This window comes from Papaver somniferum, chromosome 8 (assembly GCF_003573695.1).
Source record: "Papaver somniferum cultivar HN1 chromosome 8, ASM357369v1, whole genome shotgun sequence".
Taxonomy (NCBI): Eukaryota; Viridiplantae; Streptophyta; class Magnoliopsida; order Ranunculales; family Papaveraceae; genus Papaver; species Papaver somniferum.
Window position 1 is genome coordinate 15,580,576 of NC_039365.1, and position 72,089 is coordinate 15,652,664.

Here is a 72,089-nt window from a genome sequence, read left to right on the forward strand (position 1 = left end):
GCGTAGAGGTGGACGAGCACGAAGAGTGGATGGACGCAACCTATCATCTTTGACTGAAGATATCGAAGAAGATATGGAAGACCATAACGATCCCTTGGTCCTCACACTACCAGTGGCCGGATGTAACCTCAAAAAGATCCTCATCGACGGGGGAAGCTCAGTGAACGTTCTATTCTACGACGCCTTCAAACGGATGAAGCTCCATGATGAACACTAATGACCTCTTATTACACCATCTACGGGTTCAATGGAGCGCCCACAAAGCCATTGGGAGACATCGTGTTGCAGGTGAACGCCGGACCCATGAAAGTAGAAACACGATTCAGCGTGGTTGACGCCCCATCCCCCTATAACGCCATTATTGGACGAAAGTGGGTACATAAACTCAAGGGAGTGGCAGCAACTTACTACCAATATCTCAGGTTCCCTACACCCGAGGGAGTGATGGAAATCAAGGGAGATCGGGTCTCTGCAAAAGAGTGCCAGACCACTCAGGATCGTATCAACAACGAACAGAAGAGCAGCGAAAAACCCGAAGGATAAAAATAAAGAAGCTGCGAAAGAAAAGGCCATAGACCTGTTCCTCAAGGAAACCACAGGGAAGGGCTTGACAAAAGATGATAATGTCCTTAACAACAGAGCAAGTACTTCAGCAGCCAACGAAGGACAAAACATACCAAATAGCAATTAAAGAACGTCCCAGTCCTCGGGGACCCGAAGCCGGTGTTCACACCAGTGGAGCCCGTAAAAGAAATCAACATAGGAACGGAAGAAAACCCGAAGATGATCAAAGTAGGGACCATAATGGACGAAAGAAGAGAAGATTCCTTAACCAAATTACTTAAAGAATACGCGGATGTATTCGCCTGGAAGTTAGGAGACATGCCGGGGATTGATCCGAAAATAATCCAACACGAGCTGCGCATCAAACCAGGCACGCCACCTTTCAGGCAGAAAATAAGAAAAGTTGCACCAGAGTATCATAAGGCAGTAGAAAAAGAACTTCGGAAACTACTAGAAGCAGGCTTCATCAAGGAAGTCAAATACCCTACATGGATCTCCAACATGGTCGTCGTTCCTAAGAAAAATGGAGGGGTTAGGATATGCATCGACTTTACTAACCTCAACAAGGCATGTCCAAAGGACAGCTATCCCCTGCCAAGCATAGATCAACTGGTTGAAGCAGTGGAAGGATACGAAGAGCTGTCATTCATGGACGGATATTCTGGTTACAACCAAGTAGCCCTGGCAGAAGAAGATCAACTACACACACATTCTACACCCCGCATGGCCTTTATTGCTACACTAGAATGCCCTTTGGACTTCGAAACGCAGGGGAAACGTACCAAAGAATGGTCGATGCTATCTTCAGGCCATGGATTGGTAGTACCCTAGAAGTCTACGTTGATGACATGCTCGTCAAAAGTAGGCTGCGCAAAGATCACCACCAGGACCTGAGAGATATTTTCGAAGCAATGAGGAAACATCACATGAAAGTAAATCCAGAAAAATGCACTTTCGGTGTCACCTCAGGGAAATTCCTCGGATATCTGGTAACAAAAAGGGGCATTGAGGTAGACCCCGCGAAGATTCAGGCCATAGTGGAAATGCCATCTCCGAAGAATTTAAAAGAAGTGCAAGCTCAATGGGTCCTTAGCAGCCTTGGGCAGATTTATTGCCCGATCCTCGGACAAATGCAAACATTTTTTCAATATTCTCAAAAAAGGGAGTAAGTTTGAATGGACCGCAGAATGCGAAGAAGCCTTCCAAAGAATCAAGGAACACCTGGCTTCAATTCCAATCCTGCAGAAGCCTGATCCTGATGAGGTTTTGGCATTGTACATAGCAGCGACAGAAGACGCAGTTAGCGCAGTGTTGGTCAAAACCAATACGAAGATAGAACAACCTATCTATTATGTCAGTAAGACCCTCAATTCTGCGGAAAGGAATTACACGAAGATCGAACAACTCATCCTGGCATTGGTATGGGCTACTCAAAAGCTGAGAACCTATTTCCTAACTCACTTCATCCGCGTCCCATGCAAAGCACCACTGGAAGCAGTCCTCAAAAGCGGGGAAAAGTAGGTAGAATAGCCAAGTGGAACACCCACCTGGACCAATTCAACATCATTCATGAAATTCAACATTCCCAAAAATCCCAAGTTTTGGCGGATTTCTTAGCAGACCTCCCCCTGGACAACGATGAAGATATTAGGGGAATACCAGAAGCCGACGAAGAAAGCAAGGATCCAGTTGATGTCCTCGAACCCGCGAGTCAAAGACAATGGGAAGTCTTCGTTGATGGTTCCAAAAATAAGGAAGGGGCAGGAATAGGCATTGTCATCACCACCCCAACTGGAGAAAGGATCGTACAGGCACTCAGGTTAGAATTCAAAGAGCATACTAATAACATCGTCGAATACGAGGCAGTCGTACATGCCCTCCGCTTAATAATAGAGATGGGGGTAACTGATGTAAGACTGACAAGTGATTCGCAGCTTGTCATACGGCAAATAGGGCTCGAATACAATGTGTACGACGACACCCTCTCAGCTTACATGGCCTTGGTCCAAACATTGACATCACAAATTCCGAACATCAAGTTACGGCACTTATGCAGAAGGGATCTCAGGCACGCGGATGTCCTAGAATATATATCATCCATGCTGAAGGAAAAGAGTATCTGATTATTTATTTTTGATGGGGTTGTAGTAATGAGGTTCAAACTCTCGGATTTGTGAAGGATAATTTTTTTTAGACTTAATAAAAATAAATAAATAAATTTATATGCACAATATTAACAAAATATGGGAGAGAATTTTTACCGGGATCAGGATTCCACCATTCACCAAAATTTATGTGATTCAATAACAATTCTTATCATGCAATTCTAGACAATATAACTCCAATCAAAGGAAACTGTGATTCTAATCATTGCCTAAATTAGATTTTGAAAACATCCACTGTTAATCGCGAGCATGAAGTATCAAAAGCAATTTACTAAGCATACTCCATCAAGAGAAAACACAATTGATTAATAAAAATTATTTACTCCATTTTTATTCGGTGCAATTAATCATAAAAGAGTTGCATAAATAAATTTAAATAAATTTTACCACATAACTTTTGGAAGAATGGCTTCCTCCGTCACCCCTGGGATTGGGTTTAGCTACTCATGATGAAAAACCTCTCAAATTTATTCATTGATACTCAAAAGTTGTTTACAATCAAGAGAAAATGGAGAAAAACGGTTTACAATAGTGTTTGCGGCACATATAGAGCGTTCAAAAAGAACGATACAACAGAGGTGATGTTGTTCCGAAGTCGGGGAAAGGAATTGAGTATTGTCGCAATTAAACGACACTAATCAACGACTGTCCCTGAGGGTATTATGTTCTTCGTGTTCTTCCTTGCACCAGCAGCAAGCTTTTCTCCTGCGTGACTTTCTTTCGATTCTTCTCGTCTCCTAAACTCTCCCAAAGACTCTCCTCAGCCTCTACTTTGATACTCAAGCACCTTATGTACACAACAGGACACGTAAATCCCGAGAATATCTTTGTAATAACTCCCTTTTCTTCTTTGAAAGTCACCGGAGATTTTATTCTCCATGTTTCCTTTTGCACGCCTCTGTTTCCTTTCAAACTCTGATTATGCGTTAATAGAAGATATTTGGTATTTATATCTTCTAGGATTCGATATATATCCTTCTAGGTACAATATCTTCCCTCTTTACTCGAGTATCTTCCACATATATTCTTTCCAGGATGCTTCGGTCCCTGTTTAGCTTTGATCTTCTCTAACGGATTGTTCAGCCCAAGTTTTTCGATCCAATTCATCGTACCAAGCCTGTTAGGATATATTAGGTCCATCCCAATCATTTCCAGCGATTGAATCTCGCTCAAAGCCCACACAAGATCGAACCCTAAACTGCGAGTGAAGTGTGCATGACATAAGATTTTCCCGCCATTTTTTGAATCGTGAAGAAAGGGTGTCCCCCTAACCACTGTTGGGTGTCCCTTTAGAAACTAGGGTGGAAACATCCTTTTTTGGGGGGGAAATAGTAATTTTTCTGGGTTCCTCCGGGACGTTTCCGGTGCATTTCTGGGGCGCTTCCGGCATACTTTCGGGGTACTTCCGGTTCACTGTTTACAGAGGTCCAAATGCAACATATTCAGTCACTTTGGCCGCAAAACCTTATTTTTCCAAAAACACCTACAAATAAATAAAATACCATCATAAGTACAAAAATGGGTACTAACAATATATACAATTGGGCTATATTAGACACATAAATGTGTCTATCAAATACCCCCAAACTTATTATTTGCTAGTCCCGAGCAAATCAAATAGAAAATAAAATCCTAATTCACTGTCGCAGGCATCGTCGATTGCATTTAGCGTATGCAACAAGCATTTAAACCCCTAGGTGGCCCTAGTGGCCGAGTTATAGTCTCGGGAGGGCTTACAAGAGATATACCCACAAAACCTTAATACTCCAGACCCTAGCTATCTACAACGAACCTTGGAAGGCACTAAAGAATCTCCTTGGTTGGCATACTTATTGACTACAAGAGGAAGTACCCTGATGCGAAATTCCAATTGATGTACACGAGTTTGCACTCAAGCATACTAAAATTCATATATAAGTGACAGAGCTCTACTCAGATAGTTGCACTATGGACATCATACTCGGAGTCAAACTAATCACATGGAAAGATTAAGAGATGGGTATAGAAAAACATAGATGGTGTTGATGTTGACCAAATGATCAATGTTTCACATATCTGTCTAAAGTCCACTGCCAGAATGAACCTATCCTAATGGACTGAGATACCGGTCTGACTAATATCAACACAACTGGCATATACAAGGGAACCAGTGGTCAATAACTTAAATCTAAATCAACAAACTGGCAAATACAAGGGAACTAGCAGTTGACTACAGAGAACAATATTTGACCAAAATGAGAGTAGTGGTCATTCTTAAGCAAATGTGTCGATTCTAATTTCCTAAAGCATTTAGGTTTAGTCTCACAACTTAATATTCGAGACATTTGGAATATAAACGTTCCCACAGTTGGAAGAAAACTATTTAGTGGGAAAACAAAGTCAATTTGGGGATCATATCCTGGGAAAACCACATCAACCAGAGGATGGGTTTCTAACAACTGAGCTTCTTTCTGGACATCATTAGGTTCGGGAAAACATGTATGAAGATAATCTTGTAAGATGTTTGAGGCACAAATGTCAAGTCCTACAGGAGGGTACTTTCTAAGAGTTAAAGCACACGGAGAATGATAATCACCCCCAAACTTAGAGTTTTCTGTGTCTCTAGAAAGACTAGTCACAACTTCCCTAATTTCTAGGTCATCAGATTCCTGGAAATGGTCAATAGATTCTTCTAAGTTGGGTTCATCCTCACTCATTTCTACGAGTTTATCATCTTCTAAGACTAGTGTTTCTAAATCGCTAGATTCTAAAACAGTATTCTCAGGGTAAACTCTTTCCTCTAAACCATCATCACAATCATATAAAGGATTATCAGAGAAAGGATCATAAACTAAGGTTTTAATCATAGTTACCTCCTCCGATTCACTGATAGGCACATCAAATAATGGATTATCCAACATACTGCAGGCTAAAGGATCATGAACTACATCGTCTAAAACGGTGGTATCTCTAGTCAAATCCACATCCTTTTGAATAGGTGAATAATTATTAAAATTATTTGGATTTGTATTAGAAACAACACTATCATTATAAAGCTCAATCGGAGTAACAAATTCCTGATCACTATGCCTATATATTTCATGTTCTTCATCAATACTATCCACATCATAATCATCACTATAATAACATGAAAATGATCGAACCTTATCAAAAAAAGTAGTGTTACCAATTCTAACCTCGTCCTCTAAATTAGGCAAATATTCGCTATTGATATCAAGGGTAGAATTAGAAACCCTATTTTGGAAATTTAGATTATTTCGAGCAGCATTAGCCAAATGTTCATTTTCTGCCTCTAGACGTTCCTGAATTTCACTGAGCATAACACTTATACGTTCACCACTCTCGTTTATCATCTCAGAATATCGTGTACACTCTTCTTTTGAACTATTCATTGCAACTAAACATTTATACGTCCTTTCAATCCGTTGTTGGGTCTCTTCTAGAGATGGAACAAGTTCAGAAATATCATAATCAAGACTAGTTTCCAAAAACGAGTAACCAGTACTACAGTGTTCCTGATTTTCTTGCTCGTAAGACCAATTCGCGTGTGGATAGTAATTGGGCTCACCATGGTATGAACCATAACCTTGAAAAGGTTGGCGTTCCCAACTACTATTCCCACCATGGTCATAAAACTGATGATGTCCATATTCAAATTCAGGTCGATACTCATTGTATTGGCTTCTATCATACCAATTCGACATTCTTAATTGCAAGGGAATTCTACACAACCACAAACAAGGCCGAATCGACTCTACTAAAACAAAACTAAAGATTCTAGCAAACAAAAATCATGATGGCTTCACTTAGATTGTTTTCTAGACCAGCTTCTATTCCTTCGAAAAGGAATTCGTTACAATTTTAGCACACCCCTGTGGAATCAATCTGAGCTAATGTAAGTTGAATTGAGGCGAGGGAAGCTTAGTGGAGCTTTGATACCCAAGGCCTCACCGCAGTACAAGGCGGCGCAGTCACGCATTCAACTTACAGAAACCGTCATGAACTTTGAGGTGTGATTAAGAAAGTAACCAATATCCTTCGAAATTTTTTCCTAATAAGCGCGTCACCCTATCGGTCTCGTTCTAATCAAATTTTAAGATTGGGTTCGCGTTAGGTTTCGTTTTCCTAAGGCGGGCAAGAAGGGAGCGGTGATGAAATCCGAACCCTTATCTTGTATTGGCCTGGCCTTTCCCTTTACTAGGAATTTAAAAACAGTCCAAATTCGTCCTCAATCAATGAATCACCTTAAGGAATACAGTAACTCGCTTACAGGAGATTCGCGAGTGTTTCGATGGACTTACCTCCCGTACCAGACGGGGGATGAACCGTTGAAGTCGACTCGGGCCACGACTCCTATGTCATGTACGAACCCGAGGGGCCAAGACGATATTGTAATCGTCGTCCTTCCCCGCACACAGTTTATATAAATTTTTTTTTTTAATAATACCCTTCCGTAGGGTTAAAAAAAAGAATAAAGTCCAATTGTCCAGAATAAAGTCCAAATAAAGAGTCCAAAAATTATGAAAAATAAATCCTATTTACAAATTCTAAAAAAAATAAATAAAATCTATATACAAAAAAAAAAAATAATAATAAAAATTAAATCCTAAAAAAAAAAATTATGTCTTTTTTTTTTCTTTTCCTTTAGCTTTTAGCTTTTAGCTTTAAGCTTTAAGCTTTTTGTTCCCAAGTCCTTAGTATTCCACTTCGAACCTGTAAATCAAAGACACAAAAAGAAACGTAAAAAGGAACAAATAATAGTAAAAAAAATAATAAAAACCTAAAAATTCTACCTAAGCACAAATCCGCGTCGGCGGCGCCAAAATGATTAAAGATTTTTAGTGGGTTGTAGTAATGAGGTTCAAACTCTCGGATTTGTGAAGGATAAATTTTTTTTAGACTTAATAAAAATAAATAAATAATTTTATATGCACAATATTAACAAAATATGGGAGAGAATTTTTACCGGGGATCAGGATTCCACCATTCACCAAAATTTATGTGATTCAATAACAATTCCTATCATGCAATTCTAGACAATATAACTCCAATCAAAAGAAATTGTGATTCTAATCATTGCCTAAAATAGATTTTGAAAACATCCACTGTTAATCGCGAGCATGAAGTATCAAAAGCAATTTACTAAGCATACTCCATCAAGAGAAAACACAATTGATTAATAAATTTAAATAAATTTTACCACATAACTTTTGGAAGAATGGCTTCCTCCGTCACCCCTGGGATTGGGTTTAGCTACTCATGATGAAAAACCTCTCAAATTGATTCATTGATACTCAAAAAAGTTGTTTACAATCAAGAGAAAATGAAGAAAAACGGTTTACAACAGTGTTCGCAACACATATAGAGCGTTCAAAAAGAACGATACAACAGAGGTGCTGTTGTTCCGAAATCGAGGAAAGGAATTGAGTATTGTCCAATTAAGCGACACTAATCAACGACTGTCCTTGAGGGTATTATGTTCTTCATGTTCTTCCTTGCACCAGCAGCAAGCTTTTCTCCTGCGTGACTTTCTTTCGATTCTTCTCGGCTCCTAAACTCTCCCAAAGACTCTCCTCAGCCTCTACTGTGATACTCAAGCACCTTATATACACAACAGGACACGTAAATCCCGAGAATACCTTTGTAATAACTCCTTTTTCTTCTCTGGAAGTCACCAGAGATTTTATTCTCCATGTTTCCTTTTGCACGCCTCTGTTTCCTTTCAAACTCTGATTATGCGTTAATAGAAGATATTTGGTATTTCTATCTTCTAGGATTCAATATATATCCTTCTAGGTACAATATCTTCCCTCTTTACTCGAGTATCTTCCACATATATTCTTTCCAGGATGCTTCGGTCCCTGTTTAGCTTTGATCTTCTCTAACGGATTGTTCATCCCAAGTTTTTCGATCCAATTCATTGTACCAAGCCTGTTAGGCTATATTAGGTCCATCCCAATCATTTCCAACGATTGAATCTCGCTCAAAGCCCACACAAGATCGAACCCTAAACTGCGAGTGAAGTGTGCATGGCATAAGATTTTCCCGCCATTTTTTGAATCGTGAAGAAAGGGTGTCTCCCTAACCACTGTTGGGTGTCCCTTTAACAACTGGGGTGGAAACATCCTTTTTTTTGGGGGAAATAGTAATTTTTCTGGGTTCCTCCGGGACATTTCTGGGACATTTCCGGTGCATTTCTGGGGTGCTTCCGGCATACTTTCGGGGTACTTCCGGTTCACTGTTTACAGAGGTCCAAATGCCACATATTCAGTCACTTTCGCCGCAAAACCTTATTTTTCCAAAAACACCTACAAATAAATAAAATACCATCATAAGTACAAAAATGGGTACTAACAATATATACAATTGGGCTATATTAGACACATAAATGCGTCTATCAGTATCGAAGCTATCAAAATAACAAGGGTATACGAGCCTTCGATTGCGACACAATTTTCCTTTGCTACAAATCAAGATACAGTGGAAGAAAATATCGAAGATCAGGTGGGAGAAGACATCCGTGACGATTTTGACGAAGAAGATATCCTGTCAAGAGAAAATCAAGACGAAGATTTCAACAACGAAGATGATTGGATAATGATGATCCATACGTTTCTCAAGGATGGAACCTTACCCGCGGATCACATACAAACCAGGAAAATACTCTCAAAAGTAGGAAGATATGATCTTCGGGATGGGATCTTGTACAAGAAATCTTTCCTCGGACCGTTACTACGTTGCTTATCCAGGAAAGAGGGGCATCGAATTCTAAACAACATCCATTATGGTGACGCAGGAAATCATAGCGGCATGAGATCACTAGCCGACAAAGAAAAAATGCAAGGATATTACTGGCCCACAATGATACAAGATGCTGCAAGAATGTCCCGACGATGTGAAGAATGTCAGCGTTTCGCCAAAAAGATACACGCACCAGCAACAACGTTGAATTCTGTGGATAGTCCGTGGCCATTCGCAAAATGGGGCATAGATATCGTTGGGCCTTTCATCGAAGGATCAGGGAAAAGACGATTTTTGATAGTAGCCACGAACTACTTCAGTAAATGGGTGGAAGCCAAAGCCTTAGCCAGGATCAGAGACGTGGACGTGTTTACTTTCATATTCCAAATCATTATTTGCAGGTTCGGCATACCAGCGGAAATCGTGTCCGATAATGGTAAACAATTACAGGGGAAAAACATAGACATGCTCTTCGACACTTTCAAAATAAGGAAAAACAAGTCCACCCCCATATACACACAAGGGGCGATGGTGTGAACAATTACACAATGTATTATGGGCATACATGACAACACGAAGATCTGCCACTGGGGAGTCCCCATTTCTCCTCACTTATGGAGCTGAAGCAGTCATCCCAACAGAGATCCTCATGCCAACCACAAAGACCGAAGCATAGGAGAAAAATCTCACAACAGACATGATGTTAGAGAGACTGGACGACCTGGAAGGAAGGAGGGAAGCAGCATTGCAAAAGATGGAAAATTATCAACGGAGACTAGCGAGAGAGTACAACAAAAAGGTTAATCTTCGAAATTTTGTACAAGGGAAGTATGTGCTAAGAACAATCCCGCAGTATCAACGAGAGAAGAAATGGGGAAAGTTAGCACCAACATGGGGAGGACCTTTTATAATACACGACATTGCGGGAAACGGTTCCTACTATCTTCGCAATCTGAAAGGCGAGGTCCTCCGGCACCCTTGGAATGCTAAATGGCTCAAACCGTACTACCCATAGGAGCAACACAGCTTTGCATCTGCGTGAAGAATACCAGAAGAAGAAGGCAGCGTAACCGCTTTACATGTTTCTATCTCTGGACGAGGAGTAGCAGGCCTCAACCTATCAATCAAACAAACTTTTTGGGAAATCTTCAAGAAAACAAAATGGTCAAAAGGCCCGCTGGATGAACGCATGTACATTACATTATAAATTAACAATATTGGGGAAAGTAGTTAATCTACAATCTCTCAGGGCTCCCCTATCGGTGTCTATGGGTGTAAGACCAGGGGGAAGGCACCCAGCAGAAAGAGATACCCAACAAATTTTAAGGCAGCGGGTCGACAGAATGGGTGCATGTAAATATTTTCAAATAAGCATTTCATATCCTAGAACGCTGCCTCGGCCCCCACCGTTTGGGAATCCTCTGGCCCAGGATTCGCCAGCGGGGTGACATGTCTCAAGAGGATCACGAACGTATTTACCTTCGGTGCCGCACTCAAACACTCTCAACTTTTTACAAAACAAGTTATTTCTATTTTAACACTTCACAATACTTTAAAATAAAAAGATGAATTAATAACGCAGGTATGCCAAAAGGATGATCCATTTCATAAAGAGTTGATTACAAGATTCAGCAAATAAGATAAAGCAGGAGACACATCAAAAAATGATCCGAAATTATATAATCAACAAGGATCAACCTTCTATGACTAATAAAAGAAATCTACTTGGACGATACAGCTCCATCAACAGGGTTGTCTCTGCGAGATGAAGGTACGCTACCACCTGAAGAGGGCCCAGAAGAACCAGGCAAGGGTGCGGGAAGGGGACGGCGCGGATAATTCTTGACAAGACCATGTTCAACTTTAAGACCAAGTTCAATCTTATCCAGGACTTTGTTGGTCTCTTCAGCCAACTGACATCGAGCCTTATAAGTGATAACAGCGGCCCGCTGGTTGGCCTGAGATAGCAATGCAGATAGGCATTCCGCCTCTTTGGAGGAAATCTCCGCTGCTTCCTCACGAGACGCGGCCAACCCTTTGAAATAGTTGGCTTGTCCTTCCTGCTGCACTAAGGCAGATTGAGTTTTTTTTAAGCTCATCATTTGCTGCGTGAAGCTGTCCCTCGAGTGCTGAAAACAAGAAATACCAAGGGGTTAAAACGAAGAAATAACAGAATCACACTCGATAAAACGAGGTTATACCTTCGACATTAGCCGAAGCCTCTTCATACTCATTGACAACTGCGTCCCGAGCCTCATCAAGAAAGTCATATTCGGTGGATAGTTTCTTATAATCCGTTTGAATGTTCGTAAAAGCAAATTGACTCGCGTATAAATCTACATGCTTCATCGAATACAAGTGACGAAGATGGTTGACTTCGTCATTCACCTCCCCCATCCTTTTATGGAGTCGATACACATTCACTTCAACATCTCTTTCAGACTCCACTTGGCGAGCAACATCCGCACGAGACGCTGCTAGGGCCTTACTAAGAGCACCAACTTCGGCCCTAGCATTATCTCTTTCCTCGGAAAGACGCAGCATACTATCCCAAACCCCGAGGCCTAATAAAGAACGAGCCTGTTGTAACTCTCCTTCCAAAAAGCGCACTCTAGCCTCTAAGTCCGAAGCATGTTCTAGAGCATCACGCAGGTTGTCACGCGTCCATAGCAGCGTACCATTAAACAAACAACGGTCATGATTGTACTTATTTTGCATATCAACCATCAGTGTTCGCTTTTCACGCCACTCAGCTGTTAAGGCGTTGTGCTCATCAGCACGAGCATTCCACTTTACGGCTTCGCTCTTTCAACTTACCCACCAACTCTGCAATACGGGATTTCTGTCGTTCCCTTTCTTTCCGAAGCCATATCAACTCGGGGACTCCACCCACTGAAGATAGGGTGGGGAGACTCAGACAGAACACCAAAATACAGATAGGGAATCACAAGGAGTGAAAAATCCGTAAAATACGAACCTGTGAAGGACGAGACATTTACGAGTCTGCTCCAATTCGTTGCGGACTATAGCAAGTTCTGAACGAAGACTCTCCTCAGCGTTACCCAGCTGTTCTTTTTCCTTCAGACGGCCCCTCAGTTCATTTATTTCCACTTCAGCCGCAGACAGTTCCTCTTCTCTATGACGAAGCTTGGCCTCCAACTTTAAAGACTTTGCTTTGAAGAATTGGTATAGAACATGGTTACAATGTTCTCCTCATCATCTACGTCACAAACAACAAACATTATTATACCAAAGGGATCAGATATCACGAAGAACACAATGCGCGGATATCATAAAAAGAGTAAAGGACAAGGATTTACCTCTAAACACGCTGCTGGGGAAAACCGTATTGGTACCCATCAGCTATGGCCATCATATCAGCAACAAGGAGGGAGGGTCAACCACTAGGTTAGCTTCCGAAGCTCTAAGATTCTTCTCCCACATCTCAGCAACGCGGGCTTCAGAAGACAATTGCATCATTCGACGAGTATAAGCGTCGGAATTCTTCTCACCAGTGACCACTGGGGCAGGGTTAGGGACGAACATCAGGTTCTTCTTCTTAGCCAAGCCAAAATGGCATCTTCACCTTCAGGCATTAGCGAGTAAGGGAAATCCTCGAAGGAGACTCAACCGCAGACTTCCCCTTGGCGGTTATCTCCTCACCCGCGCAAGTCTCGACATTACCACCCTCAGCATGACCACCTGCGTTCTCAGCTTGCTGATCAGTGGTACCTTCTTTGCCAAGATCCCAAGCACATCCCAATCATCATTTGGGGAAAGCAATGAGAAGTCTTCGGCAAGACCCATGGCAGCATTCACATCAAAGGATTCCCCCGCGGAATATATCCTACCGAAAGAAAATTCTGGGGAAATAACGGGCAGAGTACCCACACCAACAATGTCATCGCCAACAGGGGAGATCCACTCCCGCCAGTACCACCAACGGTAATATTACCCTCAGCCTCACCATCACCACCCACCGCAACTTCTTCTTCACCATCACCACCGCGACTTCTTCTTCACCATTACCACCTTCGTCATCAGGGTGAGAAGTGTCGGTACGCTCTTCTCCATTGGACATTTCTTCATCCTCACCATACCCTTGTTTACGGGACTCGTAACCTCCTCATAACCCTCAGCCTCACCGGTAACCGCAGTAGAAATTGTTTGGGTCCAAGTTTCTTCTTCTTCGACACCTACAAACCAGTATACATCCCACAAAGGCTCATTTTTTCCCTCACTTCAAAAATGAAAATTATTTCAAGCAAGGAAAAAGGGGAAAAAGATAGAGAATATAAGAAGAAACTATACCTTGGCAGCAGCAGCACTCTTCGATGGATGGGTAGCACCAGAACCCTCCTCCTCATCTCCATCAACGACATCAAGAGCATAAGGAAAATTCATGCCCGCGAAATTCGGACGCCAAGGACAGAAATCTCCATAACGAGCAGGAGGAGTTTCACGAGGCTTGCTATTTTCAGAAGGACGCCAACCGCGTGGACCCGGAATCCATCCATAAGCCCAAGGACCAACTACCTCAATAACAGTAGCATGCCATTCATAATCATGGTCACGCTTAATCCTTTCACGAGCAGGAAAGAGTTTCCGTTTAGCAGATCCCTCAGTACCAGGAACATACTTCAGCTTGGCATCACTCACCTCACTCACTCAAAGAGGAATTTCACCACGGGGAGCAGCAATATTACGATGACTAACACTCCACGGCTTACGGTTTCTGCTGTTGACATAATCCCCAAAAGAACTGTTAAAATTCTGAGGAGTGTACCACTCTCTCTCAGCAGGATTCGGAACATAGCAGGTAATCATAGTCTCTCCCTTGCTTCGCATGTAACATTCCTTCAGTGAACGAAGATAATTCCTAGATAGTTGTGACACAAAACGATTATGAGTGTTCGTGGAAGAGCCTTCGCGACTAGCCAACACGTCATAATAAAATGAGTCACCCGACTTATATAGGGGCAACATAAGACCTGCCTCGAAGGCTCCAACCGTAGTCAACAGATGAAACTCGTCAAACTGATAATTAGCAAGGAGCTCGTAGGTGATATCATCGTCAGGAGCATAGAAGCGAACCTCAAAAGCTTGAAGTTCATGTTTTTCCTTGAACATCTCAAGATCAATATGCTTGAAAGTGACCTTCTTCTTACCAACTGAAATGTTGCGTATCACGGGGACATTTTCTTCTTCGTCTGCGGAATCAGAAGTAGGACCCAATTCCGAAGCTTTCCTTTTAGAAGAAATATTTGTAGACGGATCAGCTCTCGACATAGTACATTTGGAGTACTTCCCTTTGAAAGAAACCGCGGGAGGAGGCGGCAAAGATTTCTGCGGAGGCACTGAAGGACGATCCATTGAACGAAGGGGCGGAGCATCCACTATTTCAGTACGAGGAGGAGGAGCCCGCGTACTCCTAGATTCATCACGAGGAGGAGCCTGCGTACTCCTAGAATCTTCACGAGGACGAGAAGGGGCGCGGTTAACAGCATACCTAGATCCAGAAGGACCCTTCGGCATATCCCATTTCTTAGTAGGCACAACCTTCACACCGGAGGAAGATGAAACCCTATGACCCCGTGGATCCGATTGCGAAGACTTGTAAGGACCTTCCCCAAGTGGAGATCTGTCAGAATCTTTACGCGGAGGGGATCTTGGCGGACTAGACGGCGGGGTTTGGTAAGGAGCCCGCAGACGATCAGACATATCTACAAGGAAACACAAAAACAGTTTAGAGAAGAGTACGAGGAGATCACTAAAGATCAAGAAACCCATAATTGATGGTTCATCCGGATAAACATTAAAAACCCTAAGAACTAAAAAAATACTCCATCCGACTCCAGGGATATTACTCAGATACAGACTCACAGACGCTGTAACAAAGAACAGGGGCAAGCATATATGCTTCGACATGTATGATCTTCATCGCAAAACCAAGAATACAGCAGCAGGAGACAAACGGGTAGATACATAGATAAATCAATGATGAACAACTAATGAAAAACACCATACATGTATAGAAGAGGACGACAAGCACCGACCGCAGTCGAAGAAAGGAGGATCGGAGATATCAAAAGATACAGGGGAAGCAACAATCAAGAACGAAAGAAACGGAAGAAAGAAACAGAAAATTGAATGTTGTTATCTTCCTCACAAGAACGGTGATAATAAATGACTAAAGAACAAGAATAGAAAACAAGAAGAGAATGAACACTGACAAGAAGAGGATAAAAGTTTTTTTTCACATTCTCTTTCCTATTTATGAAGCTAGAGAATACAATAACTGCTCCTCGTACCAAGGAGCAGTTACGTGGAAAGTTAATGCAAAGTGGGAAACGTGTAGGACTACCTTTCTTCTTCAAAATTGCAAAATACGACCAAATTAGAAGAAGAGGGGCAAATTTTATGTACACCTTTCATCATCCACCACGTATACAGAAATAGACACGTGGAAGGCATGCGAAGCGAGACATCAAAACATGATAGCAAGCATCTCATCAGAAGATTCCATCGGTCAGCAGATCTGACGGTCAGGGACAGAGGATCAAAGAGGTATGATGTCTCAGAGGAGCACCAGATAATACCCCTTGGGTGTTAACACACCCAATCCCGAGGAAGATCCCAGATCAACGGACGAGAGGAAGTTTGGCTGACACAGATGTGACCAGACAAAGAGACACTTGTATGACACGAGCAGACATCCATCTACCCGCATTAAATACCAAAGAGATATACACGTGTCAATCAGCTCGTGGAAGAGGCGAGGATAACCCTTCGTATTCAAGCTCAGACCGCGGCATATGCCGAAGACCTCTGCGTAGTAGGCACAAAGCACAAGAAGATAAGATTACAACGACACCTCAGAAATGGGACCCACGTTCCAACCCTATAAATACCCCTCTCCACTAAGAGAAAGGAGGACGACCATTTTGGAGAGCAATTATAGGAGAATATAGGAGAGAGAAATAGGAAGAGTCAGTAATCCCCCTACTTCCGCAGACCTATGTAGAAAATTCATTCGACTATCTTTGTAACCATTCAGTACATAGTGAAACACCAACCCCGTGGATGTAGGCCTTAGTGCCGAACCACGTAAATCTGTCTCATTTACATTTCATCACCTGACATTCAGCGTCAAACTTCACATGCTTTATATTTATACTTGATTCTTGGTTTATTCCTTTATACGAACATTATTTATGATAATATTCGACTAGACAATGACAAGCCCGAAGGCTTCGAGTCGATGAATCAATATAATCAGCCCCGTTACGCATACGACGTACAATTCTAGAATTAGGATGTATGCGAATATTGTTTGTAAACACGTGAATGGCTTCGTGATTTATGTGTTCACACTCTGAGTTTTATAACTCAATCATCACTAGAGGGTGATAGCATGCAGAGATCAAATCTAAGAGTTTTGCGTAAGTAACGTGGGTCTGCCAGCAACTCCACTCTAATTTAGGTTAGAGTTTGTTCCCTTATTTTGAGGATGAGCAAGACCATTTCCAAGAGAATCAGAAGGCTGGTTAAGAGAGACAGAAGGAGGAAAAGAAGACTCGATGCATGATGGAAATCCCAGGGTCTAGAGGATTCGGGACCACCATGGAAGAATAATTCAAGAACCAATGGTCAAAATCGCCCTACGAAAGTCAAAGTTTCTAGCCGTTAGTTTCACTTACTTCCTCCTATTTTCTTTTTTAACTAAGATAAATGATTATACAGATTTATAAGATCAATGTTGCTTTTAAGGGAAAAGGCAATAATGGGTCCAAATACTATGATTTTCGAGTAAATTGATTGATTTGAAAGAAGATGTGGATGGTGAGAATTGAAGCTAGTGGATATTGATGTTAAGGCCCCTCTTATGGTAGAACCCATATTTGGGGATGCTATTGTGAAGAATGCACGATTGAGGGATACTAAAACTAATTGGGAATAGAGAAAAAAGACAAAAATGGATTTAAATATCAAATCAGGGTCCCTTATCTAAGTAATTTACCTAATACCTAATATACTCCTCACTAATCATGTTAAGTGTTTAATTATAATTAGTAAATTCATAAGATTATTTGATAAATGAGTGTGTATTTTTATTTGTATTTGGGTGAGTGAGGTGAGAGTAGAAAGAGGGAAAAGTATTTGAGAGGGAACTTTTTTTGGTGAAAATGGAGGATGATTGTGAAGAGAGAATTGTTGCTAAGAGGTTGAAAGTTTGATTTTTTTTCTTTGAATCCACCATTTTTGCATTTGAAAAAGCTCGGTACCGGCATGGACGTGGTATGAATACAATGCCAGAAGCAGCCATACCGGCATGGTATTCATAGCACGTCCATGCCGGCACCGAGCTTATCTCCCATTTTGAAATTCAAGTCGACATAATATTGAACCAAAAAACTAAGCTGGTACAAAAGTTGTTTTTTACCTGCCGCTATCCAGGGGGTCTGGGGGTAGCCCCTCCCGGCTATTCCGTTTTGAATTATTACTTTTTTGGTTTTCAGTCCACTGTCGGCACAGTCAGTTAATTCTCGAGCATGCCAGTACTGCTACCGGCATGGTATGTTGCTTGAATTTCTTTGCCGGCACATGATGTAAAGTATCCAGAAAATTGAATTTTTTTGCACTTGACTACCGGCATGGTCTTCATCACTTCCGACGATGTAAAAAAAATATTTCCGACATGGTCTTCATCACTACCGGCATGGTCTTCATCACTTCCGGCATGATATTCATCACTTTCGGCATGGTCTTCATCATTTCCGGCATGGTCTTCATCACTACCAGCATGGTCTTCATCACTTCCGAATGTTAAAAACAAAAAAATCGTTTTCAAAGTGAGGAGCCGGCAGAGAAGGAGAAGAGAATTTGAAAGGGAGTGGGGAGAATTTTTGAAAGGGAGTGGGGAATATTTAGGTTTCAAAGCCCTAACCCTAAAAGCGATTAATAATAGGTGAAAATGGAAATGGAGGATATGATTTTGTTTTTTGATATTAAGTTTTTTGATTTTTATTTTGAGGAAAGGGTATTTTAGTATTTTTGCCCCCAAAACACCGCTTAGCAGACACTATCTGTTGAGGGAAGTAATTTATATCCCCCAATTAGTTCAAGTATCCCCAATCACGCGTTCATTATAAATTGGGGAACACTGAAAAAAATAAAAATGAATAGAGATATTACGGAGTAATTAAACTGGGTGGTTTGTTACTTAAATATATTTTATAATAACTAAACTGCCCTTGTATTTTTTAGTTTTATATATTTCTTTTTAAATTTTTGTTAAGAGCATGCACGGGTGTGAGTTTAGGAAAATTAGGCGCAAGCCTTAAAAAATAATATTCTTATTGTCAGGTCCACAATTAATTTTAGGTACCGTGACACCCATAATTATTTTCGTGACACCCATAATTATATGAAATTAATAAAAATGTCTGCATGACGGATTATGCATCCGCACGGGTTATGCATCAGGGGTATAATTGGCAACGCAATTTGGATATAACATACCTAAAAATCCGCGCCTTGCAATTTTACAAATTTTATATCGTTGGAAATCTTTTTAAGAGACCTACGCAACGAGTACAAACAAGAATATCAAATTTTTGTTTTTCACGAAAAAATCGGAGGTGATCATCATTTTAGGAAATTTTTTCGAAAACTTGATACATAACCAGTATGCAGCCACCAAAAAAGATGCATAACACATTCTGCAGACGCATAACAAATTATGCAACCATTTTCTCCAGTGCATAACAAATTATGCATTTGGATAACAAAGTTATGCATCTATAACAAGTTATGTAACCATTATTTTGGTTGATTTTAGTGCGTACATAAAAAAATTGATGCATAATACAGTATGCATCCATATTTACGGATGCATATCAGGTTATGCATCTATTATCTCGATGCATAAAAGATTGTCCAACAATTTCTCGATGCATAATGCAGTCATATTTTCGGATGCATAACTTATGCATCCATTTTCACGACTGCATAACATGTTATGTAGATATTATTGTAGGTGCATGAAAATTTATGCAGCCTTATTTTTTGTTGGTTTCAGTACTAAGAAAAAATTAGCTGCATAACGTGTTCTGTAACCGTTTTCTGAACTGCATAACAAGTTATGCAAAAAAACAACAACTGCAGAACGTGTTATGCAACCAATTTTGAGAATGCATAACAAGTTATGCAACAAATTTACACCTCATTTTTCTTTTAAATGCACGTCACATGCACACCAAAACCATTTGTACTTCCATCTCCTTTGCCTTGCCACTGCAGCATCCTTTTAGCTCCATTTTCTTTTAAATGCATAACCCATTGGAACCAATATCAACACCACCATTCCTAACTCACTTCACTGATGCACAGAAACATACCATGCCTAGTGTTGCAAATAAAAAGCTTGCTCCAGCTTACTATCATAGTTGCATGAAAGAAAAAGGTTCCATTTGGCCATCTCTGAGACCAGCAAAAGACATTCTCAAAAATATTTTATCATAATGTTGACAACAGAAGACTTTCTCAAGTTTAGGCAAGTGATAATTTCAGTGCCCAACAAAGACAAGAGATTAAATTTCCAACAGGAACAACAAGAGATCCTTGAACAATTTGATATATGTGTCAACAAAAGAAAGACTTTTATAAAGATGACAACCAAAGGAAAATTAACAGTAAAAACATCTATCAATGTCGATTTCCACTTTTCTGCAAGCACCTGTGTACAGGCTGAAAATTAATAAATACATGATGCTTGTTTAGTAGGTTGCGGTAAGTTATAAGCAAATCACCACCTAGCTGTCCACTACTTCTAGAATTGACAAACACAATCACTGGACATACTGGTATATGAGAAACAATTTCTGTTTCTGAGTCACCTTCCCCTATAAGTATGTTATCATGGATATAAAATTCCATCAAGAAATTGTCCGATTCCGATTTGCCTTCATCGATTTCAGTCATGAGTAACTGCACGATTACATCCAAATAACCAGAAATAATAAGCTATGATATTCATATATTGTATGCAACTAACTATGATCTTAAGCATCAAATAAACTTCCTTAGAGAACCAATGACAAATATATAGTATTCATGCATTGAAACAGAGAAAATTTCTTGGATCCAATTGAAAATGAAAGCTAAAACATGCCCACTCTCATAATTGGAGAACATATGGACTTAAGAAAATTGACTTGCAATAAATGATTATAAGAATATGATCCTTCTAAATCAACTTTTTGATACAAGTGGATATCTACATAATCACTTCCAATTCCGATATGTGCAAGGGAGAATCCGAATCGGAATAATATGAGTATATTGAAGTTGACAACAAACATGTGGATAATTCTTTATACCTGAATGAGACAAATCTGAAGAGAATTTGTAACCTTCTTTCTTTCTTCCTGATCTTCTCGAATCAATTAAAATAAATAAAATAGATCCTTATATTAAACCCTAATGTATCAAATTTCGAAGCTATAACTCAAAATCACAACTAAAAACAAAAAATTGATATCAAAATGTTACCTGATTGATGATTCTAGGTAACGATATTATGATTCTAGGGTATGGATTAAAACAGAGTGAAATAATACAAGAAGGATGTTAACGTTGTCGTCGTCGTCCAAGAGTTTCCTTGTTTATATAAAAGTAAGTTCCTCTCTCTATGATAAAATCAGACCTCTAAATTATTTCCTCTCTTCCTGACGAGGAAACACCCAACTTTATTTCCATTTGAAAAAATAAAAAATTTCAGAAGATATGGGCCTCTTTTAAATTTGTCAAAGAAAAATGGATGCGTCCGTGAACTTTTCTGACGGTGGGTTTGAGGATGGGAAAAATCTGAGAAATGGGTGTGGTGGTAGTTTCCACTTAGGAAAAAGAATAGCGCAATTTATGACTGCTACTTCGATTCACGGTTTTAATTGGGAGTTACCAGAAGGTCAAGTGATTGAGAAATTGAACATGGATGAAGCTATTGGTCTTACGTTGCATAGAGCTTTAACTTTAATGGTTCACCCTAAGCCAAGCTCGGAACCTCACGTGTATAATGCTATCAAATTTTAGATTTCTTGGGTTAACAAATTTAGCTATACTGCTAAATGCTCATCTATATAGCTACCCGTAGTCGTAGTAGTAGCATCGTTTATGTCTTGGATGTTTCTCTTTCCTTTTTGGGGCCGTCTGCAAAAAATATGTCATCCCCATTTGTAATTTCCTTTTAGCTAATGTAAGGCTTTTTACAGCAGAAGAAAAATGGTTTATCTTACGTCTGCTATGTATGTTTATTCATGAAGATATGCAATAAGGAAAAATATTGATCATTCTTCAATTTGTATCATGAATAGAACAGTGGGATATTCAATCCCTCGATATATTACCGTGGATACAATCAATACCAAATAAATATTATTGCGGATACAATCAATTTCTGTAAGACATAAAATTACAAGAATCTCAATATACTTGTAGTTGCAATTTTTCGGATGACTACACCCAAGTAAGATTAAAGATTAACAACTACTAAAACATACAAGATTCAAGATGAACAAGATGTCAAGAGTATGAAAAGTAAAGATTGACACAAGCATATAACGTGGTTCGTCCATGAAGACCTACGTCCACGGGAAAGAAGATGATTTCTTATTGATTATAAGGTCTTATCCTTGAAAGAAGTACAAATATCACTTAGATTTCTAACTTTCTCTCTATCTAGATCTCTCTCAGGAACTCTCTGTAGAAAGACCATCTATTGATACATAAGTTGTCCATCTCCTTCTACATGAACCGGTATTTATAGACAAAATAAGACTCGTGAAGGTCTGGTCTCGTCGAGCATATGGATTCTGTCGTCTGTCTCCTTGGAATTTGATTTGAGCGAGCTTCTATACTATCCCTCGTGATGGCATGCTGGGTTCCTCTCCGAGATATCTCGCCATGTACACCATTGTGCCGTTCTTCTCAAGTAACCTCGTGCTGCATCATTCTCGGGCTATAGTATAGTTCGTACGAGCTCTCTGAGGTGTTGTAGACTCGCTTATGCTTCTTCTTATCCTTCCTTAAATGCAGTCCTCCTTTTTAGACTTGACCGTCTGAGCGGATTAGACTACTCTTTACACGCGTCAGTCATGTGACTTTGTAGCAGGTGTCTTGATTCAGACAAGCTTTTTAGAGGATGACTCGATGCTCCTATCTCATCATCTTATCATGGATTCACCCCTTAGGATGTTGACACGTGGCTATCGGGTATTTTATCCTCACATTTTGCTCATTTTCTTTGCAACTTGCCTAGGGCATGATGGGAAGAAATCTTTTGTGACCGTATCGTCTTTATCGCCAGGTGTACATTTGTTTGTTAGCCGTGGGATGCCTGTCGGCTTTTTTCATGCGTCGTGGGAGAGAGGATATCTTTACTTTTGTACTTTTCCTTCAGGATTATTATCGTCTTGTTCGTCGCGTCTTTGACCTTCTTGGGTTTAACAAAACTAGTTGGTTTTTCGAGGATTTTAGTTTCTATTTAAGAAAAATCCTTTTGTGGTAAGGATGTGAGCTTCGCTTTCCTCCTCTTTCTCTTCTGTAGAATTCAAAGCCTCTTTCTGTAGAAAGCTTCCATGTGTGTTGGTCGTTTTCTTCCTCGTCCCCCGTGGTGGCGAGGTATTTTTTCATGTTTTCTCCGACATGACGATATGTCCTCTCATTTATGTGTTATTTCGGTTTTTTGTGCTCCGGATTCTAGATCATCTCCAATGTCTTCTCGGAAATACCTTCGCATAACGTCTTCAGCCTCATCCGTTCGTCAAGTGACTGAACTTGTTTCTGGGGGATTTCGTGTTTACCTTTGTATTTCCTTTTACCGGCAAGCTTGGAAACACTTCATATATTGTGTTTCTTCTTGCGATTGGTCTTGGGAACACTTTATTCCATGTGTGTGTTCACACGTTTTAGCTTAGAAGCATTTGCTACTAAAGGTGCTGAGGTATAAAATATTTCCTTTGTATTTGAACGTATATATATATCTTGCCCCTGTTTTATGCCTTAGCATCGGAGGATAGTGATGAAAGAGAGGCGAAGGTGGGTTGGCTAGATGGAGCTCTCCGGTTATTGCTCATGCCCGAGGTGTTCGTGTAGAGGTGGGATCATTCGTGCCCCAGTTGGTGGCTTTTGGTCCGGATGAGGCTCGGACGAGTATTAAGACAGTTGCTCCTGGCAAGGCATGAGTGCGATGCTCCAGTCCGAGAACTTTTTTTTATGCCGTTATGTAATGTGGCTTCTTTGTTGGAATGAATAATAACTTCTTCTTTTTTTGTGACCTTTTTATTGTATATACTTTGGTGCCTCATGGCTCTGAGGAGTTATCGTATGTAGTGTTGGTCCAACCATGGATGACAAAGCAAAGGAGTGACTAGTTCCTAAATTTGGATAAGGTATCGCTTACAGTATTGTACCTTTGCACATAAGATGTATCCTTCTCGCCTGTTTCCCTGTTGGGCTTTGCTTTTTATTTTTATTTTTATTATATAGTGCCCCGTTTTAGGTTACACTCCCTTCTTTTGGTTTAGTGACTAGATGTGTGGATCACTTTGTGTTTGCTTAACCGTGTTTCGAGTGATTCTTTCCCCAGCCAGAGGTAAGTACCCCGATTCTGGATATCTCCTGTTATGGAGGACATCATCCGATTTCATGTTCGTGATGGAATTACCTTAGGTCTGTTTCCGTCTCAGGTAGCTTAGGTGTGTTACCTGCATCATTCTATGGAGAATGGAAGGTGTGGAGAGAACCGTGCCATAGGTTTGGATGGGATTTCTTTGTAATCCAAATATGACATGATTAATCTATATGCAAAAATAAAGAACGAGAAACTAAAGGAAAAAAATTTAACAGAAAATAAAAATGTGAAATCAGCAAGAATGCACAAAAGGAGTAATTTTATTATCTTCAAAAGAGGGTATTAGTACATTTCGGAGAGGTTTCATGACCTTTTTTTTTTACTTGGGAAGTTGATCCTTCCTTTGATTTTTGGTTACCTAGCTAGTGAGCTTATTAAGCATTGTAAGCTTTTAGGTACCTGATGTTCCATGGGAGCTCAAGTTCCTCTCCATTAGATTTGAGCCATCTATATGCTCCATCTCCTGCCTTAGCTATGACCGTCAGTGGGCCTTCCCATATGGGTGCAAATTTGCCCGACTCGCGCTGGTAATGCGGAATTTCGCGCCAGAATTTATCGCCTGGACTAAATTGCCTCTGGTGAACACGTTTGTTGTTTTCCCGAGCTAACCTCCTATGATAATTTTCTATCTTTAATATGCTATGGACCTTGGTGAAGGAAAGGCATATGAGAAGAGGTCCTAGGTATGATTGCTTGTATAGGATACCCTCTCGAAGTTGGTAATTCCCTGACCTCAATATGATTTTGTGTGCGATCTGTTGATCGCTTGGGAGGTCCCCGTTGGCTAGGTATTTTATGATTGGGGTTCTCCAATCATCCTCTGGTAGGCCCTCTTCTTGGGCTGCTGAGTCCATAGTGAGGATGTCCATGTTTCCTTCTATGGGAATAGAGGGTAACATGACCCGTTCGTTTCTGACATTAGTGGCCTCGGGATCTGTTGTCATGGAGGCTATAAATGCCAAGGCATTAGCGTACCTGTTATTGATTCGATTTAAATGGCGGAACATGATGTTTGGTATCTGCTCGATATAATGCTTGGCGAGTTAGAGGTATCGCTGCAAGCATGGATCCGAGGCTTTATATGTTCCTTCTATCTGCCGTACAGTGAGTTGCGAGTCACTTGTGAGTCGTACTTCATTGATGCCCAGCGCGATTATTACTCGGAGGGAATGTATGGCTGCCTCGTATTCAATTATATTATTGGTGGCGGGGAATTCAAGTCTCATACTGTAGACGATTCTTCGGCTGGTCGGGGTTGTAAAAACCATGCCTGATACCAGAGCCTTCGGAATTACATGATCCATCTACGAAGACTTCCTATCGCCTTGGATTTTCGGAGCGAAGTAGATCGGGAGGATCCTCTAGCTCGTCTTCCATGCCTTGGATTTCTTCGATCTCGTCCGTGTCGTTTAATGGAAAATAGGCTAGGAAATCCGCAACCACTTGGGTTTTAATTGCCGTTTGGGCTTGATATTTGAGTCCAAATTGTTTGATTTGAGATCCCCATTTAGAGATTCTGCCTTCTCTGTTAGCATGATCGAGTACAGATTCTATTGGGGCCTTCGTGATGACTGTTACCGTGTGTGCATGAAAATAAGTGCGTAATTTTTGCGTTTCATAGACCAGAGATAATAAGATTTTCTCAATTTTCGAATAGTTCTTCTCTGATGATGTCAGAGTCTTACTTATGAAGTAAATGGGTTGCTCCACTTCTTTTTCTATGCGAGTTAATACTGCACTGATTGAGGTATTAGTCGCCGATAGGTAGATGTAAAGGTTATCGCGCAGGGTCAGGCTTCTGGAGGATTGGCAGGGTTGCCAAATGTTCTTTGATCTTTTGAAAAGCTTCTTCGTAAGTTCTACTCCATGAAAAAATTTCCCCTTTTTTCAAGGTATTGAATAAGTATTTATATTTGTCGGGCGATCTAGATATGAACCTTCCCAAGGCTGCTAGTCGACCAGTTAGCCTTTGCACGTCTTTGATCGTCGCGGGGGAGGGCATTTATAATATAGCACGCACCTTTTCTAGATCGACCCCGATTCCTCATTTGGTGACCAAGTACCCTAGGAATTTTCCCGAGGTTACTCCAAAGGCGCATTTTTCCGGATTAATTTTCATATTAAACTTCCTCATTTGTACAAAGATTTCTATGAGATCGTTTCCATGGTCTTGAGGAAGCTTGCTCTTGACGAGCATGTCATCTACATATACTTCTAAAGCCTTATGTATCCAACCATCGAAAAACTTCTCTACCATTCTTTGGTAAGTAGTGCCTGCGTTTTTTAATCCAAATGGCATCTTGGTATAACAATATAGACCCCGGGGGGTGAAGAAGGAAGTATGCTCCTGGTCCACCTCGGCGAGGGGGATATGGTTATATCCCGAGTATCCGTCCATGAGGGATAATAGTCCGTATCCAGAGGTGGATTCCACGAGCTGATCAATGTTAGAGAGTGGGAAGCTGTCTTTTGGACAGGCCTAATTAAGGTCGCTGAAGTCAATGCAGATCCTTACCCCCCCTCCCCATTTTTCTTAGGGACTATCACCATGTTGGACATCCATATTGGATACTGTACTTCTCGTATTACCCCCAATGCCTCCATTTTATTTAGTTCTTTTTGAATGGCTTCATGGTATTCAGGTGCCACTTTTTGCATCTTTTGCCGCATGGGCTTATGCTTTGGGTTGATTTTCAGGTGATGCCAGCACACTTCTGGGTCTTTGCCGGGCATGTCTTCCATGTGCCATGCAAAGACATTGGAATATTCTCTTAATACTTGTACTAGATTTTGTTCTTCCTCCTCGCTGAGGAGGGTTCTTATTTTTACCATACCCGGATTTTCGGGTTTTCTGATATTTATTTCTTTTGTCGTTTCCGAGGCCGAGAAGTTCAATTTGAGTTCTCCAATGTCGGAGAGATTATGCATGGGCCATATAAGTGAGTCCAAATTGGGGACTTCGCTCCAGAACAGGCTCATTGTTTGAGCGTATTGCCTCCTTCGTCATGGTTATGTAAGCATCGATTTCAGCCTGGTTCTTGGCGTTCTTGGCTCTCCTCTTTTTTGCTTTTGCAGAGTTTACTTTGTTGTCGTCGTTCCATCTCGTGGAAATACTTTGCCTCGCTAGAGTCTCCGACGATTTCCGCAACTCCATCGGGTGTTGGGAACCTTAGCCTTTGATGGTAAGTCAAGGCCACCCCCTTGATCCCATGGACCCAGGATCGACCGACGATGGTTGTGTAGGGTGATAGTACATCTACCACACAGAAAGTGGTTAAGGTGAGGATTTTTCCCATCCAGATTTCCAATGTCACCTCACCCCTTGGGCGGGTTGAAGAGCCGTTAAATCCAAATATGTTGTAAGTAGAGGGTATTAGGCAATCGTGTCTAAGACCCATCTGTTTGAATGTTTCATAGTACAGGATCTCGGCGGAGCTACCCCCATCGATTAGGATTTTGGTCATTGCCCATGGTAATGCCTTAGGTTTTTCTTCCTCGCATTCGTGTTCGGGAAGTGCAATGGCCATGGTGACCAATAATGGGTCATTGTGATTTCGTCCATAAATCAGGTGCTTCAGAAGCGAAAACAATTATTGGGATTTTCATCCAATCCTCCATGGGGGTTCCTTTGACACATTAAATACTTCGTCACCTTCGAAGGTTCGTTTGTGGATTCTTTCTGTAACGTTTCCATCAGGCACCGTGGTTGCCGAGTGCGAGATGGTATTACACCTGAGATGTTGTTCCTCGCGTGGTATTTCCACACGATGTACAGGTGGTCCTGCCACTAGCTGGGTTGCTGGTTGCGCGATGTATTCCTGGAGGTTGCATTCATCGATCATTTATTGCACCACATTCTTCAAGTCCCTACACGAGTCTGTCGTGTGGCTATGGAATTGATGGAATTCATAGAAGTCGGTGCTATTTTTGGCCCGCCCTGGATGCTGACCTCTGTTCCATGGGTAAGTGATTTTATGTTTTCCGTCGATCTTCTTAAGAATCTCGGATATGGGGGTGTTCAGCTTCTTGTAGACTGGGTCTACGAACTTTCCTTTCTTTTGCTGGGCTTGGTATCGCCCTTTCCATCCTCTAGTCTGATGTTTGTCGAACTGGGTTGACCCGTTGTTGGATCTCCCTGTTGGGCTGGTATTTGGGGATTCTGTGGTTCTACCATATTTGATCCTCTACTAGTTCCTTTTACCATCTTGTCGTAAGTTCCGTCTTGGAGTTTTTCCAAGGATACATAATCCTCTTGGATTTCTCTTAATTTTCCCAAATTCTTTGGAATGGTTTCATATATGCGGACAAATATAGGGTCTGTCTTTCTAAGACTATTTTGAAGCCTAAGATCGCGTAAGCTTCAGAGACTTTTCTAATCTCAGCACATAGTTTTCTCCATCGTGTTAGCAGGGAGAGGAGTGACTCATTTGGTCCTCGGGATATCTGGAACAACGCGTCAACTTCGAGTCGTACTCTGTTATTATGAATGTATGTTTCTAAGAACAGCTCGGATAGGTGAGCAAATGATACAACTGAGCCTTTAGGCAGGTTGTTAAACCACATTAGAGATTCGTCTCTCAAACTTGCCGGAAAAAACTTACATAATACTACATCATAGTGATCCCATTGGGTTAGTGTCATGCGATAAGTCCTAAGGTGCTCGACTGCGTCTCATGTTCAAATGAACGGAGATGTGAACGTCGGTAGAGAGCATTTCCTTGAAAATTGCAATTTTAATAGATTTTTAGATAGGGGAGATTTTCCTGTCTCCCGCATAACTTCCGCCAATTTCTTACTTTCTTTCCTTCCTTTAGCTTCATTATACATTTCCTAGAGCCGGAAGAGTCGGGCCTGCAATTGGTCATCATTCCGCCTTTTTTCAGCTTTCTTCTTCCTTCCCTGTGCCCTCTCGGGCGAGAAAGAAAACTCCTGGTGACGACGCCTTGATCGCCCTGAATCCTCGTCCGACTGTTCAGTATATGATACAATCTTGGGTCGATTTGACCTTGAGGTCTCCCCTCGCTTGGGGTTCACAGCCGCGAGGTTCTCGGCCTCGAAGTTGATTCTAACTTCGTTGATTCTATTCATATCCTTTGTGCTTGGGATCAATATCTGATAATCCCTCGGATGGGCTATCCTCCTGGTCAAGGACGCCCCTGCTCCCTCTGGGGAACCGATCTGTTGTTTCCTCGTTCTAGGTGTCAGGGATACTGACTCGTTCGTCGTCCTATAGGTGCTCAAAAGGATTTTCCTCCTCGGGGATCTCCTCAACGGTAGCGAGTGGCACCTTCTTCTTTGCTTTACGCTTCAGCCTGCGGTTTCTCCGTTCTAGTCTCCTATTTCGTTTCTCTAATCTCTTCAGTCTCTCATCCTGAGCTTCTTGGGCTTTCAGGATAGCTGCGATGGTAGCGTTGGCATCGCCGAGGTCTGAAGGGTTGTCCTTCTTGGCCTCGTTGTTCGATGTTTGCCTTTGGCGAACGGTCCAACCCTCCTGGTTGGGTTAGATGGACATCATCATGCCTCTCGAAGGGGTTTCCCTCTTCTTCGGAGATAGAATTGTCAGTTAATCCTTACCGATACTGGTCATCGGGTTGTCTCCTGGGATCGCACCGTTTAACATGGTCTCGCCTGGCTCCAGGTCATCTAGTCTTTCTAGACGAGCTCCACCGTTTTCACCTTGGCTCGTGCGAGCAGATCGTCGCATCATCATTACCTTCCCCGCAATATATGCGATAATACTTAATTTGTTTCTTTTCTCAGAAAGGTGGGTCCCTAGATTTGCAGGTCATGTGCAATTGCTAAGTCATAGTTCAGACTGGACAATGTAGTACAGGAAGACTTTGCAGTAAATTTTGGAGACATGTGAAGATGTCAAAACATTCCCTACTTGCACAAGGTGTTAATGATGAAGAAAAGGTGTTTTATCAGTCCTCTTTTCTCGAGAAAAATACCTCATTCAACACGTTATACCTCTTATGGGGAAGAAACCAAATTATGACGATTGAGCATATCTTTCCCATTCTAGAAAATATCTCTCATCATCTTTAGACTTTGGATTTTGGTCAAATTTTTGAATTTGATGAATGATTATGTACTCATTAACCCTCCTTCTTGACTTAGAGTTAGATTTCTAAGAAGAGGTTTGTGGATTATCTTGAGTTCCCTTGAGGATGAAGAACAACTAGTTTTTTCAACTTTCACATGAAGATATTTTCTTCCATGGAGTCTACTGATAGCTTTATTCTTTCCGACTCTTTCATGGAGGAGATCGTTTGAGTTCCGCAGTATTGAAAACTCCATTTTCACTCCGACCGTCAACTCTCCTGAGTACCTTGAGAAAGATATTCAAAGCCGCTACTAGACGAAAAATCTAAAAGAAAACTAGCGAAAAAAGTGTAGATCTGCTGATTTTGAGGTTCTTCTAGACTTCACAGATCGTGTAGATCATATTTGAGTCCGAGCGCTACCCATAAATCTTAACAAAAATATACTTATTAGTATGAAAACTACTTCTCTCATGGAGATTATGAAGATAATATAGAGCTGTTACTAGGGAGGTAGAATAGATCTTCATACCTCCCTGTTTCTAGCGCCAAAATGTAGTTGCATCTAAGATTAAAGACTAACAACTAATAAAAAATATAAGATTCAAGATAAAAACTATGTAAAGATTATGAAAATTAAATATTGTCACAAGCATATAACATGGTTTGGCCATGAAGACCTATGTCCACGGGAAAGAAGATGTTTTCTTATTGATTATAAGGTCTTACCTTTGAAAGAAGTACAAATATCACTTAGATTCTAACTTTCTCTATATCTAGATCTCTCTCAGGAATTCTCTATAGAAAGACCATCTATTGATACATAAGTTTTCCAACTGCTTCAACATGGACCGGTATTTATAGACAGAATAAGACTCGTGAAGGTCTGGCTTCGTCGAGCATATGTAGTTTGTCGTCTGTCTCCTCTGGACTTCGAGCGAGCTTCTATACTATCCCTCGTGATGGCATGATGGGTTCCTCTCCAAGATATCTCGCCCTGTACACCATTGTGTTGTTCTTCTCAAGTAACCTCGTGTTGCATCATTCTCTGGCTATAATATAGGTCGTACGAGCTCTATGAGGTGTTGTAGACTCACTTATGCTTCTTCTGATTCTTCCTTAAATGTGTTACTCCTTTTTAGACTTGACCGTATGAGAGGATTAGACTACTCCTTACATGCGTCAATCATGTGACGTTGTAGCAGGTGTCTTGATTCAGACAAGCTATCCTTTTTAGAGTATGACTCGATGCTCCTATATCATCATTTTATCATGGATTCACCCCTTAGGATGTTGACACGTGGCTATCGGGTATTTTACCCATAAAATACTTAAAAAGAAGCGCTCATTCTAGGAAGAACCGAACTAAGATTTTATGCTAGTGATGACTGGTAGGCTTAAAAACCTACAATAAATTACTGCAAGTTCACATCGTCTAACTAGTAGACAATGGCAAGTACAAGTCGTTCCCACGAGGAGTGTGAAAATACTACTACTAACTAATATCAAAAATAACCAAACAGATTTAATATTTTCAGAAATTACGGAACTAAGAAAACACAATAATGAAGACGTAACCAAGAATATGAGAATTTGTAACAAGGGTTTTATGGAATCCACCACTACTTCTACTTAATTACTAAAATTAAACATAATTATGAGTATTTGTTTATCTTTCGTTCTATTGACATCACCTATTATAAGCATACAGTTGCAAATGTCACTGGTATACCCTAAGCATAGTAAATCAAAAGAATAAATCCACGCATACACCATCAAATTACATCAGCGATAAAATTATACGAAACTAAATATTAATTCACATATATTACTTGACTATTCTAAGCATAACCCATCAGAGTTTTTAACGAAGCATGGACTATCAAACAATGAGACCAAACATATTTGTAAGATTATCAATCACACGCATAGGTTTCTAGAACCGCCAATGCAACAAATCATTTTTCAATCAATCAAATAAACAATATTCAAAAATTAATCAATTCAAATCATAATGGTCTATTGCTTCATAATTCAATTCAATTTAGAAAGTAACCTAATACCCAAGTATCTTCAACCGTAAAAACCTAGTTACAAAACTATTAGCAAGACATGGCTTTCTTAAAAGCCATAGAAAAATATTGAAGAAGATAACTGATAATGAAAACGGAATGGAAAACTCCAAACCCTATTCTCTTCCTTTTTTTTTCTTTGTTCGAGTATTTATCCGTTAAGAGATGAGCTAGGATTGCTTCCTGTTGGAACAAAGGAGAATATTTGGTTTCTCTATTTATGATTGGCTTACACCAAGAAAATATTCTCTAGATATGTTGCTATCTATACGAATATGTGGCATGTATATGATATATATATACACTTCTTGTAAAACCTCCATTGATAATAAGAAACCCTAATCATTCTTCTCCCGTGGACGTAGGCTATAGCCGAACCACGTTAAACTGTGTTTCTTCTTAATCTGTTTTAGTTAACTGCATAACATCTTATGCAGATCCAATATTGACTGCATAACATCTTATGCATACTGCATAACATCTTATGCATACCAACATGGTATCAGGGGATCGTTAACGATCCTGGCCGTTTCTCTGTAATCAAGTTTTTGTTTCTCTGTGTGTTTACTATGGCACAATCAGATCATAATACTAGTTTGCGTTTAACCCCTGTCTTGCTGAATGATGTCAATTATGTAAGCTAGTCTAGGGATGCTGTTCTTGCTATTGGGGGTAAAAGAAAATCTGGGTATATTGGTGAGAATAGTACCTGTCCAGATGCTAAGGATCCAAAGTATGAAGATTGGATTGCTGATGATCAACTTGTTCGCACGTGGATTCTTCAGTCGATGGAACCACATATTTCGGAAATCTTCTCGTTCTCAGAATCTGCAAAGGATTTGTGGAAGTATGTTGCTAGTCTGTATGGCTTACAGAATAATGTTGCTCGGGTGTTTGAGCTGAAACGTGAGATTGCTGAGGCTGAACAAGGTACGAAAAGTTTTACTGAGCATTTTGGTTATTTAAAAAAGAAGTGGGATGAACTGGATACATATCGTCCTCATACAACTGATGCCAAAATTCTCTTGAAGAGGGTTGAGGAGGATAAAATCTTTGATGCGCTCAGTAGCCTCAAACCATGAATCTCTTAGAAGCACTATTCTCATGAGTGCTGAACTGCCAAGTCTGTCTAATGTTTGTGCGACTGTGCAGCGTGAAGAGACGCGTAAGAAAGTTATGAATCCTAATTCTAAAAGCATTGTAGACCTGTATGCAGCTGAATCAAGTGCTCTTATGAGGTCCAAAGATGATAAACGACGAGCCATGCCATTTGATAAGGACAAGAATTCTCGTGCTAAGGGTAAGAGAGAAGTTTTTCATTGTGATCATTGTAATAAAACTGGTCACACCAAGGATCGCTGTTGGGATATTTATCCTCATCTTAAAGCTACTTTTGACAAAAATAAGCTTGCTCGAGCTGTTGTAGCTGACAATTCATCCTTTACCATAGACCAATTGAAGGATTTCTTTAACCAGTTGGGTAATAAGACTGAGCGCAAGGCCAACCATACTTCAGGTAACCTACTAGCCTTTCTTACTACGCCTGTTTCCAACCGCCAAGTTTGGATTATTGATTCAGGAGCTACGGATCATATGGAAAATGATCCTTCGTCAGTTCATGCATTTATTCGCAGCTCTCATAAAAATGTGTCAGTTGCTAATGGCTCTACTGCTCCTGTTATGGGCAGTGGGAAAGTGCATTTTTTTCCAGATTGTCCGCCATCTAATGCACTTGTTGTTCCATCGTTTCCTACTCAGTTGTTATCTATTGGTCAAATCACTAATTCTCTGAATTGTGATGTTACATTTACCCCTACCTCGGTCATCTTTCAGGATCGAAAGACGAAGAAGACGATTGGTAGAGGCATCTTTTCTCATGGATTGTACCTGTTACGTTCTAGTGACATGGCATGTCTCACTCAAAGATCTACTCCGCAGTTCCTTTATCATAAAATACTTGGACATCCTTCTAGTCGTGTTTTGTCTAGGATTTTTCCCACATTTTCTGTCCAGACTCAAGTCTGTGATGTTTGTCAGTTTTCTAAACAATCTCGTTTTCCATTTCCTAATTTTGTGACTCGTGCTACAATGCCTTTTGAGTTAATTCATTCTGATTTATGGGGCCCTGCTCCAATTGATGCTTATGATGGGTATAAGTATTTTGTTATCTTTATAGATGATTGGTCACGTGCTACATGGATCTATTTACTCAAATCCAAAACTTAAGTTTCATCTGTATTTGCGGATTTTCATTGTATGATACGCAACCAATTTGATGCACAGGTTAAAATCTTTAGATCAGATAATGGCACTGAGTTTGTCAAAGGCACTCTTCCAGGTTATTTGCGTAGTCATGGTATTATCCATCAAACTAGCTGTGTTGGTACTTCACAGCAAAATGGTGTTGCTGAACGGAAACTACGTCATATTATGGAGACTACTCGTGCTCTTATGATTCAGATGCATGTTCCAAAGAAATTCTGGTATCATGGTTCTCTGACGGCCACTTATTTGATCAATCGTCTTCCTAGTCGTGTGCTTGAGTTCAAATCTCCATTAGAGGTTTTGAAACGTCATCAGCCTGGCATTTCTCATCTCAGAGTTTTCGGTTGTGTCTGTTACGTACATTTACAGGCAAAGCATCGTGATAAACTGGATTCACGGGCAACTAAATGTGTGTTCTTTGGTTATTCATCTACAAAGAAAGGTTATATTTGTTATCATCCACCCACTAGAAATCTACAGATTTCTCGTGATGTTGTATTTGATGAAGCATTGGCTTACTTTCAGTGTGATTCTGGCAGTCGGTCTCAGGGGGAGTGTTACACAGATTTGGCACCACTTCCAGTTATTACTGAGATACCTACTGCAACAGATTCCCACAGAGATAATGGTGGTGGGGTAGAGTTGGTGGACTTACCTAATGCAGTGTTGGATGTGCATAATGAAGCAGTTCATGAAGAAGCTTCAGACAATAATGTTAGTGTTACTGATGATAATACATGATTACAAGATGTTCCGCATCAAGTTATAGAATCTGAGGTTATGGTTCCACAAGATCATCAACCAGTGGTACCAATTGTCATAACCTCAAGTCGTGACAAGAAGGCTCCAGAGAAATACAAAGACTTCTTTACATATTATTCCGCTGCGTATCCTATACAAGCACATTTAACTTATGATCATGTAGGTTCTTCACACTCTGCATTTCTAAGTGCTATATCTAGTCATCAAGAACCTAGAAACTACAATGAAGCAAAGTCTAATCCAAAATGGAGGGCACCAATGGAGAATGAGTTACGGGCCTTAGATGTAAATAATACATACAGTATTGTCAAGTTGCCTCCCGGGAAGAAGACTGTTGGATGTAGGTGGGTGTACAAAATTAAATACAGAAGTGATGGAACTGTTGAGCGTTATAAGGCAAGATTAGTGGCAAGAGGTTTTAATCAGAGATATGGAGAAGACTACACAAAAACCTTCGCACCAGTTGCAAAGATGAATACTTTTCGTGTTCTCATGTCTCTTGCAGTTAATAAAGATTGGAAATTGTTTCAAATGGATGTGAAGAATGCATTCTTACAAGGTGATCTAGAAGAAGAGGTATATATGAGTATACCACCTGGACACCCTCGAGAAGGAGAGAGCAATATGGTTTGCAAACTTAAGAAGGCAATATATGGTTTAAAGCAATTACCACGTGCATGGTTTGCAAAGCTAAGTTCAGTACTCATCCAGAATAAGTTCAAAAGGAGCTCTGCCGATTCTTCCTTGTTTATTAAAAGAAGTAATCTTGGTATAACTATAGTTCTAGTGTATGTTGATGACCTTGTGATTACAGGAGACAATCAACAAGAAATTAGAAATCTTAAAGCAATGCTTCATTCCAGATTTGACATCAAGGATTTAGGGATACTGAAGTATTTCCTGGGATTAGAAGTTGCTTACTCAAAGAAGGGTATTTTTCTGAATCAAAGAAAATATTTGTTGGACCTGCTGAAGGCTACAGGAAAAATGGGAGTAAAGGCTTGTGATACTCCTACAGAAATAGGCAACAAACTTGATAATGATGGTGATGTGTTAAGTGATATTGAGTCATATCAAAGGTTAGTAGGCAAGTTAATTTATCTCACTGTTACCAGACCTGACATAGCACATGAAGTAAGCTTAGTCATTCGTTATATGCATACACCTCTTGTTAAACATCTAAATGCAGTAACTAGGATTCTACAGTATTTAAAAGGATCACCAGGAAGAGGAGTTTTGATGACAAAGAATGAAGCCTATTCAATTTCTAGCTACTGTATAACAGCATATTCAGATGCTGATTATGCTGGATGTCCAGTTGATCGTAAATCAACAACAGGGTACTGCATATTCTTTGGTGGTAATCTGGTTACATGGAGAAGCAAGAAACAAAATGTTGTTTCTCGATCAAGTGCTGAAGCAGAATACAGAGCCATGGCTTCAACAACTTGTGAGATTGTTTGGCTGCGAGCATTACTTAAAGATTTGGGTTTTCTGTCACCTCGGCCAGCTAAGATGTTTTGTGACAATCAAGCAGCGATACAAATCGCATCAAATCCCACCTTTCATGAGCGTACAAAGCACATAGAAGTGGATTGTCATTTTGTTAGAGAGAAGGTATTGGCCAAAGTAGTATGCACTCCCTTCTTTCGTAGTCATCAACAACTGGCAGATGTTTTTACTAAGGGTTTACCTGTCAAGCAATTCAATGGAATTCTATCCAAGTTGGGCTCCATTGATATCTTCGCACCAACTTGAGGGGGAGTGTTGGAACAAAGGAGAATATTTGGTTTCTCTATTTATGATTGGCTTACACTGCAAGAAAATATTCTCTAGATATGTTGCTATCTATACGAATATGTGGCATGTATAGGATATATATATACACTTCTTGTAAAACCTCCATTGATAATAAGAAACCCTAATCATTCTTCTCCCGTGGACGTAGGCTATAGCCGAACCACGTTAAACTGTGTTTCTTCTTTAATCTGTTTTAGTTAACTGCATAACATCTTATGCAGATCCAATATTGACTGCATAACATCTTATGCATACCAACACTTCCAAAACTGCGTCATTTCTGATGGGCTCCCCCAAGCAACGACCTAAGTCCAGCCCACATATATCCATCTCGATCTTCTCTATTCGTCCAACACAGCTGAATTCCATTACCATCAGACTCGAAAACAACTGCTCTGAACATTTAATCAACCAAGCGCCCATCATAATCACCATCATATCAGCAGCCAACACCCACAACTGACTGCAAACCATTACCATCAGCTACCAGTTCACCGTTTCCCAAAACAGCCAGCTCAATTTCAATCTGTATAGCACCTTCTTTCATTCGATCAATCAGCCATACAAATCACCTCATAGACTCGAGTACACCATTGCCACTGCCAAATACTGTCTGTCCATGAAACCTCATCGAACTCTAATTTCATCTGCTGTTGTTGCATAACCAAATCCCGAAACTCCATTGTTGTTCTCAACGTTGCTTCCCTGACTGCAAAGCAAACTGGTTAACTCCAACCTAGTTCTTTCACTCGATCCAGAACCCTCTCCAGTCACAGCTCCTCCATTTATTTGCTCTATCGACTGCCATTCAAAATTACATTCCAGTCTAGAACTACGAACTGCTAGTCGAACTCAGTTCCAAATCACTACCAACTGCAGACTCCGAGTAACACCTCCCTGCAGCGTCCGAAGTACTCTACCATAACCAACGCCGACAACATCTGAATCTTCTATGCTTCTTCATTCGAATAACAACTTCAGAAAACAAATCCGCCCAACTCCCAGACCTAGTTTTGCTTCTTGAATCCAACAACACCTTCTTCCACTAAGCGCAGCACTAAATATCCCCCAAACTCATGTGCTAACAATCACCAAAACGGCTCTAATTTCCGCCATCACTACTATACGTTTATCCAGCCAACTCTCATCGACTTTCTTTTTTATATCCGAGATACAAGAGCAAACGATATGAACTGCCACGAAGCCAAGTTCACTATATATGACATAAGACTAAACATCTGTTGCTGTAAAATTATCACAGTATAACGAGACCTTCATTGCTGTAAAGAGCTCCGTCCACCAGTTTGTCTTCTCGCTTCAGCCACAACACCAGCTCAGTCACGTCGAAGCTCTCCATGCATGCATCCATCCAAACTACAGCACCATCATCGGCTTTCTTATTCTCAAAACGATAGTGCTCATAACCCTCTCTTGACAAGAAATGAAGTTGCTGCTTCTCGGGAAATAACTTGTCAAGTACACGACCAAATAAACAAAGACAATTCTCTGTTTCCCGTTAGTATCATTCCCTGGCCGCGAATGCTGCTAATATGTGAAATACTAGGCCAGCTACAGTTTGTGATTTTTATCGCAAACGCGGGTGCTTTAGTTTTTTATGCTCCATACAATCAAAATTGCTTGTACTTTCTGTAAAAGCACTAAAATAATGTCATTAGCCAAAATATCGAGTCCTAACAATATAAATATGGTATAAAATGTAGCACTTACGTGCTTATCAACACTCCCACACTTATATTTTGCTAGTCCTCGAGCAAAACAAAGAATTGACCCGCTCAATAACTGGTCATCATTTATTTTATTTTTAGACCCGCTCAACAGCTGGTCATAAATTGATAAGAACCAAAAGAATAGACCCACTCTACAGCTGGTCATAAGAACCCTACCATAGACCCGCTCCACAGCTAGTCATAATATTTTTTTTTTTGAATTACTGACGAAAGTGTCAGTCCCCCACACTTAAACATTACATTGTCCTCAATGTAATTGATTCATCCAACGTAGAAATTAAGGTGAGAAATTCCAAAATACGATGCAAAAACTAAAGAACTAAAAATAAAAGATAGAATGCATGGAACAAATCTGATGGGTTGACTCCCATGAAGTGAAAAGTATTTGTTTCCCTGCTTGCCAGTAGCACGCAGTCTCAAATAAGGTGAGGTTGGTACTGCAAAGTAACCTGACAATCATCATATATATAGAGTCTAAAAAGTTGGGGGTCAATCCAACTAATCTGGTCAGTTGAAAACATGAACCTGAAGTAAGAATGATTAGTACCCAGAGAGCTAAAACTGAATTCAATCTTAGTCAGAACATAATTCGAACCTGCCCAACCATATGTGGAAATGTGAAGTAAATCAGATTCGCTGATAATTAGTAAAGATTATTTAAAGAATTGAACAATTTTGTACTCCCTAAATCAGGTTCTAAGTCCGAAGAAATAACTTGCTCGACAGATATTGGTTCACATTCAGCAAAACATGACACACGAACATATATTGGCTCAAATTCACTTGCTGAGCAATGGCTCAATGTAGCAATAATATCATGACTCGTAGACCCATTCTCATCCACAACAATTTTATTATTAATATCATCAATATGAAAACAGCCATACCCTAATAGGTCAGACATTGGCTTATGGGTCAAAGTCGGAGCTATCTCGACTGATGTAACTAGTCGAGACTCGGGCAAAGCTAGAGGTTCTACTTTGGGCTTCCATTTACTAGTGTCTAGTAGTGGTGTGGAGTCTAACAATACATTGACTTCACAAATAACACTATCATCATCAAAATCATACCCAAAATGAGCTAAACAAACCTCTAATGGATCTTCCAACTGGCTCTTGCAAAAGCCTTGCAAGTGCATTGTTACTTTTTTTTCGCTCGCAGCACTTCAGGCTAAGGTACCTAAAAAAAATTCAAACAAACTGCGTAAAAAGGAACTAAAGAAAATCTAAAAGAAAAACAAAACAAAATAATGTACAAAAAGATATCAATCAGAGAGTATTTTGCAACCACTCCCCGGCAGCGGCGCCAAAAACTTGGTAGGCTTAAAAACCTACAATAAATTACTGCAAGTGCACAACGTCTAACTAGGAGACAACGGCAAGTACATGTCGTTCCCACGAGGAGTGGGAAAATACTACTACTAGCCAATATAAAAAATAACCAATCAGATTTTAATATTTTCAGAAATTACGGAACTAAGAAAACACAATAATGAAGACGTAACCAAGAGTATGAAAATTGGTAACAAGGGTGGAATCCACCGATACTTCTATTTAATTACTAAAATGAAACATAATTATGATTATTTGTTTATCTTTCGTTCTATTGACATCACCTATTATAAGCATACAGTTGCAAATATCACTGGTATACCCTAAGCATAGTGCATCAAAAGAATAAATCCACGCATACACCATCAAATTGCATCAGTGATAAAATTATACGAAACTAAATATTAATTCACAAATGTTATTTGACTATTCTAAGCATAACCCATCAAAGTTTTTAACGAAGTATGGACTATCAAACAATGAGACCAAACATATTTGTAAGATTATCACTCACGCGCATAGGTTTCTAGAACCGGCAATGCAACAACTTATTTTTCAATCAATCAAATAAACAATATTCAAAAATTAATCAATTCAAATCATAATGGTCTATTGCTTCATAATTCAATTCAATTTAGAAAATAGCATAATACCCAAATAGCTTCACCCATAAAAACCCTAGTTAAAAACTATTAGCAAGACATGACTTTCTTGAAGCCATAAAAAATATTGAAGAAGATGACTGATAATGAAAACGGAATGGAAAACTCCAAACCCTATTCTCTTCCTTTGGGCTCTGCAGCCGCAGCTCCCCTTTTTTTCTTTCTCTGTTCGAGTATTTATCCGTTAAGAGATGAGCTAGGATTGCTTCCAAAACTGCGTCATTTCTTATGGGTTCCCCGAAGCAACGACCTAAGTCCAGCCCACATATAACCATCTCGAATTTTTCTCTATTCATCCAACACAGCTGAGGCCTCAGCAACGACTCTTCTCACCACCATCTACGCTCATTCTTCCTTGTATTTCAGTTCAATCACCGAACACAAAACAATATCCAAATCCACCGATTCAAATCAGCCAAACAGTCTATCCGTTTGCAATTCGGTTAGCGTCTTCAGCCATAATTTCACTCTCTTGCGAACAACTCAAATCAACTTCTCCTCTCACACTGCTTAAGCCACAGTTCCATTACCATTATCTACTCGATACCACACAGACCCATTTCAGACCACATCATCTTAACATATATATAGCTTCTCCATTTGTCTTGTGATTACACCACCAGTTCGAGATCAAAACCAAAACGACCAAGCGCCCATCACAATCACCATCATATCAGCAGCCAACACCCACAACTGACTGCAAACCATTACCATCAGCTACCAGTTCACCGTTTCCCAAAACAGCCAGCTCAATTTCAATCTGTGTAGCAGCTTCTTTCTTTCGATCAATCAGCCATACAAATCACCTCATAGACTCGAGTACACCATTGCCACTGCCAAATACTGTCTTTCCACGAAACCTCATCGAACTCTAATTCCATCTGCTGTTGTTGCATAACCAAATCCCGAAACTCCATTGTTGTTCTCAACGTTGCTTCCCTGACTGAAAAGCAAACTGGTTAAGTCCAACCTAGTTCTTTCACTCGATCAGAACCCTTCCCAGTCACAGCTCCTCCATTTATTTACTCCATCGACGGCCATTCAAAATTAAATCCCAGTCTAGAACTACGAACTGCTAGTCAAACTATGTTCCAAATCACTACCAAATGCAGACTCCGAGTAACACCTCCCTGCAGCGGCCGAAGAACTCGGCCATAACCAACGCCGACAACATCTGAATCTTCTATGCTTCTTCATTCGAATACAAGCCCAGAAAACAAATCCACCCAACTCCCAGACCTAGTTTTTCTTCTTGAATCCAACAACACCTTCTTCCACTAAACGCAGCACTAAATATCCCCCAAACTCATGTGCTAACAATCACCAAAACTGCACTAATTGTCGCCATCACTACTATACGTTTATCCAGCCAACTCTCATCGAGTTTCTTTTTTATACCCGAGATACAAGAGCAAACGATATCAACTACCACGAAGCCAAGTTCACTATATATGACATAAGACTAAACATTTGTTGCTTTAAAATTATCACAGTATAACGAGACCTTCATCGCTGTAGAGAGCTCCGTCCACCAGTTTGTCTTCTCGCTTCAGCCACAACACCAGCTCAGTCACGTCGAAGCTCTCCATGCATGCATCCATCCAAACTACAGCACCATAATCTGCTTTCTTATTCTTAAAACGATAGTGCTCATAACGCTCTCTTGACAAGAAATGAAGTTGCTGCTTCTCGGGAAATAACAAATAAACAAAGACAATTTTCTGTTTCCCGTTAGTATCATTCCCTGGCCACGAATGCTGCTAATATATGAAATACTAGGCCTGCTACAGTTTGTGATTTTTATCGCAAACGCCGGTGCTTTAGTTGATTATGCTCCATACAATCAGAATTTCTTGTACTTTCTGTAAAAGCACTAAAATAGTGTTATTAGCCAAAATATCGAGTCCTAACTAATATAAATATGGGTATAAAATGTAGCACTTACGTGTTTACCAATGACTTTCTCATCAACCTGGAAATTCTTAGCTAAAATATCATTAGGAATTGCAGGGTTTGAAGCAAAAATAGTGGCAGGAAGTAATGCAGCCCCGGGTAATTGACTATTAAAAGAAGTTATGGTGACAGCCTTTCCCCGTCCGACATTTTTTTTAAAGTGCACAAGTCCTTTAGGGATCACAAACATTTCTCCAGCTTTCAAAACCTTCGTGTATACACATAATTCATCATTTGCCACGTGGAGGATGCACAACCTGAGACATCAATGCACGATGCCACGTCTCTACACCCAAGGGACAGTTATCATCTATACATGTTCATCATCGAGCAGATCCGACAGCTAAGAACCTAGAAGCACTGAAGTATCAAGCCACTGATAAGCACTGAAGAACACCCTAGGATCTACTTTATTCCATCTCGAGGAGGACCCAAGATCAACGGTGGAGATTGGACATACTGACGCAGATGGGACAGGAGCCGCAGACACCTGTCTGACACGTGGAAACGACCCAACCACCCGCATTAAACACCCTAAACATAGAGTACGTGTCAATCAACCTGTGGAGAAGAAAGAGGTGATCCATCGTTACCAAGCATGACCGTTGAGAGCCATCGGTCGAGAACGAATATACCAGCGGGATTAGCCCAAAGATCAAGAAGATAAGGTTGCAACTGTCTCTGACAGTGGAACCCATATTACACCCCTATAAATACCCCTCTCCACTGAGAGAGAATAGGTCGACCAATTTAGAGTGAGGATAAGAGATGATAGTAAGAGAGAGAAATAAGAAGAGTAGGTATGAATTCCATTTCCCCTTTAGCTTCGTTATTCACACAAAGTCATTCAACTATCTTTGTAACTCTCAAACACATAGTAAAACATAAACCCCCGTGGACGTAGGACTTGGTGCTGAACCACGTAAATCATCGTCTCATTTACATTCTGCACTTTATCTTCTGTACTTACTGTTACATTCTATTGTATTATGCCCCGTGCTCATGAGAGAAGTCGATTTATTCTCCAATGACTAGACAAGGACGAGCCCGAAGGCTATGAGTCGATGAGTCATCGTATTTATATCATTTTATTTCTATTTTACTTCCATACGATGATTTTATATGCAATGTGAATATTGTTTGTGAACACGATGATACCATCATTATTTCTGTGTTCACAATCTGGCGCTAGAAACATGAACTTTGTCCCTGTAAAAGATTTATCTTTCCCTGTGATTTTACCCTATCTTTGGACTCTCAGCACTATTCCCCTCATGATAGTGTTTTGAGTAACTTGTCATTGATGTACCTTTCGCGAACTCCTATTTTATCTATGTTTTCTATTGCCTAAATGCCTCAGATTTATCTACATTTACTCCATAAATAGATCATAATCTTTACAGACCCGCTCGGCACCATCTTTTAAAACGGATTTCGGAGCATATACTTTTGTAATCAGTTATTTGAGTTTTTAACATCGTTAGAAGGGATCTGGGTCTATTTTCAAAATCTTAGAACAGATCTATGCTTTCAAAATCCTGTGCTTGTGTTTATTTTCAAAAATATTAGAACAGATCTATGCTTTCAAAATCCTATGCTTGCGTTTATTTTCAAAATCTTAGAACAAATCTATGCTTCAAAATATTAGAACAGATCTATGCTTGAAATAATTTTCTCCATAACCCTTGAGTAAACTACGTTTATTTTAAAACTTTCGAGCAGATCTATGTTTGAAATGGTTGGATCGACACTTTGCTGAAAGGGTTTTCTCAAAAACATTGTTTTCCTTAAACAGTCTTTAAGTGTACGTTGATACCAACATCTTTTATCATTAGATTAACCTTTCTAACTAAACCAATGTGGATTTGGTTTCTTCGACGATGTCTTCGTTTTTTGCAGAGAATCAGAAATGGAGAAAGCAAAAGATGCGGGAAAAACCAAAGCATCGTCAAAAGAAACACCGAGAACGACACCAGTTATGACACGCAGTAAACAAAAAGGTGAAAAGACGAAGGCTCCAAACCAGAAGCCAGACACAGCGGAAATCACCTCAACAATAAACACTAATGCAATAGCAGCGGCAACGGTCAAAGCTCTGGCGGCCAAAGCGGATGCAACAAAGAAAGCAACAACATCTCGTGCCCACGGACGGCATGAAGGATTTACGGACTCAACAATGCAACGACCATCCTTCAGAATGCCACCGACAAATGAGATGAACCAAACTCTACCAGTTATCCAGCCCTTGCTGACAGAAAACCAACCATCGATCCCTCATGTCGAACTCCCTGTAACAACCTCCGATCCGCCTAATCCTTTGGTCCAAATGTTTGATGAAGATCATACTGTGGCCATTAGAGGACAAAGGCAGGTCGGTACTCCGAACCAAGGATCGAATCATTCCCCCCAGCTGATGGCAGAGCTTGAGGAATTGGAGAAGAACCAAAATGTGTACGCGGATGCAGTAGCGTTGATAGCTCGGTAAAACCAAGAGCTCAAAGACAAGACTGCCCAGAGTTTAGAATCAGCCCACCAGCATGACGAAGCAAATTCTAAAGAACCTGAGCCAAATCATGATCGAAGAATCATCTTGACGAACGCCAACAAACCCGAACCATTGAACCGAAGAACGGCCAGAGGAAACGGATCATCCGACCCAGATTACAATCCTTAGGATTTAGACTACTTCGATAGTGAGAACCGAAGACCGGGACGATCCGGAACCCAAGAAGATCATCACCGTGCAATGGAAGACCTTCGTGCTGAGATGATGGCCGAAATCAAGAAGCTGAAGGAAAATCAAGGAGGAGAAAGACTATAAGAGAAATGAAAGAAACCAATACCACTCTATTGACGACACACCTGTCCAAAGCTCTCATCCCTCAGAAATGCCCTCTCCCAGTGTTCGAATGTTACGACGGTTCCAGCGATCCCGCGGACCATCTCCGATACTACAACCTAATTTTAGCTCGATGGAATAATGACGATGCCGTCCTCTGCAGATACTTTCTCTCAAGCCTAAAAGGGTCAGCGTTATCCCGGTTTGATAACCTGCCACCAAATTCCATCGACTCCTACCGCCATCTTACAGAGAAATTTTTGAGGACATACATGTACAATAAAATAGTCAATACAGGAATGGACAAACTCTTTTCGTTGGCAGTCGGACACAAAGGAACCATCAGAGAATATACTGACAGATGGCACAAGATCTGTCAAGCAATATGGGATGTAGATCCAGTGGTGGTCATCAATTTTTACAAGTGGGGATTGGATAGGATGAGTCCATTGTTCGTCGAGATTCATGGAAGTTTCCCCAAAACCGAAGGAGATCTTCGAGTTATCATCGAGAAGCACGCAAGGTTGGAAGAAATCCAGCGGGAAAATCCTAGGGCCCATGCCCAAAGATCTCATCGAACCAATTCTGTGGAGCAAGCCAGCGGATCTAAGAGGAGCGGTTCTGCCGAGCGGCCAAACGAACATAAAAGAGGACGAAGGGATGATCGTCGTCATGATGACCGAAAGTTCGAGGATCAAGTCTAGATAAAACTGAATACCAACTACGCTCGCATTTTGAGAGAAATCAAAGGAAGAGAAAACCTAGAGTGACCTTGGTCCAAGAGAAAGAAACCAACCATATCATAAAAATACAAGAACCTCAAGATAATGATCCAAAAGCTGATCGACGCCGTCGATCTCAAGCAATACATACAGAAGGGAGAAACCGAAGAGAGGGATAAGCGAAGAAAGCAAGTCCAATTACTCGAAGGAAATCGAAGCATCAACACCATCTCATGCTCCGAAGCTAATGGACCATCACAGACTGCCCAGATAGGGAAAAGTCTAAGAAAGCAATTCGAGGATTATTGTGAGCTGTACAAAATCGATAGGGTAGAAGTGTAAGAACACGAGCAGTGGATGAACACACCTATGACCTTCAATGCTGAAGATATCGAGGAAGACATGGTAAACCAAAACGATCCCTTGGTCCTCATCGACGGAAGAAACTCGGTTAATGTTCTGTTCTATGACACGTTCAAGTGGATAAAGTTGAACGACGATCAACTAATGTCTTCTTATTACACCATCTACGTATTCAATGGGGCACCAACAAAGACCTTAGGAGATATTATTTTGCAAGTAGATGCAGGACCGATGAAGGTTGATACTCGATTCAGCGTAGTGGACGCTCCTTCCCCTTACAACGCTATCATCGGCCGAAGATGGGTGCACAAGCTCAAGGGAGTAGCAGCGACCTATCATCAATATCTTAGATTTCCAACACCCGAAGGGGTAATGGAAATAAAGGGAGATCGGGTCACCGCTCGAGATTACCAGGCTATACAAAATCAACTCAATAACAAACAAGATGAGCAACGTAAATCTAGAAGAAACCAAAACAAAGAGGATGCCAAGGAAAAAGAAATTGACCTCTACCTCGAATAAATCTCCAGAAAAAGTCTGAAGAAGCACCGAATCGTTATAAACACCGAAGCAGGTGCCTCAACAGCTAAGGGCACTGAAGATCCTACCAAATAGCAATTAAAGAATGTTCCTCTCCTCGGGGAACCGAAGCCTACGTTCACACCTGTCGAACCCGTGAAGGAGGTAAATATAGGAACCTAAGAGAACCCGAAGAGGATTAAGTTAGGGACTTTAATGGACAAAGAAATAGAGATGGCCCTAATCAAGCTAATCATGGAATACGCTGACATTTTTGCATGGAAATTAGGAGACATGCCAGGAATTTATCCGAAGATAATTCAGCACGAGCTTGGTATAAAGCCGGGCATGACCTCTTTTAGGAAGAAAGTACGAAAGGTAGCACCGGAGTATCACCAAGCAATTGCGAAGGAGCTCCACAAACTGTTAGAAGCAGGGTTCATCAAGGAAGTAAAGTATCCAATATGGATATCGAACATGGTCATCACGTCGAAGAAGAATAAAGGAGTAAGAATATACATCGACTTTACCAACCTCAATAAGGCATGTCTGAAGGATAGCTACCCACTCCCAAGCATCGATCAGCTGATAGAAGCCGTTGACGGATACGAAGAACTGTCATTTATGGATGTATATTCTGGTTACAACCAAGTATCCTTGGAAGAAGAAGATGAACAACACGCAGCATTCTACACCCCGCACGGCCTCTATTGTTACACAAGAAAGCCCTTTGGACTTAGAAATACAGGGGAAACATACCAGAGGATGGTCGATGCTATCTTCAAACCATGGATAGGGAACACTCTAGAAGTCTACGTCGATAATATGCTCGTCAAAAGTAAGCTGCGCAAAGACCACCATCGATACTTGAGGGATATCTTCGAAGCAATGAGGAAACACAGCATGAAAGCGAACCCAGAAAAATGCACATTCGACGTCACCTCAGGGAAATTCCTCGGATATATAGTAACGAAGAGGGGCATCTAAGTGGATCCCACCAAGATCCATGCCATCGTATAAATGTCGTCCCCAAAGAACCTGAAAGTAGTCTAAAATCTCAACGGATCCCTAGCGGCTCTGAGAAGATTCATCGTCAGGTCATCGGAAAAATGCAAACACTTCTTCAACATTCTCAAAAAATGGAGCAAGTTTGAATGGACCGACGAATGCGAGGAAGCCTTCCAAAAGATAAAAGAATACCTGGCCACGATCCCGATCCTTCAAAAGCCTGATCCCGATGAGGTGTTGGCCCTGTACATAGCGGCAACCGAAGATGCGTTCAGTCCGGTCCTTGTCAAAACCAACACGAAGGTTGAGCAACCAATCTACTATGTCAGCAAGAATCTCAACCCAGCGGAAAGAAACTACACGAAGATTGAAAAACTCATACTATCATTAGTATGGGCAACCCAAAATCTGAGAACCTATTTCTTGACTCATCATGTTCGGGTCCCTTGTAAAGCACCGTTGGAAGCTGTCCTCAAGAGCGCAGGGAAAGTATGAAGGATAGAAAAATGGAACACTCATCTGGATCAATTTAACGTTATCCACGAGATCCAAACTGCACAAAAGTCGCAAGTCTTAGCAGATTTTTTGGAGGACTTACCTATGGGTAACGTCGAAGAATTGAAGGACATACCAGAAGCATAAGAAGACGGGAAAGATCCAGCCGATATACTCGAACCCTCAAACCAAAGAAGATGGGAAATCTTCGTCGATGGATCGAGGAATAGATAAGGCGCAGGCATAGGCATCGTGATTACCTCTCCAACCGGAGACAGGATCGTGCATGCACTAAGACTAGAGTTCAAGGGGCATACCAACAACATCGTAGAGTACGAAACCTTAGTACATGCCCTCCGATTAATAATAGAAATGGGGATAATTGACGTATGCATAACAAGTGATTATCAGTTGGTCATTCTGCAAATAGAACTAGAATACAATGTCTACGATGACACCCTCTCCGCATACATGGCTTTGGTCCAGACCTTAGCCTCCCAGATACCAAGCATCAAGTTCCGACACTTGTGCAGAAAATATCTCAGGCATGCCGACGCCTTGGCGTACATATCATCCATGCTGAAATATGAGAGCGTTAAAGCCATAAAAATAACAAGAGTATATGAACCTTCGATCACCACTACAATAGTCCTTCTCTACAGATCGTGAAGACGACGTAGGGGAGGACATTGATGACGACGATGTGGGAAAACATATTACTGAAGATTTTATCGAAGATGATATCATGACGAGAGCGAACGAGAATTAGGAATTCAGCAATGAAGAAGACTGGAGAAGCGAGATTCACCTTTACCTTGAAGAAGGTACGCTACCTGCAGACTCGAAGCAAGCCAGAAAGATACAATCAAAGGCAGGGAGATACGATATTCGTGACATAATTCTTTATAAAAAGTCTTTCCTCGGACCCTTATCATGCTGTTTATCCAGGGAAGAGGGCCACCGTATCCTAAAGGACATCCATTATGGGGACGCAGGCAACCACAGCGGAATGAGGTCACTAGACGACAAAGCCAAAATGCAAGGGTATGACTGGCCAATGATGATACGAGACACTGCCAGGATGTCTATAAGGTGCGAAGAATGTCAATGTTTTTCTAAAAGAATCCACGCCCCGGCAACGAAGGTAAATTCTGTAGATAGCCCCTGGCCATTTTCAAAATGAGGGATAGATATTGTTAGACCCTTGATCGAAGGGTCAGGGAAAAGACGATTCTTGATTGTAGCCACGGATTACTTTAGCAAGTGGGTAGAATCCAAGGCTCTGGCCAGGATCAGAGATGTAGACGTTTTTACATTCATCTTTCAAAACATCATTTGGAGGTTCGGCATTCCTGCAAAAATTGTCTCAGAAAATGGTAAGCAGCTACAAGGAAATAATATAGACATGCTCTTCAATACTTTCAAGATCAGGAAGAACAAATAAACTCCCATCTACCCCCAAAGTAACGGACAGGCTGAAGCCACGAACAAGAATCTAGCTCTCATCCTCAAGAAATCGCTAAACGAACACAAGGGTCGATGGTGTGAACAGCTGCATAATGCTCTATGGGCATACCGAACCACACACAGATCCGCCACCGGTGAATCTCCTTTCCTCCTTACTTATGGAGCCGAAGCTGTTATTCTAACAGAATCATGATGCCAACAACGAAGACCGAACCTTGAACCTAACAACGGATATGATGTTGGAAAGGCTCGACAACCTGGAAGAACGAAGGGAGACAGCACTGCAACGAATGAAGAATTACCAACGAAGATTGGCTAGAGAGTACAACAAAAAACTTAAGCTTAGGAATTTTGTAGAAGGGCAGTATGTGCTTAGAACTATACCGCAGTATTAACGAGAGAAAAAATGGGGCAAATTAGCACCAACATGGGGTGGGCCATTTATCATACATGACATCGCAGGGAACGAATCCTACTACCTGCGTAATCTGCAAGGAGAAGTTCTCAGGCACCATTGGAATGTAAAATACCTCACGCCATACTACCCATGAAGCAATGCAGTTCTCACTACACCATTTTTAGTGATTAGCAACGGCGCAATTTAGTTGCAAAGCGTGGTTGCAACAGTTTCCTACTGTTACGAAAGTCGATGTTGTAAACTTTTGCAACGGCGCTTAAATCATTACGAATTTTTGGTTGCAACATTTTGAATCTGTTGCAACTTAAAATTGTCGCAACAGTTTAAAACGGTTACGAAATTGGCCTGTTACAACAGTTTGAAACAGTTACGAAACTGGAGTTTCGCAACAGGTCACTCCGGTTACGAAATTTTTGCAACATCAAAAAAATAGTGGACTATTTGACCGGTCAAAACCAGAGTTCCCTTCGACAAAATCAATGTCAGTCTAAAGCAGTGTTCCCCTGTAACCATAGTTATATATTAGTATAAGTACCATTAAGTTCAAACCTACAAGTATCATCAATCAGCATAAGTAAGCCATGGTCTATGTTACGCTAAGAACGTACAAACATAAAGTTACTAGAGACATTAAGTGTGAAGTATCAAAAGACATTAAGTGTGAAGTATCAAAAGAAATGCAAGTATAGAAACACCTACATTTCAAATACTTGCTATAACAATTTAAAATTCAATCCCCACTTTTAGCCAAGGTCGCCAATTATGAGTCAGGACCTGAATTTGTACATGCTAAGCTCTCACTATGGCAGTCCCTTTATTCCTTTGGTATGCATTCAATTGGATAGGCCTCGGAGTGTATCTACAACAACAATGATAACATCGTTGATCAGATTGTGCTGTGATATCCACTTGCAGATTAATTCTATAAGCTTCCACTCGCAACAAGCACTACACCAACTCATAACCAATACAAGGTGGATTGATACAAATTGAATATACTATCCATTGAGATTAAATAAAAGCTTACTGCAAGCTTGAGGTATGGAATAAAAAAAAAAAAAAAAAAACTCAGATACACAGATAAACCAAGTAACTTTGACACGCAATTTAGTATCTGACCTAGTGTTTGCAAGCAAAGTGCTCGGAGCGCCGCTTCTAGGAAGACCTCCTCAAAGATTATAATAATGAAGGGAACCAAATATAGTTGCTTAGAGCGTCCACAGTGGTACGATCAAAACCAAAGATCAAAGACCAAAACAAACGATCAAATTTGAGTTTAGTATGTGGTGTCACGTTAAGGCAAACAAACGATCAAATTTGAGTTTAGTATGTGGTGTCACGTTAAGGCAGTTGAGTATATTTAGTCGGGCGGAGATATAATCCACGCTTGCATGTGGAGCGTTGTTATAATCTTCGTTTGGGCCGGGCGGAGATATAATTAACGCTGCTTGTGGGGCGTTGATAAAGAATACGCTTGTTGTGGGGCGTACATATATTTCACGCTCGGAGAAGGGGCGTTTGTATAATCTACGCCTGGTGGGGCGAACGTATAATCAACGCCTGAATAAAGCGTTTGTATAATCAACGCCTGACATGGGGCGGACGTATAATCAACGCCTGACCTTTGGAGAAGGATAAGTTCTCTGCCGGGGGTGGCAGTTCTCTACGATGCCCTGGTAATGAACCGGATGGTGGGAATTTTGAGACTCTTTACATCTACACTTCCAGTGCATTCCAGTTCTTCTCTGTTGCTTAGCACCAGCACTATCACCTACACTTCAATCTCCATTACAGCCAAATCCTCCGGAACCACAACTGCAACTCCACTGCATACAACTCATTACTCTTCTTCTATAATTTGAGTATCAGCACAAAAGAACCCTTCCTTCAGCCAATTCCAAACTCTACTTCTGGCCATAATATTCACAAGCCAGTACCCATTTCATCAGCACATCACCATTTCAGCTTCATTGTCTCAACACCACTAACAGTACCACCAAAGCATGTGCTTCATCTCTGCTTCTGCAATTCTCAGCTGCGTTTCCAATACCACCAATTCTGAAATCCAACAACTGCAACAGCTCACAATCTAGCCTGCAAGTTCATATCCATCCACATCTACAAAGCATTCAATCATTCCCTTCTCTGCCATAACCCCCAATCAGTTGTCAACAATGTCATCTTCCATCTTTACTTCTCTTGTGATTCTCAGACCTCAACAGCAAACAACATCACCACCAACATCATTTCTTCCCTGTAAAATTCAAGTCCAGCATCAACCTATTTTCTAATTCATCTCTGAAATCATCATCTGCATCTCTGAAATCCGTCAAAACCCTTGAACATCAATTAATTTCTTCATTTCTCATGAACCCATAATATTAATTCAAACCCTAACTTCAAATCTCAGATACAACCACCATCTCTTTAATTTCTTCATCTGATTTCAACCCTGGACTTCTTTTCGATCTGTTCTCTCAGTCACCAGCAACAACCTCATCTATTTCTCGATTCAAAACCTTCATCAATCTGATTTGCATCTCATTTTGGTAGCAGTAAACAGCAGCCCCTTCTCTGAATTTTAGACAAACTATGATGAAAGAAAGACAACTCTCTTGATTTTAGGGTTGGGGTAATGACTGGAATTACTTGAAGCACCCATATAATGAAGAACCAAGGATTGAAAAGAGCAGCTTTGTGGAGAAGTGTGCTGTTGAGACCAGTAAGGTTGAGAAGAATAGGTCTAGCATGAAACATCCCATCGGAATTCCTCCAACTGAAGGTAAAATAGATGATCGGCCTAAATTTGGCGGAAATGAAGATTCTTCAGAAGTAAAATTGAATGGTGCTAACAGTAAGGCTGGAAAATGCAGACCAAAGCAAACCTCACTGCAGTTCCATGAAACTGAGGAGGCTCCAAGCAAGTTCGCCTCCGAGATATTAACAAATCATCTGGGGATAGCAACTGAAAAAGAGAAACTTCTGCCGTGTTCTGGGGATAAAGAAAAGTTATTAACTATATCAACGCCTGAATGGGGCGTACACTTTATCAACGCCTGGCGTGGGGCGTTAAGAATATCAACGCCGGGCTGGGGCATTTGTATAATCTACGTCTGAATGGGGCGTTCATTTTATTAACGCCTGACGTGGGGCGTAAACTTTATCAACGTCCCAACGGGCGAACATTTTATCAACGCCTGAACCGGGCGTAACTTATATACACGCCTCTGTATGGGGCGGTGACTTTACGTACGTTTCACAACAGGCGTAGATTATATATACGCCCGATGCCAAACGTTGATTATACCTCCGCTCCACTATATATAGTTTTGGTCTTGGTCCCAGACCAAATATGGTCTGGAATTTGGCTTTAGTCCAGAGTTTAGTCTTTACTCCGTCCCGTTGCGTCTCGTCCCTGGATCATAATTATAGGTTTACTCGTCCATTGCAGTTGCTCTTAGCAGTACCATATTCTAGGCAGAGCTCCTCACACATAGGTTTTAACAAAGTTTACCTTCAATGTAGCCTTGTTCTTTACCATACTTAAGTTACCCAGCCTTCATACGCATACTATAAGCCTAATGACAAAAAATTTACAGGAAATACATAGTCAGACACCAAAAAAGTTGCTTAGGAAAAACCATAGTACAATTAAAACAGTTTAATGGGTGAGGAACTGGTGATAGATTGATGGAGGTGCTGGTGGTCTGGTAACGGGATGAATTCAGTTGTGGAGGAAACTGGTGGTGAGTTTTAGAGATGAGCTGTTGAATGTTTTCACAAACAGGTGAGAGGAAATTCTCCTAAGTTAGAGAGGTGTAGATGATGTGAATGAAGTACTGATGGTGGTGATTCTCGAGCCGGTGGTAAATGGAAGGTTGGAGAAGATCTAAAAAGCTCCTCTCTGAACTTTTATAGTGCAGGTAGACTGCAGGATTGTCTTGGACCAGCGTTGTTCTCTGCCGATTGTTTCCAACCCCTTCTATAGCCAATCATACCCTGCAAACACGAATTACATAGAGAGCCGACGGTTAAAAATATATACATAATTAAAATCACTCAAAATCTAAACCATAGAGCCAATAAAAATTGATAATAATTACAAAATCAAGGGGGAACAATTATCATAAGACATACCCAAAAATCCCAGCTTAACAGTCAGATGTTAGGCCCTTGTAAATACACATTAAAATTTTACCATCCTAGTATATAACACTCAATTCAGTCATAATAATGTGTGTCTGTTTCAACTCATCACCTACAAATGACTCGCATACTAAAAATTATAGACATATAACATAACTTTGACAGTATAGAGAGATGCATAATCCTACCATATTCATCAAAATTTGAGCAAGGCATTTCAGTAGCCTTAACAACAGAAATCGCTGTAGTGCTTCTTTGGTATCTGCATCAAGTAAAGAATTTAAGTGTGTTATTACAATTTTCCACAAGCAAGGAAAAAAATAAAAAAGAAGTTGACTTATACATAAGATAGTGAGTGCACTAGCTCCTGCAAATTATCCGCTGAAAACCTAATTTCGTCCCACAGAACATGATAATGAGTAAGCATCGTTGTTCCCTGATATTTCAAGAAAAGAACGCATCAGGATATCAATATCCAGAAAAGAACGGTGATGAACTATAATTCTAAGCATGTACACATATATAAAAATCATTGTTGTGGGTATGGCATATCTGTAGGAGAAACTAATTAATGTCGCTCACAGTGAACATACATTTGATGGAAGTACATCAAGAGACTATTATCCAACAAATTTGAACTAGAAAAGGTTTCCACTCCTATTTCAACTTTGTTCTCATTAAAAACTCTGAATTAATTCTGTAAGCTAATGTTAGTGTTTTGAGACTTGCAGACATTGAATGTGGCATTAAAAGACTTACCAAGAAATCACAGCGGGGAACTGTCCAAGGAGTATCTGCGTGTAGCTCCGGATTCACTGGCCCCATCAGCTAGTTTGCCTCCTTATGGAGCCATCAATCAGGTAAATAACAAACCTCGTCTCAGTATTGGAAAACCACATATAAGGTTCGACAAGTCTTTATACCAATTACTAGTTGCATTTGTTCCTGACAGTCTTATGCAAAATTGATGTATGCTATCACATAGTGAATGAGGTGCTCAAGATGGTCGGTGCAGATGATGAGAAAATTGTGGTAGAAGAAGAGTCCAAGAAGCTCGTACTGGAGACTGTTGTAAGTATTATGTTGCAATTAGAAGGAGACACAATCTCAGTTTCTTCGAACTCAGTAGTTCACCTAGATACAACATCAACACTATTCCCTCAACAATCACTAGCGTAATAAAGCTATGTTAGTAGTATTAGTAGTATAGTAATTAAAAAAAGTTTATCATGCATCATATAGAAGGGTGTAAGATCCCATGGTCAAGAAAAGAGTCATCATATATTATCCTAACCAGGTGGAACATTATTAGGAGATTCATTCTGAAAAGAACTTGGTTTGATGATTTTCCTATGCAGTAATCACAATAAACTTTGGCTTCAATTTCAACTCAGGAGGCTTGTAGCGGGCATCCTTATCGAGAAACTCCCAAGCCTACAGCAACAGAGAGAACTTAATGTTAATATTTTGGTCTACCAAACAACTACTCAGGCAGTGTCAACAATCAAAAGCTCACCTTTATGGTTTTGTCTAGCTCAATGTTTAGAAAATGGTTAAACTGGGACTCACTAACCCCGTCCCTGAATCCAAAGATGACAAAATAAACATGCATGAATGGAAAACTAGAACGAAGACAGAGCAACGTGCAGAACATTACAGAAATAACAAGATCAGTGCTCTACCAAATGCACTAGTAAATTGTCTACAACCCTTGGTTTTAAACTATCAACCGCAACGATTACAGATCAAACCTAAAAGTAAGAAATAACAAAACTTGGTTCCTTGAGTTTCAGAAACCAGTCTCTTTCAAGCATTTCTCACAGTACATAGATGGGGGCTTCCCTGAATCACAAAGCAAAAAGGTTAGACCATAACCATACACCTACAACCAACCTAACAACAAGCACCACCACAGCAACAACAACATACAAATAAAATGGCAAGAAAATCCCTTTCAAGAAAAACTTTCTTCCATTCGACAAAACCCATAACTGAAATGTGTATTAAAAAATTGAGAACCCATACAAAAATTGAATAACTGCTAACAATCTACACAATTCAAACTAATCAAAAATACTCAAATCCACATATTAAAACCACATAAATAAGCAAAAACAATTACAAATAAGGAAAACCTAATTTGTGAAATTGAAATAAGAGGAAGCAAGAATGTTTATATACCTTAAAAGTTGTCTCTCATGAGGTTGCAGAAGCAATTCTAAAGTGGAATCAAGAGAAGTTGGGTGTTCCTGCAGCTGAACAACCATCAATCGAAGATGAAATGAAGAACCCTAACTTCATCAATCGAAAAAAAGAAAAAAAAACAACAATAACCCATTAAACTCTACAAATCTTGATATAACCCTAACTTTAGAACATGAAGAATATCTGAGATTTGTTCTCAGAATAAAAAAAATTACCTAATAAATTGGTCGGCTTGATTTGGGATTTGAGATCTCTGAAATCAACAAATCATTCAACCTTGATTTAGAATAAAAGAATATCAAGGATTTCGATAATCGTCATCATCATCTCTGTGTGTGAAGAAGGAGTTTAACCCTAATACTAAGAGAAGAGAAATAGAGAGGGAGAGAGATAAAGAAGAGAATGAGGAATGAGATTTTTGACCGAGATTTAAATCTAAACCCGAGTCAGTTTTGAAGCTGACTGAGCACTGAATGGGCTAAAACCGAGTCAGCTTGAAAGTGTGGGTAGCCACACTCACGACTGACGCGTAGAACTCCATTCTGTTGTGAATCGTAACAGAGTAAGCAGTTGCGAATTTTGTAACTAAGTCAGACTGTTGCAAAAGTTTTGCAACTGAAATTCGCAACTGAAAATTCGCAACAATGGCGATGTTGCGAAATCTAGTTACTGGTCCTTGAATTTGGTATAGTGCTGCGCCTGCATGAAGAGTACCAGAAGAAGAAGAAGACATCGTACCCGCTCGAAGTGTTTCTATCTCTGGACGAGGAATAGCACACCTCACCTTATCAATTGAACAATTTTTTTTTTTGCAAAATAACTCTATTTGGGGAAAGTAACCCTATACAATCTCTCGGGACTCCCCTATCAGCGTCTATAAGTGTACGACCATGGGAAAGGCTTCCAACAGAAAGAGATACCCAAACGATCAATAAGGCAGCGGTTCAGCGGAATGGATGCATTTAAATAGTTTTCATAAACGCATCACATATCTGGGAACGCTGTATCAACCCCCACCGTTCGGTGATCCTATGGCCAAGGGTTAGTCAGCGGGGTGACAGGTCCGAAGTCAATAACGAAGGTGCATACCTTCTTTCCTTCCGTCAAACACTTCTTATTATTTATCTAATTTTCAATTTTTACTTACTCGCTGCCTAAAAATCAAATAAACTAATGATGCAGGTAAATCAGAGTTGTACATATCCAAACAAACGATGATCCATTCTATAAAAGTTGATTACAAGGAATAGAAATTAAGCAAGGGATAAACTAAAGTAAAATGAGATACACAAAAAAAAATGGCCCAAAGCCAAGTAATCAACAAAGATCAACTTTCTATAACAAACACAATAGTTTAATTCCCCTTTGAAGGCTCGACGCGATCTGTAGGATTCTTCGGTTGAGACGAAGGAACACTTCCCCACGAAGAAGGACCTGGAGAGTAAGTCAAGGGCTCAGGCATAGGACGACGAGGATACTTATTGACAATATCATGTTCCTTCACAAGGTTCTGTTCGATCTTGGTTAAAGTCTTGTTAATCTCCTCGGCCAGCTGACAACGAGGATTTGTAATCATGTCCCGGGCTTCGTCAAGAAAATCATACTTGTCCGAAATTTTCTTATAATCCAACCGAAGATTTGTAAGAGCAAACTGACACTCATCCAACTCTACCTGCTTCATGGAGTCTAAATGACGAAGATGATTGCCTTCGTTAATCATTTCTTCTATGCCTTTAGTAATCCTGTACATATTAAATTCGAGATATTTCTCGGAATCCACTAGACGAGCAACGTCGGCCCGAGAAGCAGTCAAAGCATTACTAAGAGCGTGAGCCTCAGCTCTGGCATCGTCCATCTCCCGCACAAGCCGTTGTATATATTCCTTAACTTCGTGGTCATGGGGACAACGGGCTTGGCGTAACTCCTCTTCCAAGTGTGTTATCTTATTCTCTAAACTAGAAGCATTCTCACGCGCCTCACGAAGATTCTCACGAGTCCACAGTAGAGTATCGTAAAACTGGCGAGGATCGGTGTTGTAACTGTTCTACATATTAACCATTTGGGTGCGCCTTTCCCGCCACTCAGCAACCAATACATTATGGTCATCGGCTCGAGCATTCCACTTATTAGCTTCGCACTTAATATTCTCCACCAATTCTATGATCCGAGAAGCTTGACGAGTCTTCTCACTAATGGTTTATCAAAAGTGATTGTAGTAGTAGTGGTAAAACGGTTCTTTTCAGACTTGTGAAGGTAACAAAATTTCTAGATTTAAATAAAATTTAGGAAAATAGCAAACTGACGTAAAATTTTATGGAGAAATAGGGGTTGAGATTCCACCAATCAACAATACTTATGTGATCTAATATTTTTTTACTATGCAATTTAAATAATTGGGTTGATTCTAAATATTGCCTAAAGCAGATTTTCCAAAATCCATTTTTTTAATTCAAAACGTGAAGAAGGTGGGTGCCCTTATCCTGTGTTGTTCTCCCTTTAGCAGCTGCCTGGAAATAGGCCACCCCTTAGTAATTAGGTTACCCCTTATCCAAAATCAAGGGTCCGTATAGCAAGTGTCCTCTGAGGCATTTTCCGCACTTTTTTCGGGGTTCCTCCGGGGTATTTCTGGGATACTTCCGGTACACTTCTGAGGCGCTTCCGGTACGTTATCAACGGAGGTCCAGATGCCACATTTTTAGCCAAATTCGCCGCAAGAGATTATTTTCCAAAAACACCTACAAATACATAAAATAACCAAATAAGTACAATATCGAGTACTAACAATATATACAAATGAGCTATATTAGACACATAAATGCGTCCATCAAATACCCCCAAACTTATTATTTGCTAGTCCCGAGCAAATCAAATAGAAAATAAAATCCTAACTCACTGTCGCAGGCATCGTCGATTGCATTTAGCGTATGCAATAAGCCTTTAAACCCCTAGGTGGCCCTAGTGGCCGAGTTATAGTCTCGGGAAGGCTTACCAGAGATATACCCACAAAACCTTAATACTCCAGACCTTAGCTATCTACGCAAAACCTTGGAAGGCACTAAAGAATCTCCTTGGTTGGCATACTTATTGACTACAGGAAGAAGTACCCTGATGCGAAATTCCAATTATTGTACACGAGTTTGCACTCAAGCATACTAAAATTCATATAAAGTGACAGAGCTCTACTCAGATAGTTGCACTATGGACATCATATTCGGAGTCAAAACTAATCACATGGATAGATCAAGAAGATGGATATAGAAAACATAGATGGTTTTGATGTTTACTAAGTGAACGACGTTTCCCATATCTGTCTGAAGGCCTCCGCCAAAATGAACCTATCCTAATGGATTGAGATACTAGTCTGACTAATATCAACACACTGACATATACAAGGGTACCAGTGGTCGATAACCTAACTCTAGGTCAACACAACTGGCATATACAAGGGTACCAGTGGTCGACTTTATTGAATTTATTCCTTTTGGTCAAATGGTCTGGTCTCAATTTCTTTCTTTCTTTTTTTTTCAACTTTTTTTCAACTTTTTTTCAACTTTTTTTTTTTTCATGGTATCTCAATCACTCTAATTCACCCTAGCATTGGTAACAACTTGAATCGTGGGCCCCACGTATCACTTAGAGAAACATAGTTTAAAAACAAAATAAAATAAAAATAGAAGTGAAAAGGACTCAACGAGATATGGTGAAACTATCATGTTATTTCTAACACCTGAGCTCTGTGCTTTTATGAATAGACTCTTTAGATGTTTCCATCTAATCAGATTGGTTCCTCAAACTCCTACAATCAAAATGCTTCCATCCACTTAGATTAGTTAGTGCAATCCTCAATAGGCATAAATTTCTAGGCTCTGGAGTTTATTTATTGCAACTAAAAGATAACAAAAAGTGTTTCTTCCCCACCCCCAAACTTAAATCTTACATTGTCCTCAATGTTCTAAGGATGAAAATAAAAGCATGAACAAGGAGAAACTATTACCACTGGAGGGAAAAGAAATAAGGAAGGATATTACCGTATCACATGAACGCGGGAGCCTCCCAGTAAATGCTAAATTTATAGTCATTAGCTAGACATCAAATACCTCAAAAAGAATTTTCACCTTCCAAAGTCGTATACCAATAGTCGAAATAATTGTGGGTCCATAAGACCAAATAGAACTGCCACAAATAGGAGACAAATGCTCAAGATCAGAAAAATGAGCAGATAGAGCACAACCTGATCTAAAGTTTCTCGCAAGACAACTGGATTTATCTGAGGTGCCCACTTGGGATTCATATGAGTGTCTCGGCAAACAGATTCATCCGAAAAACGGGTCTCTAACATTTGGATTTTCTCCTGGACATTATCAGGCGGATCAGGTTGTGGAGTCTGAATACACTCAAGCGATACCTCAGATGCACTAGGCTTGAGTCCCAAGTTAGGGACTTCTATTGGGGATAATTGACAATCTCTACCCCCAAACTTAGAATTTTGGGTGCCTCTACAATGACTAGTCACAATGTTCCTAATTTCTAGACCATCGAGTTCTTGAAAAAGGTCAATTGCTTTCTCTAAGTCATAATCAGGTGGTTCATCCTCAGCTTGCTTCATATCTTCTATGGTCCACTCTAAGTCTTCCTTATTTTCTTGAAGCACGGTCTCTGGACTACTTTCCTGATCACTATCCAAATCGGAGGCTATAATCACAGGGAAAGACTCGGGTGGGCCTAAAAATGTATAATTAGACTCCAACTCAGGAGGCTCTTTTAAATAAGGTATTAAGATAGACTCAGAATCTAGTAATGGTTCGAACCTATCTTTCCATATATCAATATCTAACATAGGAACAGAATCCAACAGAGCATTTACTTGTTCAATGTTACTATCATCGTCGAAATCCAGGCTAAAATGGGATAAACAACTCTCCAATGTATTTTCCGGTACGATGTTTGGTAATGACTCCTGAACTAAGGTTCCTATCATGTTCACCTCTTCAATACATGTGCTATCTAGCTCAGAATGTAGCTTGTTTACATTAAAAATATTCAGCTCAATAGTCATATTACCAAAAGATAGATTCATAATACCATTTCGATAGTTTATGATCGCATTAGACGTAGCTAAGAATGGGCGACCTAAAATCACAGGTATTTGGTTCTCTGGGTCGGGGACAGGTTGGGTATCTAGGACCACGAAATCCACTGGATAAATAAACTTGTCGACCTCAATAAGAACATCCTCGATCACACCACGAGGGATTTTAACGGACCTATCAGCTAACTGGAGTGTTATCTGGGTAGGTTTCATCTCACCAAGTCCTAGCTTAAGGTACACATGGTATGGCAGTAAGTTCACACTGGCTCCTAAGTCAAGCAACGCTTTCTTAACACGGTACTTACCTATTGTACAAGAAATGGTAGGGGACCCTGGGTCTTTATACTTAGGAGTAGTGGTATTCTGAATAATAGAACTCACATGACTAGCTATGAAGGATTTCTTCTGGACACTGAGCTTACGCTTTCGCGTACACAAGTCCTTAAGGAACTTGGCATAAGAGGGAATCTGCCTAATTGCATCTAATAATGGAAGGTTGATATTAACCTGCTTAAAAACCTCCAATATATCATTAAAGTTGGACTCCCTCTTAGTCGGAACTAGCAGCTTGGGAAACGGGGCTCTGGGAACAAAGTGAGGCTCAACAGGACCCTCATTGGTCTCTTTGGAGACTCTATCAGTCTCCTCATTTTCTGGCTCAGCAGGGTGAACTACAGCATGTTCACTATCAGGCATGGCGACCTTGTTGTCAACTTTCTTTCCACTTCTTAGGGTTGTGACAGCATTCACATGATTGTACGATTTCTCTCCTCTAGGGTTAGGATCAGTATGACTAGGGAACCTTCCATCCTCTCTCTCACTTATAAACTTAGCTATTTGTCCTACTTGAAGTTCTAACTTGGCAAGACTCTGGGAAGTATTCTTCAATTCCTGCCTAGTTTCTTGTTGAAAGCTCATGTGGTTCTTTGATAGCATGTCATGGTTAATTACTAACATAGTGATAGCTTCCTCTAAAGTAGAGATCTTTTTCTCGGAAGTGTTCTGAAACTGGGTTTGACCTGAAGAGTTCTTAAAACCAAATACTGGGGGAGGCTGATAATTGCTAGACTGGCCTTGATTCTGGCCCTTAGACCAAGAGAAATTAGGATGGTTTCTCCAACCAGGGTTGTAGGTTTCTGAGTATGGGTCAAACTTCTGACGGTTCTCAAACCTAGAGTTGTTATAGACAGCATGGGCTTGCTCTTCACTAACCTGACCTTCCCAAAACGAATTATCGGGCTCTATTCCACAACTAGAGACTTGAGAGGCTCTATTAGGTTCAACAAGGGACCTATTTTTAGTCTGACCCATTTCTAAAGCTTCTAACCTTCTGGATAAAGCAGCAAACTTAGCATCTGACGCAAAACTCGTATCTACCATATTGGTGCTACTTCTATTGACCAAGAGTCTTTTAGGGGGTTCAACACAAGATTCCCACTGTTGGGATTTTTCAGCGATAGCTCCTAAGAAGGCAAAAGCATCATCAGCATTTTTACTAGTGAACTCACCAGCGCACATAGACTCAACCATGGCTTTGGTCGAATAGTCTAAACCATCATAAATAATCTGTACAAGTTTCATATTATCAAATCCATGGTGAGGACACTGAGATAGGAGATCATTGAATCGCTCTAAAAACCTATAAAGAGACTCTCCCTCTTGTTGCACACTAGCACTAATTTTCTGCCTAACAGCTGCAGTTTTATGCTTAGGGTAGAATTTCATATAGAAGGAAGCAATAAGTTCCTGCCATGTTTCAATGGATTCAGATGGTAGGTTGTTCAGCCAGGTCTTGGCTTTGTCTCTCAAAGAAAAGGGAAACATCTTAAGTTTCAAGACTTCATCGGTAAGGTCCTTTATCCTAATTGTCCCACATATTTCCTCAAAGTCCCTAATATGAAAATAAGGGTTCTCATCATCTTTTCCTAAGAATATAGGGATCATTTGAAGAATACTAGGTTTTATCTCGAAATTAGCCGTAGTGGCTGGCAATTTAATGCATGAAGCTCGGTTGGTCCTAGTTGGGAACATGTAATCTTTCAAAGTTGCCATCGCTGGCACAACAGAAGTACTAGGGGTACTATCCTCACAAAGAGACAGATTCTCAAAAAAGAAGTTTCCAAAAACAGGGCTCTCCAAAGAAAAGTCTTCGAGCTCCCTGCTTAAATCAGAAGAACTACTAGGTTTTTCGCTAATCAATCGACCTAGAGTATCTCTTTTCCAAGCCCTAACAAAATCGGGCATACACTAAAAAAAATTCAAAAAGAAATAAAAATCCTAACAAGAAGGTTCTAGCAATCACACAGCAGGCTGACTCGACTTTACCACAGCAAACCTAAAGATTTCTAGCAAACAACAAGCATGATGGCTCCACTTAGATTGTTTCTAGACCAGCTTCTAATCCTTCGAAAGGGAATTCGTTACAATTTGAGCAAACCCCTCTGGAATCAATCCGAGTTAAAGCAAGTTGAATCGAGGCGAGGGAAGCTCAGTGGAGCTTTGATACCCAAAACCTCACCGATCCAATGCGGCACAGTCACGCATTCAACTCGCAGAAACCGTCAAGAACTTCGAGGTGTGCTTAAAAGAGTAACCAATATTTTTCGAATGATTGTCCTGTTAAGCTCGATACCCTATAGGTCTCTTTCTAGTCCAAATTTTAGGCTTAGGTTCGCTTTAGGTTTCGTTTCCTAAGGCGGGCAAGAAGGGAGCGGTGATGAAATCCGAACCCTTATCTTATATGGTCCAGTCCTTGCCCTTTACTAGGAATTTAAAAACAGTCCATATTCAAGTCCTCAGCATATATTCACCTTAAGGAGTCCAGTAACCCGCTTGCAGGAGATTCGCGGGTGTTTAGAATTTTACCTCCCGTACCAGACGGGCGAAGAACCGCTGAAGTCGACTCGGGCCACGACTCCTATGCCGTGTGCGAACCCGAGGGGCCGAGACGATATTGTAATCGTCGTCCTTCCCTGCAAACAGTTTATATTTAAGGGTACCCTTCCGTAGGGTTTAAAAATAAAAATAAAAATGTCCCAAAATTAATGTCCAAAGTCCATAAAAAAAATACAAAAGAAAAGAAAGTCTAAAAAAATTACAAAAAAAATGTCTCTCTTTTTTTTTCTCTTTTTATCAAAATAAATAAATAAAATTCTTCTTCTTTCGCTCCTTTAGCTTTGCTTTTCGCTCCCAAACTTTAAGTAAATCGCCACAAGCTTTGGCAAAATTGTCTTTCGCTCCAATCTTCAAAAATCTGCAAGGACACAAAAAAAACCAAAAACGTAAAGAAGAACAAGAATAATAAAAATCTAAAAAAAAAAAAATCTAAAAAAAAATGCTAACTAAACACAGGTCCGCGTCGGCGGCGCCAAAAATTTAATGGTTTATCAAAAGTGATTGTAGTAGTAGTGGTAAAACGGTTCTTTTCAGACTTGTGAAGGTAACAAAATTTCTAGATTTAAATAAAATTTAGGAAAATAGCAAACTGACGTAAAATTTTATGGAGAAATAGGGGTTGAGATTCCACCAATCAACAATACTTATGTGATCTAATATTTTTTTACTATGCAATTTAAATAATTGGGTTGATTCTAAAAATTGCCTAAAGCAGATTTTCCAAAATATCAAATGTTAATCACAAGTATAATACATCAAGAGTCTAAAACTAAGCATGCATTATCAAGGGAAAACACAGTTGATTAATAAAAACCATTTAAATCATTTTTATCAATGCAATTAATCATATAAAAATATTGCATAAATTAATAAAATAGAGATTACCACATAATTATTGTGAGAATGGCTTCCTCTGTCACCCCTGGGATTGGGTTTAGCTCCTCATCTCAAAAACACACTCACAAGATAAATTCATGGCTAAAATAGGTGTTTTTATTGATGATTATATGATGAAATAGGAATTAGCAAGCTGTAGCGGTGTTACAGCGCCACTGTTACAAAAGAGTATGGTAATTTAAGACTGCTGTAAACGATAACTATCTACTGCTGTGAAACAACGACAGTGGTATGAAAATAAGTCTGCTGGAGAACGACTGACTCTGCGAGTCTGTTCTTCGTGTTCTTCAGAAGCTTTAATGGCAGCAGCAGCAGCAGCGTTGTCTCCTCTATAATTGCTTCTCCTAGGCTCTCATCGACTCTAAACTCTCTCCTAAAGGTTTCTAACCCTTCTATGACTTGAACCCTCTCTTATATAGTCTTTTAATCCCCAAAAATCTCTACTGAATCCGACTTTTTCTTTTCTTTTTCTTCTCGGCGCTGTTGAGAGAATAATCACCTCTTCAGTGTTTGTACGCGTCTGTTAGCTATAAAATAGGTACCAAACTCTTCTTAAGACGTGAAAAAGACTAAATACATTAATTTCCAGCGTCAAACTCTCCCAAATATCTCTCACAAATCTTTGAAACTTGAACAGAAAGTACGTGTCCTGTTTGAACTTTGATTACTTCTCCCGGCCATTCCAGCCCAATTGGTTGGGTCCAATTGATTGTATCAGGCCTGTTTAGTCATGCAGAGTCCATACGTACCAAATACAGCAATTGAATCTCCTAAAATCACGTCCAAAATTCGATCTTCAAATCTGCCAGACGCTGCATGCATTTTCCCGCCATTTTTTTAATTCAAAACGTGAAGAAGGTGGGTGCCCTTATCCTGTGCTGTTCTCCCTTTAGCAGCTGCCTGGAAATAGGCCACCCCTTAGTAATTAGGTTACCCCTTATCCAAAATCAAGGGTCCGTATAGCAAGTGTCCTCTGAGGCATTTTCCGCACTTTTTTCGGGGTTCCTCCGGGGTATTTCTGGGATACTTCCGGTACACTTCTGAGGCGCTTCCGGTACGTTATCAACGGAGGTCCAGATGCCACATTTTTAGCCAAATTCGCCGCAAGAGATTATTTTCCAAAAACACCTACAAATACATAAAATAACCAAATAAGTACAATATCGAGTACTAACAATATATACAAATGAGCTATATTAGACACATAAATGCGTCCATCACTCACTCCGAAGCCATCTCAGCTCTCTGACATCACCCGCTGAAGATAGGGAGGGCAGACTCAGACAGCACACTAAGAAGACGAAAGAGAGAGATGAATAGGGGAATAAAGAGAAAACAAACCATTGAAAGACGAAACATCATTAAGAGCCTTCTCCAAATCACTACGAACCAGTGCAAGCTCATTACGAAGCTTCTCTTATTCAGCACCAAGCCGCTCTTTCCCCTTCAGCCGATTCTTCAATTCCAATATCTCCGTGTCCTTAGAAGCGATGAGCGCCTCAGCAACGGTCAACTCACCTTCTCTTTGACGAAGATTGGCCTCCAACTTAAGGGCCTTCGCCTTGAAGAACTGGTAGAAGGTATGATTACAATGTTCGCTTCTCATCATGTGCATTAATAACAGACAAGCTATAACTATAAAAAATCCACAACACTATATCATTTGGCTCATAGGGAATTTACAATGCCTTACCTCAAGATTCCGCTGCTGAGGGAAACCGTATTGGTACCCATCGGCAATTGCCATCATGTCAGCAACAGAAGACGGAGGATCGACTAAAATACTAGTGGAAGTAGCTCCCAAATCCTTCTCCCAGATCTTCGTAACCTCATCGTGGGACGTTAGTTGCATCTTCTGACGGGTGAAAGCATCAGAACTCTTCTCACCTGGGATCACTGGATTAGGGTTTGGCACGAACATCAAATTCTTCTTCGTCATCCAGTAAAGTGTAGCATCATCATCATATTGCATCATGGCCCTCGCAAAAACCTCCGAAGACGCCTCAGCGGAAGCTTCATCAACAATAGCGTTCTTTCTAGCATTAGAATTTCTCTTAGCCTGGGCATCGGCGTCTTCACTAGCAGAACTCTCTTCCATCTCAGTTACTTTTTCTCCACCAGTCTCACCAAGAACATCCCACTAATCGTTTGGAGGGATCAAGGAGAAGTGTTAAGCCAGCCCCATAGCAGCTTCGAGGTCATCCTACCCATCAGAGGAGTGGATATTGCCAAAAGAGAATTACGGACCCAACCCAGTAGGGATCGTTGATTGAAGATCAACATCTTCGTTCCTATGGGTCAGAGGGGGAGGGAATATATGTTCGTCAGCGGGTATATCTCCTTGTCCGCCAGGGGCAATCTCCTTCTCATTAGCTCCACGGCCAGTATCTCCTTGACATCTAGGTGCAATCTCTTTCTCACCATCCTCGTAATTGTGAGGAGAATTCCTTGTACGCTCTTCGTCATCGGTAGCTTCCTATTCCTCCTCAGAAAGCTCATCGTTCACTGGGATGGTAACCTCATTGGGAACTTCAGTCTCCTCAACATCAACAGTAGAAGATTGAACCAGACCTATCTTTTTCTCTTTCGTTATTTAAAGACATAGTATAGTGTTATCAAGAAGGCAATTTTCTCCGTACTATGACCAAATCAAACTAAGAAGAAAATGGGAAAATATACAAATTATAAACTCACAAAAAGTCATAACTTAACATTACCAACATCCTTCGGAAGAAGGGTAGCGTCGGAGCTTTCCTCTTCGTCTACGTCAGCAGCATCGAAGGCGTACTCAAAGTGCATACTATCAAAATTTAACTGCCAAGGGAAGAAGTTACCATAACGAGCTGGAGCACTATCACGAGGTTGACTACCAGCAACAGGGCGCCATCCATGCTGTCCAGGTACCCAACCATAATCCCAAGGACCGACGACCTCAATAACGGTGGCGTGCCACTCATAATCATGATCACGCTCGAGCCGCTCACGAGCAGGGAAAAAATTTCGCTGAGAAGTTCCTTCAGTACCAGGGACGTATCGGAGCTTCGAGCCACTCACCTCACTCAAGAGGAGAACCTCACCTTGGGAAGCAAGAATGTTACGAAGACCGACGCTCCATGGCTTACGGTTCTTACTATTAACGTAGTCACCAAAGGAAGCATTGAAGTTCTCAGGAGTATACCAACTTATCTCAGCTGGGTTAGGACATAGCAAGTCATCGTCGTCTCCTCTTTACTCCAAAGGTAGTACTCCTTAAGTGACCGAAGGTAATTTCCAGACAGCTGTATTACCGAGCGATGATGAGTATGTGTAGTGTATCCCTCACTATGAGCCAACACGTCGTAGTAAAAGGAGTCACCCGACTTATACAGGGGAAATATAAGGGCATCCTCGAAGGCCCCCACGGTTGTCAGCAGATGAAAGTCATCGTACTTATAATTCTTAATCAAATCATAAGTGACAACGTCGAAATCTTTGAGCTCATGCTTTACCTTGAACTCCTCGAGATCTATGTGTTTAAAAGTAACCTTCTTTTTACCAACCGAGACGCTTTGTATAGCTGGGGAAGCGTCGGAATCATCAGCTTCATCCGAATATGGCCTCTTCGGGGGACTCATATCCGGAATTTTCCTCTTGGTTGGCGGATTTCTCGATGGGTCAGCCTTCGGCGCAGCACCTTTGGCAGATTTCCCTTTCACTGGAGCAGTAGATGGGGGGGCCTTAGACTTCTGAGAAGGCTTCGTAGTAGAAACAATAGAACGAAGAGGCTGTATATCTAGCATCTCAGCACGTTGATGAGTAAGTGATGTGATTTTTAGATAGTGGTAAAAGTGGTTCGATTCTCAGACTTGTGAAGGATATTAATTAGACTTAAATTCTAATATTAAAATAGAAAACTCACTAAAAATTATAGCAAACTCAATCAAAGATGATATCAATACTAAAAGAAATACCAAGGCTAAGATTCCACTATTTTCCAAGTTCAAACTGATTAAACCAATACTTATATTTATGCAATTTTCTCGTTTAATTTGATTCTAAAATATTGTAACAAGTAGATTTTCAAAAGTAGTAATTGTAAATACCAAGTATGAAGCATCAAAAGTCTTAAAACTAAGCATACTCCATCAAAATAGATCACAATCACTCAAATAAAAATCATATTCAATAATAGTTCAAGGAAAATAATCATATAATTATTGCAAATAAAAAGATAAAATAGAATATACCACTTTTTGTTGGAAAAATAGCTTCCTCTATCGCCTCAGCAATGAGGTTTAGCTCCTCATATTAATCATGATCTCAAAATATGTGTTTGTTGCTCGAAAGATGATTAAAAGAGTGAAAAGTAATAACCCAGACTGTTTGCAACAGTGTATCGGTGTTGCAAAACAACTGTTACAATGGAACTGTTACAGAAAAATGTTGTAAATATTGTTGCTTTGTCGCTGATTTTAAGACCCTAGAATATGACTATCCTGCACAGCTTAATGTTCTTCAGCTGTTAAACAACGACACTGTTTTGCGACTGTTTCCCGTGCGTCAATGTTCTTCGTGTTGTTCCTCTTCAGCAGCAGCAGCAACAGAAACAGAGTTTGGTAAAGCTCTGATTTCTTATTCTCTGGCTCTCCTTAGGTTCCCAAACTCTCGACACCCGTTCTATATGACCCAAGCCATCTATTTATATAAAAAATACCGATTAAATCTCTCCCAAATCTTCCAAAATCTCTTTCCTTCTCTTCACGGCAAAGTTGCGGCAATTTCTTGTTTTAGAATTTCTACGTGTTTCTGAGCTTTCCTTTTTATTCTAAACTCTTCCTTAGATAGATACAAATCTTTGGGAAGGTTTACAGCGCTTTAATCTCTCTAAAATTCCCTAAAACAGGTCACACACGTGACTTTCCATATTTTCTGTTGAGATAAAAATCCGTCAATTGAACCCAGTCTAATCGATTTAAACACCCATATCAGATTCCTAGACCCATAAGGAGTCTATCCTATGAAAATCAGAGGTTTAATCGACCTCAAACTCCTCCAAATCACGATTGCCAAAACTGCCAAATATTTCCCGCCAATTTTCTTGATTTGAAACCGTGAAGAAGAAAGGGAGCCCCCTATCCATAGTAGGGGTGCCTTTAGCAACTGCCTTAAGGGGTGTCCTAGAGTTTCCCCTTATCCAAGCCGGAGGGCCGAATATCAAGTGTCCTCCGGGTGCTTTCCGTCAACTTTTCGAGCCAATTTTTTTCCAAAAATGTTTATTAGCCAAAAATACCTAAAAATAAATAAAACACCATAATAAGTAAAAATATGAGCCCTAACAATATATAGAATCGAGACAAATCGGACACAAAAATGTGTCTATAAAATATCCCCAAACCTATTATTTGCTAGTCCTCGAGCAAAAATAAAATAGAAATAGTATCCTAACTCACTGTCGCAAGCATCGTCGATTGCATTTAGCGTATGCAATAAGCCTTTAAACCCCTAGGTGTCCCTAGTGGCGGAGTGTTGTCTCCGGAGGGCTTACCAGAGGTATACCAACAAAACCTTTATACTCCAGACCCTAGCTATCTACACAGAATCTTGGAAGGCACTAAAGAATCTCCTTGGTTGGCATACTTATTGACTACAGGAGGAAGTACCCTGATGCGAAATTCCAATTGATGTACACGAGTTCTCACTCAAGCATACTAAAATTCATATGAAGTGACAAATCTCTACTCAGATAGTCGCACTATGGACATCAATATCCGGAATCAAAACTAATCACATGGATAAATCAATAAAATGGACATAGAAAAACATAGATGGTTTTGATGTTTACCAGGTGAACGGTGTTTCTCATATATGTCTGAAGGCCTCCGCCAAAATGAACCTATCCTAATGGATTGAGATACGGGTCTGACTAATATCAACACACTGGCATATACAAGGGTACCAGTGGTCGATAATCCTAAGTCTAGGTCAACACAACTGGCATATACATTTTTTAATTTTTAATTTTATGGCTATCTCAATCACTCTATTTCACCCTATCAATGGTAACAACTTGAATCGTGAGCCCCACCTAATCACTTAGAGAAACATATTTTAAAAATAAAAAATAAAAATAGAAGTGAAAAGGACTCAATGAGACATGGCGAAACTACCATGTTATTGCTAACACCTGAGCTCTGTGCTTTTATGAATAGACTCTTTAGATGTTTCCATCTAATCAGATTGGTCCCTCA

General features: G+C 40.4%; 1 protein-coding gene and 2 long non-coding RNA genes across 13 annotated transcripts; all 3 read right to left on the reverse strand.

The window, feature by feature from the left end:
• Positions 1-20,062: 20,062 nt before the first annotated feature.
• LOC113306781 lies at positions 20,063-21,462 on the reverse strand. Its single transcript, XR_003338829.1, has 3 exons — positions 21,024-21,462; positions 20,852-20,904; positions 20,063-20,459 (listed from the first exon to the last, which is right to left on the reverse strand). It is a non-coding gene; the product is annotated as an uncharacterized LOC113306781 (long non-coding RNA).
• A 5,726-nt stretch (positions 21,463-27,188) lies between these two features.
• On the reverse strand, positions 27,189-27,689 carry LOC113305153. The gene has a single exon (XM_026554249.1). It carries the CDS (start codon positions 27,687-27,689, stop codon positions 27,189-27,191), a length of 501 nt encoding a protein of 166 aa, XP_026410034.1.
• A 26,445-nt stretch (positions 27,690-54,134) lies between these two features.
• On the reverse strand, positions 54,135-57,363 carry LOC113301779. Of its 11 annotated transcripts, none has more exons than XR_003336479.1 (9): positions 57,197-57,363; positions 56,958-57,071; positions 56,459-56,618; positions 56,293-56,356; positions 56,071-56,210; positions 55,536-55,910; positions 55,120-55,212; positions 54,965-55,038; positions 54,135-54,629 (listed from the first exon to the last, which is right to left on the reverse strand). It is a non-coding gene; the product is annotated as an uncharacterized LOC113301779 (long non-coding RNA). The 11 variants fall into 11 exon arrangements; XR_003336475.1 differs by having other exon boundaries at positions 55,536-55,946; XR_003336478.1 differs by having other exon boundaries at positions 55,536-56,210; positions 56,958-57,025.
• Between the last annotated feature and the right edge of the window lie 14,726 nt (positions 57,364-72,089).

What these genes read in the sequence shown, in the direction of transcription:
- LOC113305153 (XM_026554249.1), bottom strand. Translation starts at nt 27,689, where the DNA reads ATGGCCATTGCACTTCCCGAACACGAATGCGAGGAAGAAAAACCTAAG.